Source organism: Molothrus aeneus, chromosome 3 (assembly GCF_037042795.1).
Source record: "Molothrus aeneus isolate 106 chromosome 3, BPBGC_Maene_1.0, whole genome shotgun sequence".
Classification (NCBI taxonomy): Eukaryota; Metazoa; Chordata; class Aves; order Passeriformes; family Icteridae; genus Molothrus; species Molothrus aeneus.
The window spans coordinates 57,420,873-57,490,931 of record NC_089648.1 but is presented as its reverse complement, the minus strand read 5'-3'; the positions used below and the strand labels follow the sequence as shown (position 1 = coordinate 57,490,931).

The 70,059-nt window shown below is 41.3% G+C and overlaps 4 protein-coding genes and 3 non-coding genes across 10 annotated transcripts in view; 4 read left to right on the top strand and 3 right to left on the bottom strand.

Moving 5' to 3' along the window:
• The window catches only part of LOC136553976 (pantetheine hydrolase VNN2-like), a 6,313-nt gene extending 195 nt beyond the window's left edge, over positions 1–6,118 (bottom strand). Inside the window, exons 1-7 of the mRNA XM_066545753.1 lie at positions 5,902–6,118; positions 5,667–5,797; positions 4,416–4,608; positions 3,525–3,816; positions 1,942–2,315; positions 1,616–1,786; positions 1–356 (exon numbers count right to left, since the gene is read on the bottom strand). The exon at positions 1–356 is cut by the window's left edge and continues 195 nt beyond it. Coding sequence (XP_066401850.1) covers positions 237–356; positions 1,616–1,786; positions 1,942–2,315; positions 3,525–3,816; positions 4,416–4,608; positions 5,667–5,797; positions 5,902–6,114 — 1,494 coding nt within the window. The 5' untranslated portion in view covers positions 6,115–6,118 and the 3' untranslated portion in view covers positions 1–236. The remainder of the gene's footprint in view (positions 357–1,615; positions 1,787–1,941; positions 2,316–3,524; positions 3,817–4,415; positions 4,609–5,666; positions 5,798–5,901) is intronic.
• A 7,744-nt stretch (positions 6,119–13,862) lies between these two features.
• On the bottom strand, positions 13,863–24,996 carry LOC136553975 (pantetheinase-like). 3 transcript variants are annotated; one of them, XM_066545749.1, is made up of 8 exons: positions 24,795–24,996; positions 22,834–23,075; positions 22,599–22,729; positions 20,659–20,851; positions 18,928–19,219; positions 17,404–17,777; positions 14,699–14,869; positions 13,863–14,328 (listed from the first exon to the last, which is right to left on the bottom strand). In XM_066545749.1, exons 2-8 carry the CDS (start codon positions 23,044–23,046, stop codon positions 14,209–14,211), a joined length of 1,494 nt encoding a protein of 497 aa, XP_066401846.1. In that variant the 5' UTR covers positions 23,047–23,075; positions 24,795–24,996; the 3' UTR covers positions 13,863–14,208. The 3 variants fall into 3 exon arrangements, with proteins under 3 accessions (XP_066401846.1, XP_066401849.1, XP_066401848.1); XM_066545752.1 differs by having other exon boundaries at positions 17,653–17,777; XM_066545751.1 differs by lacking the exon at positions 24,795–24,996 and adding an exon at positions 24,220–24,540.
• Positions 24,997–28,173: 3,177 nt separating this feature from the next.
• SLC18B1 (solute carrier family 18 member B1) lies at positions 28,174–45,530 on the bottom strand. Its single transcript, XM_066545748.1, has 14 exons — positions 45,421–45,530; positions 44,896–45,035; positions 43,722–43,817; positions 42,005–42,078; positions 41,086–41,233; positions 37,702–37,858; positions 36,093–36,229; positions 34,502–34,603; positions 33,501–33,592; positions 32,381–32,476; positions 31,722–31,796; positions 29,933–30,026; positions 29,789–29,835; positions 28,174–28,980 (listed from the first exon to the last, which is right to left on the bottom strand). The coding sequence occupies exons 1-14, from the start codon at positions 45,455–45,457 to the stop codon at positions 28,908–28,910; spliced, it is 1,368 nt and encodes a 455-aa protein (XP_066401845.1). The 5' UTR covers positions 45,458–45,530; the 3' UTR covers positions 28,174–28,907.
• Positions 45,531–51,660: 6,130 nt separating this feature from the next.
• On the top strand, positions 51,661–55,644 carry RPS12 (ribosomal protein S12). Of its 2 annotated transcripts, XM_066545746.1 has the most exons (6): positions 51,678–51,719; positions 51,859–51,910; positions 52,326–52,442; positions 54,135–54,237; positions 54,701–54,802; positions 55,555–55,644. In XM_066545746.1, exons 2-6 carry the CDS (start codon positions 51,897–51,899, stop codon positions 55,615–55,617), a joined length of 399 nt encoding a protein of 132 aa, XP_066401843.1. In that variant the 5' UTR covers positions 51,678–51,719; positions 51,859–51,896; the 3' UTR covers positions 55,618–55,644. The 2 variants fall into 2 exon arrangements, with proteins under 2 accessions (XP_066401844.1, XP_066401843.1); XM_066545747.1 differs by lacking the exon at positions 51,859–51,910 and having other exon boundaries at positions 51,661–51,719.
• Positions 53,182–53,256, top strand: LOC136555303 (small nucleolar RNA SNORD101). Its single transcript, XR_010783460.1, has one exon. It is a non-coding gene; the product is annotated as a small nucleolar RNA SNORD101 (small nucleolar RNA).
• Positions 54,548–54,634, top strand: LOC136555312 (small nucleolar RNA SNORD100). The gene has a single exon (XR_010783469.1). It is a non-coding gene; the product is annotated as a small nucleolar RNA SNORD100 (small nucleolar RNA).
• LOC136555311 (small nucleolar RNA SNORA33) lies at positions 55,077–55,211 on the top strand. The gene has a single exon (XR_010783468.1). It is a non-coding gene; the product is annotated as a small nucleolar RNA SNORA33 (small nucleolar RNA).
• Positions 55,645–70,059: the final 14,415 nt, after the last annotated feature.

Below are 70,059 nucleotides of genomic sequence, written 5' to 3'. Positions count from 1 at the left end.
TAAAAGGTTCATGTGACAGATCATGCATACTAAAAAATAACTGCACTGGCTCAAGCCCTGTTAAAAAGGCATGTACAGCAGGGTGAACACATCACTTTCTCCCAAATAAGCCAAACTGCCACAGGTGCTGAGCAGAAGTGCAATATTGCAGAACAGGAATCATACAAGGTAACTGCTATTTCAGGAGGAAATTCCCTTCCTGTCTCTGGTGAGTGTGATACTCCTAAGGAGACATTTTACAGGGAAATTCGCAGAGGATGTGGCTGGTCCTTCTCATAAAGCCTTCCAAAAAGTGTCGCTGTTAAGAGCGGTTTCGACGTGCCATGCTTGCTTTTCAAACGCCCATCACGTAGCACCTGGTGGGAAAGGGAAAAATGGCACTAATAGTCGACTAACAGAGTAGCAATACTGCATTGTACAGAAAGAATAGGTTCTTAGATGCTGAATATTTTGATGCAACACTATTAAAAACAGTCACGGTAGTGAAAGAAAACAAAATTCTCTCTGGGTCTGCCAGAGCCTCCCCATTATAGTCTTCCTACACTTTCTTGGACCCAGAAATCCTTAAACTTTCCTCTGTCTTTAGAAATAAAGCCCATTTTCTACACCTCATAAGAAGGTGAGAGTGAGACAAACTAATTTGTTAGATTCTCTTTAGTAACTTATATAAGGAAACAAAGGTCATATGCACATCTAGTACATACTTCAAACATTTTTTGATTTGTGGACCCCAGAACAATTTTCAGATGGAAATTGAGAATTTCAAGCTACTGGCCATATATAGCTTTTCCTAGTTCCTTTTTATGTATCCATTTGAAATCACTGTACACCAACTGTGATCACCTGTAAGAACTTGTTTTGCCCCATGACAAAAGGTAAGCATGTATTTTTTAAGAAAATACAGCCTATTGTTTTAAAATTAGACCACAATCATATCTCTAGGATATCAATAAATTCTTTGATGTGCCTATTTTTACAGAAGTCTCATTCAAAAACAAGAATGAAGGGTGAACAATGCTTTTCCATTTCCTACTTCGTAAAAAAATCACCCTTGTTTCCCCTAAAATTTTTCAGGTCTTTCTCACTGTCTTCATTGTCTCTTGTAAGCTGTTAAATACTTCTTCCAAATCAATTAGGATTTCATCTAGCCTATTGCATAAAACTAATCTAAGGTTTATGAATGAAAACATCTTTTGCCAAAAATAAAATATGAACTGCCAAATAAAAAAAAAAATAAACCCCACAAACCCCTCAAAAAATCACTTTTAACATTCTTAACTTCATAGAATCTCTGCTCTTACACATGATACGTCTAAGTAATTTTTTTTGTTTGGACAATTTCTCAGAGTATTTTATTTATTTTTCTCCTAAAATGACCATTATGGGAAACCTGTAGAAAACAGCTCATTGAAAGCTGTGGTTTCTTCATTTATGATCTGAAGTGGGAAGGCAGATTTTCTAGATTGATTCAATCCTCCATTTAAATCTGTCCCCTTGGGTTCCAGACAGCAGAACCGAAGAAAGCAGTTCTTGGATTGGACTTTGCTGCCAGATCAATTTTCAGCGCCACAGTGTGAGAAACCTTGCAACAAGCAGCTCCAGGGTGTCCCATTACCTCGAACTCCCCAGGGGCCAGCTGCACCCCGCTGTACAGCACTTCTGGGAAGATGTAGCTGGTGCCAAACGTGCCACTGAGGGAGAACATCTCAAACTTGGTCTGAGCCGTCTCCACGGGCTGCCCACATGTGCTCAGGTTTGTGCTGGGACACTTGAGCAGAGTGCAGATCTGTGGGAGGAGGAGACAGAAAGGCAAAACACCACTGAGCTTTCAGCAACCATGAGCTAGATTTGGTAGCAAACAAAGTTCCCAGGATGCAGTAATGGACAAATGTTTTTAGATGGCTGGCACGTGGCCACACTCACCTCTAAACATGCAATTACCTGCCAATGGTATTTTATGAGAGAACCGTGAAGCCCATCAAATGCACCCAGGACATAAACTTCATCTCTCCTCTTGCTTGACATCTGGTAGACCAGATGACAGCAAAGGTCTCCTTGGCAAACACTGTAATTTCCATCCTTGTGCCCGAGTTCTCTGAAAGTGAATATATCCTTCCGGACAGTTCCTGAGAAAGTGTCATTTTCTCCAGGGAACTTCTCAATGCTTGTGGCATGCAAACTCCAGTTGATGGCAGGGGGGTAGGTGGGGGAAAGACGGGGGTGTGCACTCAACTCTGCTAGCAGGAGACGTCCCTCCTCGGTGGCACTGTCGTAGTGGTAGGCAGCAGGTCCCTCTGGTGTGAACAGCCCACTGCCTGCCAAGGACACCACCAGCCCCCCCTTAGCCAGCACCACACAGCATGGCTTGGCAGGGGTGCCAGTCACCCCCCACATCACACCAGCATTGCTTTTCAGTGATACTCTTTTCATTCAATACAGTACCGAGAGGTTTTGGAATAACTTTAAAGCACTTAAAAGCTGAAATACCCATCCTAGTGCTAAAGCTTAGGTTCATTTAAAAATAAATCATAGCTCTCAGAGTGGCATATTGGACAAAGGAGACAATCATGGGGGTAGTTATGTTTCACTGAAATACACACAGGGCTATGGCCTAAACTCAATCTATTTAGGGCAGGCAAAAATGCTCCCTTTTAGTTTTCGCTTTGATTCAGGGAAGAGTAACAGATACAGCTACATCCTTTTCTCAGTAAAGAGAAAAAAAAAAAGGCAGTACGTTGTCATCTTATTGCAAAAGTCCCATACCTTCTTGGTGATTTCTCACAGGCACCTCCTCACACAGCACTGACTCATTCTCCTTCACAGCACAACCAACAAACTCCAACTCCCTCCTCAAGCACCTAACCCACTCTTTTGTAGCACTCTTCTTCTTATTGGACACAGCTGTGGCCTGTTAAGGGCAGGCCTGCTCCTAATCTTTGGTGATTAGCACAGCTGCAACTCCTCAGGGGTGAGATTGCCTTCTGCACTATTCTCTTACATTCTGTTCCTCCACAGCAGTAAATATATTTTCAGAGCAAAGAAAAACATAGTATCTCAAAGCCCTCAGCAGCCACAAGAAAAAAGAGAACGTTTTATTCAGTATACAAGTGGAATTCTCCTGTTGGTTTTACTCTACTAGGTTCTGATAAAAACATTTTTTTCTCCATTTAGCTGTTGATTGAATTTTAAATAGGAAATGCTGTCTCTAGATGGGAGACTGAAAATTTAAGTGAAACTTTTTGCTATTTTATGAAATAAAATTTCATTTTAAATTATCAAAACTTAATGTCTATTTTTCTACTTTTAGAAATGTCTAGTGTCTTAATGTCTATTTTTTTCTATTTTTACCTTTTTCAGAACATTCAACATTCTTTTACCTGAAGTTGTTTGTTGCATTCAGTACCAAATCACAAAGATCTTTAGTCCAATTAAAACACTGTTTTTCAGAGACTTCACTATGACTAAAACATTTCTGTCTGCTTCTGAATCTGGGAACGATTTCCCTGTTCCTGAATGCAACTCACCTGTCATTGCCTTGGTGGTGTTGTGAGTATTTGCAGAAAGTAAATTGACACCCATGCCCATAGCCCAGGCAGAGTGAAACTCAATTGCAGTCAGAAAGGGCAGGACATTCATCCAAGCTGTTGGGAAGAGCACAGTGTCCACCTGCATCTTGCTCACCAGGACCACGGCAGGCTCATAGAAAAGGATGTCAAAGCAAGTGAAAATGCCAAACTTCCCAAAAGGAGTCTCAAAGGTGACAGCTTCTGGCTCTTTTGGATAATCAAACTGAGTTTCACTTCTAAACAGATTGTACTGCAGGTGAAGAAAATGGCATATTAGAAACTGAAAATAAGGTAAGATTATGAACAGCTTTTGCATCTGAGACAGGCTTTAATGCACAACTGGGAGTTGAAGTAACTGAGCTGGCTAGCATAGCTTGTTTGTATCCAATCAGCTGACCCTCCCTCCTAAAATGGGGTGGCTGTGCCCCATCTACCTCCTGACAGCAAAGCCTATCCAGTATTAGCTATACTCCAAGACCAAGGGCCAAGATGTCCCCTGAGAAAGCACTGTCTAGGTTGGCTACAAATGTATCAAGGAAAAGCTAATCTTTAGTGAGTATGGAAAATTCTGTCACTGTTTTCTTACCATTTACTGTCATAAATGTAGCCCTCAAGTGCTTGGCAGCTGGCATGCACTCTGCAGCTACAGTGCTCCTGGGAATAATTTGCCTGACTGGTCAAGCAATTACTTAGTTTTCCTTCTGTCCATAAGATCATCAAATCATCCTAGACTGGTTGTCACTTTATAATAATGTAAAATTACTGTATAAAACCATCTGAAATTGGTGCCAGAGAGCTGAAAAATTTTTTGATAATAAATTAGAGGTTGATGCTGGAGTATTTCCTTACCTTATGGTAGCGAGCCACCAGTTTCCCCTGTGTGTCAAAGACGACATCCGTGTTGTACTGGTACCGACCGTCCCTGGGGCAGCTGGGATCACTGGAGTTACACAGCTTCTTGTCCCCGATATTTGCAACCACATAGATGGAGTTATTTCTGGCCATGCAGCTGAGTCGTTCCTGCACTGGTGCTGGACCAAATCTATTGCATTTTTAGTGAAGTCTTATAAAATTTTAAGTGCCCCATGTAAAAGTAATGCATTCAGAATTACTACACCATTAACTGCACACCCCCAGATGCTGAAAAAGCAATAGATCAAATAATAGGTTTTGTTCATTTTCTTCTCTGTTCATAGCATCATTTTAAATTGCCAGTCTCTTTTATCTTTAAAAAATGGCCTCCCTGCGTTCTTCTTTCCTGTATCCTTTACAATGTTATTTTCTGTGTGGATAGAAAATAACAGCTAACAGTTTCCAGCTAACATTCATACAAAGATGTGAAGAGCTTCACAAAGCAAAGACAAGAATAAATCAGTACAGAGATACAAATCTTAAATAGCTTAAAAAGCAAATTATCAAGCAAATCTTCTGATTCAGAAGAAAATTTTAGCCTTTTTAAATAATTGTTGTCTGTATGCCTTTAGTAAAAAGTGGGCACAGCATTTACAGAGCTGAGGACTCCTGAAATCTAGCTTCATAAAGCCTCAAAAGAGTACATAAAAGGTTAGCTTAGACATGAACTCAGTCTTTTCAGTGTCCCAAGCTGACATACGTTGGGACCACCTCTATGTGTAACACAGCAGATGTGCAAGTGGCTGGATTTCCAAAAGATTTTTCTTTCAGATCTAGATTAATATTTTGTGCAATTTGGTTTAGAAATCACTCAGCCACCTGAACTGAGGACTGAATCAGCTTGTCTGATCTATGCAGCTACATGACAATAAAATAGCTTCCACTTACAGAAGGTTTTCACAAGTGATCTGAATCAATAAATTTGCGCATGTTTTTAAAATAATTATTTTGCCTAAAACATCCTCATTTTTGTCCTTTTGCAAGTAAAACTGTCTCAATGCTTTTACCTGACATATTCCCATTACCATTTAATTAAGAACTCTTTTTGATGCATCTCATTTCTACAGTACTTGTGAATTTTTATAGATTAAAGAATTAGCAGATCTTAGTCATTTAATGTGAGCTGCTCAAGACTCCATGAGAAAGATAACAGGCTGAAATCACCTAAACCACTGCAGAAGGAATCACCTTGAGGGGTCAGTGCAGGGAATCCAATTCACCGCTGGATCAGGGATATCCTCCAGGTAGGGGTAGATGGATTCTCTTGTGAATTGCCAGCCATAGATGCCATCTTCAGGAGTGACAATGATGTGGGCACCCTGTCACAACAGGCTCCGTTTAAAGGGCACCCACCAACAGACAACCAGGAGGGTCAGCAGGACCAGGAAACACTGATGGACAGCCCTCACGGCAGCCCTCGTACCTGCTGGGCAGCTTCCTTGATGGCCCCTTCCAAGACATCCATGTTTTTGTTCATCAGGGCCAAAGCATCGCTGGCAGGGACAGGCTCCTGGGTGGGATGTGGCAGGATGACGGCGTGCTCATAGACGGCTGCCATGAAGGTGTCGGAGGCAAGGGCCTGAAGGGCTGCGAGTGCAAACACCACAGCAGGCAGGAGAGCCTGGGAAGGGAGCATGGCTGCAGCCTCCCAGCTCCTGGGTCAGCATGGGGAATATAAACTGGAGAGAAAGAGGAGGAGTAAAGACTAATATGTTTGCTTTGGCAATAATCTTCTGTTAAGTAATCTGAGAGATTTCTCCCAAAAAGTCAAAGAAGCTTTTCTCGGAATCTGATCTTGTTGCCAATATGAAAGGTTTTAAATAGAAGTAGAACAAAAGGCTAAGAGAGCTTGTCAGAAGCCATGTTAATGTACAAGGGGTTCATTGGAAGGAGCATTTGCACATTTCCTTTGCACATCTCTCTCCATGCTTTTGAACCCATCTCGGGGAAAGCCCAGACTCCCCTGGTTAGGATGCACTACTCCAAATAACCTAACTGTACATGGCTGCCATCAGTGGAAACTTCAGCCACAGCTGAAGACAGACCACCTGTGTGGGGTGCAGCCCTCTTGCTCCCGAGCGCAGACAATTCAGCGACGTTTATGAGACATGTGGTCCTGCCATACCTCCTGCTTTTGTCCAATGGCTTGTTACAGTTCAAGTGGGTGCCTTGAGAGTGTCCTCCCCACCGGGCTCACACTGCAGTATAAACTATCCCTTGAATTGTGCTGACCTCTCTGCCTAGAGCTAACAGACTTGCTTGTTTTGTGAGAAAGAATTTGACAGCACATTTTTTTCTTTACAATGAAAAGGAAGTTTTTGTACAATAAGCAACTTGAAATTACACATGGAAAGCACCATTTTTTCTCATGGAAATAAATTTTTAGTATAGTATTTTGTAAGTAGAATATTGCTACAATAGTTTTAGATGATCCCTAGAAAAATCTTAGTTAGGGCCTCTGGTACTTTAGTGAGGGTAAAGGAGCATAACCTGACTTGTCATTTACCACTTAGAAGAAATTAAAAAAAAAACAAACCTTCTTCCTCCTTGAAAAATCTTCCTATTCCCTATGTAGTGTCAACCAAAAGAATGATTCTTCTTTATCAGCACTAAGGCCTCCTCAGGAGAAGCCAACACTTCATCAAGTCTATGATTCTAAAAGGTCATTGTGCTCACAGCTGGCTGCAACATCTGTGTTCAGGGCACAGGGCTCCAGAGCAGATAGCAGGGCTCCAGAGCAGATAGCACCAAAAGCACAGCAGAGGCACAAGTTTTAGGAAGCCCTGTGTCTGGAGCCTGGAAGTCACCCAAGAGGAGGTGGCAGGCAGACAAAGGCAGTGGGCTTTAAACAGAGGAAGTCTTGCACAAAAGCTGGGAATTCCTCAGGGTAACGAAAAGATGACACCCATGTAATCACCCTTTCGGGAAAGACTCAGCATCAAAGGCAAGGGAGCTGCCAGCATTGAGCAATTCTGCCTCACACAACACAGGGAAGTCACTGAGAAGCCACCACTGTGCTGCAGCTGAAAAAACATGTCACTTACCAGATATACCAAAAAATCAGGCATAGTATTGCTGCAGTAACACAGTTCAAGCAAGCCTGAGTCCCAGAAGGAAAACAACTTTGGGAAATCTCAGCAAAAACCAGCATGGACACATTCCTGCCCAAACTCAAGGGCATGAGGTGCTGGGAGAGGTAGGCCCCAGCATGTGCCACCCCAGCTCAGCACAGCACAGGCTGGAGTAGCAGGGGCTTTGAGGACTGCTGCATATCCTAGGGGGAGCTAGCTGCAAGGAAGGCTGGTTGTCTGAGCAGAACCATCAGCACACCCACCACTCAATAACCAAACCCCAAACATCTCTGGTCCCCAAAGATCTCTGTAGGAAGACCGTCATGAATAAGACACACAATTTCTAAATTTTGCCTATTGCAATGTGCTTTCTTATATCCACAGATCACTCTGGCAGAAATCTTGAAGCTAAAACTGCATGTGCACAAAAATCACTTGTATCTGGCACCCAAGTTTCTTACCTTCTTTGGTTCTGACTCAGCAGTCAGGTAACAAAAGGGTTTTTTCTGCACTACTCTCAAAGAAGTGTTTATTGTTATTGGTGGTTACACGCAGCCTTGTTTTTATACAGAGGGAGCTGGTATGTGGGTGATGGGTGGACTTGCACAGGATTACTTTCTGTATGCTTGACTCACTTCTCACAATAACAGATTTCACAATGATCAGTGTTATGCAATCTCTGTAGCAAAAAGAATTCAGTGTCATTATGGCTTCTGCCAGTCTTCTGTAGGAAAATACTCAACACACCTTAACCAAACCACAATGGCTTGAAAAAAATCCTGGATTCAAGATACTCACCACATTCAGGGCTGAGATCCTACACCTACCTGAACACACATTCCATTATCCAGAGGACTGGCATCAGCAGTGAACAAACCTGAAGAAGTCACCTCTCAGCTTTGAGACTGGCCACATACTCCTGCTGAATCCTTTCTGCAAGATGAGACCTTCCCAGGTGCCATAACTTAAATCCAGATCCTTTCCCTGGGAGAGAGTTGTGGTATCACCCACCAGTTTCTCTGGGGACAAGTACAGTGAATGCACTGAGTTTGTACCCATGGGAAGAGGACCACACTGGATAAACCATTGCTGGACTGAGATCAGTCTGTGGTCACACAGTAACTGACTCGAATAGTGAACAATGTTTTAAGACGGTGTGGCTTTAGCAGCAATAATGTTGAGCTTCCATGAGTCAGAGCACGTTGTCTGGGGCTTTTGATAAACATGTGATTATATGAGACATGTCACTGTTATGTCCCATGTGACCATCTATTTACATTTGGAAACAAAAATGGTCATATGGCACACAGCAGCAGTAATCAGTGCTGGAGTTTGGAGAATATTTGCACTCCCAGTGTCTCACCAGCTCCAGAACATGGGATTGAGGACCTTGAGAGCATCATGGTAAAAATCTTGGATGGGTAAAAAAAACTGCTAGATGGCACTAACTTGGGTGGAAATGTTGATCTGTGTGAGGGTAGGAAGGGTCTACAGTGAGAGCTGGACAGACTTGACCAATGGACTAAGGACAATTGTTCAAGAAGGGGAAGTGCCAGATCCTACGCTTGGGGCACAGCAACCCCAGGCAGTGCTACAGGCTGGGAGAGGAGTGGCTTGAGAGCTGTTTGGCAGAAATGGACTTGGGAATGCTGGCTGACAGCTGGTTCAGTAGGAGCCAGCAGTGTGCCCAGGTGGCCAAGAAGGTCAATGGCATCTGGGCCTGTATCAATAACAGTGTGGCCAGCAGGAGCAGGGAAGTGATCATCCACTGTACTTAGCACTAGTGAGGCTGCACTTTGGTGCTCTGTTTCATTCTGGAACTCTCACTTTAACAAGGGCGTTGGAGTGATGGAGCCTGTCCAGAGAAGGGCAACAAGGCTCCTGAAAGGTCTAGAAAACATGCATTATGAGGACCAGCTGAGGGAGTTGGATTTGTTTAGTCCAGAGAAGAGGAAGCTCACAGGAGACCTCATCACTCTCTACAACTTCCTGAAAGGAGTTTGCTGTGAGGTGAAGGCCAGTCTCTCCTGCTGTGCCTGCAATGAGAGGACTAGAGGTAATGGCCTTAAAGTGGGACAGAGGAGATTCAGGTTAGATATTAGAAAAAAATTTTTCACTGTACAGATGGTCAGGCATTGGAATAGATTGTGCAGGGAGGTGGTTGAGCCCCAGACATGTTTAAGAGGGTTCTGGATATGGCACTGCATGATGGTTTAATGGTTTAGGGGCTACTGTGGCAATGCCAAGTTTACAGATGGACTGGATGATCTCAAAGGTCTCTTCCAACCCTGAAAATTCTATGATTCTATGGTGAGACCAGCAATTGTAGCAATGTGGGGAAAAGGAAGGAGAAATTACACAGAGGTTTCTGACCACTCTTAAGGACACAGCCACAGAATGTGCACATCTTTATACACGGATGTGCTGAAAGAAGGTCACTAAGGTCCAGCAGCATCAACAAAACACAGGTCACTGGGGAGAAGAGAACGCAAAAATGTGAACAGTGACATCTCACTGGGACTAGATGGTCTGAAACAGAACTATAAATCCCCAAATTCCTACAAAAAATTCATCTGCAGGGCAGCACCACCCATCATTAGCAAGAAGGAGAAAAGGGAAAAGTTTATTTCACATACATTGGTGCTACATGACCAGAAAGAAACAGAGAAGATGGGAGGGAGGAGCTGCTATGAGATACCAGGTCATTCAGTGATTTGTTTACTGGTTGCAGTAAAAATACTGTCACTGAATAGCATCCAGTGCAGTCAGGAGGTGTCATCAAGCTGTTTTTCAGAACTGACAACCAGAATAATTTGAGGTTTCAATTCCAAGTTTTATTTCAACAGAGGGTTCATACGAATAATGATTCAAATAATGTTCTGACCAAAAAGTGATGGCATGTTTTGTTTCAGGAGGAGCTCTTTGACTGGAGTCCTCATTCAGCTTCCATGATGCACTCTGTTGCCATTTCCTACATGATAGGCACCAATGGCATAAAGGATATAAAACAAAAGCAACACAAATAGGGGGAAAAAGGTCTAATTGTGATAAAAGAGCAGACTGCATAACACTGCACAAGCCATATTCCAGAGACAAAGAAATATTGAGCTTGTGTATAGACCTGCCACAAATCACATCTTTCACTGCTTTATTTACTGGTCCCATAATAATCTGCAATGAAAAAATATGTAATGCTGTTTTAATAAGAATGTATAGTCTGGACTACAATTCAGGCTTTCTGAGGAGTAGAAAAATAAAAATCCAACAGAGAAAAACAAGTGCTCTTTAGAACCAATAAAATATTAGCAATCTTGACATAGGAATAGATTCTTCTCAACAAATGGTAGTAATAATAACACAATATGTTCACATTGTTGCTAAACAAAACACATTGATGAGTTTTTGCAACTGGAAATGAGAAACATAATTGGGATGGTTGTTCTAGATGATGCTGTATGCCATTTGGACATAAGAATAACAGTGTAGAGCTTCAGTTATGGAAATATGGGGAGCCATGTTGGTTGTAGGTCTTCTTTCAGATGTTCCCTTTCATACAACCATCCAAAAAGCATCACAGTAATGACTGATTTAGTTGGTATTTTTACATTTCAAGCATCCATCATTCAGGACACGATTGAAAAATGTGAAACAAGGAGTTTATTAGAGGAGCATCCATATGAACCCACTAAGAGCTCAGAAAAAGTGACAAAACAGGAAGAAGGTACATCAAGCCATATCTCTCAATGAAACTAATCATTTCATTAAAATGTGTTTGATAGGTCTGATTAATCACTACGAGCAGGTTCACTGTGGCTGCTTTGAGACAGTTTATTCCATTGAGGTCCTGCAGAGGACTTAGCAGGACACAGCTCGAGGCTGTCTTAAAAATTTCTTCATTCTAGTATCTTGGTATTCCTCAATTCTTATGCTATGTCTCAGTACGTGCAGCTTGCTTCTGAGTTTCTCTAGACCACAGAAATTGCATTAGCATCTCGCTGTATTTAGACGTCATGCAGCCAACAGGCCAGCAACAGAACTGTCCCTTGAGTTTATGCCAGTGTCTCTCCCAGTCACTTCTGTTTAGCTGAACATCACTTTCCAACAGCATTCCACCAGAAAATATTAATCTGGATAGAATTTTTCATCTGAAATAAGGCATGTAAGTAACTCATTGCCTGTCTCTCGCTAGCCTGAAGCAAAAGAGCAGGCTAGTTCACCAGGTGCAGTAGCATGCCTGCTCCTCTGCACATCTTTCTGCTCCCTTGAACCTACTGTGCATTGAGAGGCCTTCACTTTTAATCTTCAACTCACTTCAAATCCATTTGTTCCTATGACGTTTTCCATTTTTTGACGTTCCAGTATTTGCAGTATTCTCATTTGAAAAAGGCTGTCTGAGCAGTGGGAATCAGAACAGGCTGTCTGCTTTCAGCTACGGCAGACTGTCACTGTAGAGCTGGTTCAGAAAATACAGACAGGCTGATGAATGCAGATACCACAGAGTCCTCTCACACAGTAGTGCTGACTGAGGGCTTCAATCATTAGGAACTTTGATATTTATCTGGTGATTTTCATCCCGAAGTACTTCTCTTTACACATTCCTAGATCCAGCATGCTCATTCAGGAGCCTGAAATACAAGCCTTTTAAAGGCTGCAGGAGAGATCTCAGTGATACTTGAACTAATGTAGCTTGGAAGCCTTCCTCCCTCTCTGCCTCACTTTTTTACCAAACGAAATATAGGCTGAGTCACATTAAGCACAATCAGACATCAGTGTGAAAGAGGAAGTAGCAAATGCTCCCTTGTTTAGCAATAGTGAGGACATCAGCCAGAAGGTGACTGCCCTGCCAGGGCTGAGCAGAAATATTTACAAGTGCAGTGCCAGGGGAATGCCCCGCAGAATTCCAGTCCCACTGCCGGCACAAGGTGCAGTGGATTCTCCCTGTTTGCCTCGGTACCAGCAGGCGCCGCTCCCTATTTCCTGCGGGGCTGGGAGCTCGCCCAGGAGCAAGGAACTGACACCAGGTAAACAAACAAATCCACCGACTAAACTGAAGAAAACTGCAGCGATCCGGGCTCTCCGCGGCTGTGAACAATGGAAGGGGAAACTTATCTAGAGGTCCGCCTACTTTCCATACCTCTCTCCTCCCAATGCACCCTTCCCGCCCCTGTACGGCACCGTCCCCACCGCTGCCACCGCCTGATGGTGGGGGCTACCTGAGGATTTATTTTGCGAAGCAGGATGCAATGTGGTGCTAAATCAGCTTAGCTGTAGAGGGAGTCTGTCGTCAGACTGTGCGCCGGCTTCTTTTCTTGAGCTTAGCGAGAGGAGAGCATGAGGAAGACTACTGAGCATTCCAAGGGTTAACCCTGCCTGGAGGAGGCTGTGTGAAAGGGCACTCGGCAGCCACGCAATCCCTGCCGAGCCCTGAGCACATGTGAGCAGGGGTCAGGAAGTCAGGAGGCGCTCACTTCTGCCAACAGCGCGTACTTTTGTTACTTGTGCCCTAACAGGACAGCTTCCCCTAGGGCGCGGGGAGAAATTTAAAGATACAGCGCTTTTCCTCCCCAAACAGTAGAATGTTTTCCATTACTTCCACTACATGAATTGTAGAGGGATCCAGTTTGATACTTTCACAGACTATAATCTTATTCTTAAGACATTCCCTTGTCAAAAAACACCAATGTATTTTGCCTCCTACAAGTCTATATTTTTTCAATGATCTTGGTCAGATGAAGTATAAACAATGTTTGTGCTTCAAAGGAAACCTGCAGAACAAACAACAGAATTGGGCACACATAGAAATTTTAGCTGGCAGACACAAAGCAATCCAGTCCACTTGCCTAAAGCACATTCTGCAGGGCCCACATCCTCACACGTGCCAGCCTGTCCCACCGGCTCCAGCTGTTCCCTCCCCTTACCCAACACCTGCTGGTGCAGTCCCGGCTTCCCTTGCACCTGTAGGAGCAACCATTCCATGGGAACACAGACATGCTCCTGAGAAATTGCTTCTTTTGAGCCTTTGTGACACAAACAGTTGACAATTCTGTGCTAGGGAGATTTTCCACATCCTAAAAATGTGGCCAGAAAGATTAAAGTAGAGTCCTTCAACTGTGAGTTAGGCCATGGTATGATAACACACTGCAGTGTGCTGAGCTGAATAACTGTTTTTTTGAAGAAACATATTTTTGAGACTATTTTTCCTTTACAAAGGAAGTTAAAATTTTCAAAGGTTCTGTTTTGTTTACAAAAGTGGCTGTTCAGAAATGTGGTGGGAACAGTGTTGTGGAAATGGCTTTGAATACTCCAACAAAAATTTCAAATAATTAAAAACTCTCCTTTATTGGGGCACTGAATCCTACACCAGTAAAGTCAGAAGAATTTATTTTCTGTTGTTCCCAGTGTTTCCATTGTTCACATGCCAAGCCTATGCCAACCAAAGCCACCATGTAAAAATTCATACATAACAGTCCAGCAGAGTATTGATTTTTGCTGCCAAATCGAGTCAATAAATCAAAGTGCAGTAACTATGCCATTAGATAAGGCAACTAGAAAAATAGAATGCCATCTTAACTATGAATATTACTATTAATTACCATTATTTGTGTTTAATTAGTGTTACAGAAATGAGCAGATGAAAGCTTGAAGGATCTGCAGTGAAATCATGCTGAAGCTTGATCTGTGGATGGAGGGTCCTTTTCATACCACCTCCCAAAGAGTGTTACACTCAAAACTGGCTTCGATGTAGTATTCTGATTTATCAGACGTCCATCAGCCAGCACCTGGTTATGAAAAGCAAAATAAGCAGGAGCATCATCAAAGCAGTACTATTGTATGGCAAACACAAAATCATATATTCAGTAATGTTGATCTAGTCAAAAGAGCTCCAATCTCAATTGGAGCTAGCAGGAAGGCTGAGAAAAATTACATTTCTGTCTTGAGGGAGATCTGGTTCTAGAGGATTTGGGGACACAGGGCAGAAGAGAATTGGCAAGGTGGACTTACTGTTTGAATACAACCAGGAAAATCAGGCAGAAATAAAGCTGCCTTATGCTCAAGGCAGAGGACAGAGGACTATGGTAACAACTAAGTTGCTCTTGTAGTGGCTTTTTGACCACTGATGTCTGACAAATCACAAGAGTGTCCCATTACCTCAAACTCCCCAGGGGCCAGCTGCACCCCGCTGTACAGCACTTCTGGGAAGATGTAGCTGGTGCCAAACGTGCCACTGAGGGAGAACATCTCAAACTTGGTCTGAGCCGTCTCCACGGGCTGCCCACATGTGCTCAGGTTTGTGCTGGGACACTTGAGCAGAGTGCAGATCTGTGGGGAGGAGGAAACAACAATGTATTTAGCAAGATGGTAACACTGGTGCCTTGTGTCATCAAAGCTAATGTGCGTCAGAGCAGGTGATAGTCACAGGATCTTCTTCATAATTCTTGGGTGACTCCTTTTCAGTTGTAGCTTATTTTTTACCCCTTGATCTGACTGGGTGTATTCCAGACCTTAGTCTTATAATTTTATAAATAAACTGTCTTAGTCTTATAATTTTATAAATAAATTGGTTTTGACATAAGTGCAACCAAAGCACCTTTTTTCATCTCTGAAGCCCGATTCTGTCCCTTTCACTAATTCTTTCAATCGCCAATTGTCTTATTTGAAGGTTTCTTTCCCACATGTCTTAGTAAGATGAGTTTGTGAATGGAAATTTTAGGCAAACAAAACAAAGTCTTCCACATAGGTACATTGTTCAAGTGCACATCCAGATCCTTTTACTGCTAATTATACGTGTTGCTAAAGGTAATTAGATGGCCTGGTAGTCCATGGGAAATCTGAATTTGATGTTCCCTTTCCAGATCCTAGTTAATATAGGCCAAGGAGATGAAGTTAGCATCTTTTGTTACAGTTTTCTGTTAATAGTTGCAGCAGATAAAGTAGGAATCACAGTGTTTCCCTTTTGTCATGAGAGTTTATTATCCAGCTGATAAAGGTTTATAGTCTTCATGAGGAAATATGAAACAGGGCTAGCACTCCTCTGATTCAGGAATGATTTGAAGGATGTTGTCTGGTTTTGCTGATAGGTGATAGGAGTTTTTCTACATTTCTGGTATTGGGGGATAGAAGCACATTTGCAAAAAAATCAGACGTATTATTCATCAGCAAATATGGTTTTGTGTTGAAATGCAAATAAGAGAAATAAGGAATATGTTCTGAGGAATTGAAAAAAATATTGAGGGGAAAAAGGAAGAGTAGAAATTCCTGTATTCTCTAGAACTTTCATTTCTTGCAGAGAGTATCTGGCAACTTTCACAACCACTGAAATAAGTTTTACAACCAAGCTCACCAAGAACTGAATTTATTCAAGTTACCTTCCTGGTATTAGATGAGCTGTTTGCTGGATAACACCTCCCCTCATATCCCAGAGTCTGTACCAGCTGGTACAAAATAGTGATGCTGACAGACAGAAGTAACTAAAAAAAAGTATAATCTGCTGGCACAATAACTTAATTATGAAGGCAAAGGATGTTTTCAAATAGGGCTTTAAGCAAATTCAACCAGGATGCAGCTCACTGTCTTTCCAAATATTTGATTAAAAGAGAGGAAGAGAGGATATTTCCACTAAAAGTCATAAGCCATTTAAGTAGGCTTCATTGCTATGATTTGGATAATGACAAAAAAATTAACATCTCTGTGACCCTAACTTATCAGAGCATCTCATAAAGATAGCTATGATCAACTGATTTTTAACAGCATCTCTTTGATGAAAATACAGTGAGACCACATCTGGAGTACTGTGCCCAGGCTCCTCTTTCTTTCCAGCACAAGAAAGAAAAGGAGCTACTGCAGAGTGTCCAGCTGAGGCCACAAAGATGATTAGGAATGCGGAGCTTCTCTCTTATGAGGAGAGACTATGAGAGCTGGGTCTGTTAAGTCTAGAGAAGACTGAGAGGTGTCTCATAAATACATATAAATATCTCAAAGGTGTGTGCCAAGAAGATGGTGCCAGGCTCTTTTCACTGGTGCCCAGCAACAGGACGAGGAGCAATGGCCATAAAAACACAAGAAGTTTCACCTCAACATGAGGAAGAACAACTTTTTTATATTTAGGGTGGCAGAGCATCAGGACAGGCTGCCCAGGAAGTGTGGGGAAACAGAATGTAAGAGAATAGTGCAGAAGGCAATCTCACCCCTGAGGAGTTGCAGCTGTACTAATCACCAAAGATTAGAAACAGGCCTGCCCTTAATAGGCTACAGCTGTGTCCAATAAGTAGAAGAGTGCTACAAAAGAATGGGTTAGCCCCTTAAGAGGGGAGTTGGAGTTTGTTGGTTGTGCTGTGAAGAGATGCCTGTGAGAAATCACCAAGAAGGTATGGAACTTTTGCAATAAGATGACAACAAGGGAGGTCCTGGATACTCCCTTTCTGGAGACACTCAAAAGCCACCCAGATGTGTTTCTGTGTAATCTGCTCTAGGTGACTTTGCCTTAGCAGAGGGGTTTGGACTATGTGATCTTCAGATGTCCCTTTCAATCCTAACTATTCTGTAATTCAGAGGAGATTCAGAACACTGACTGCAGAAATTCACATAAGAGAACCTAAATTTAGCCAGTATTGCACACCCACAAAATAGTGAGTGCACTCTGGGCATTTAGAGGAGGCTTAGAGACCTCTCTACTGCATTTGTTGGATTTGAAGGTAATTAGGCTTGGAAGATTTAGCAACTTCTTTCCATTACTAACAAAAGGTGCTGTAGGACTCCAGAATAGAAGAGAGTCATTCTCTTCTCTTTTTCCACCATAGGGCTGAAGGTTTCCCCCTGTAAATAAGCTTCCTAAATAATCCCCTCCAAAGAATTACCTGCAGATAGTACTGTCCTTCAAAAACATGAAGGCCATCAAAAGCACCCAGCACATAAACTTCATTGTCTCTTTTCTCTGCCATCTTGTAGCTCAAGTGACAGCAGAGGTCTTTTTGGCAGACAGTGAAATTCCCCCCAGGCTTAGTGAGCTCTGTGAAAGTAAAGGGATCTTCAAAGATGATTCCTGTGAATTCATGACCATTCTGTGAGAATCTTTCAACACTCAAAGCATATGAGTTCCAGCTTACAGCAGGCAGGGAGGCAGGAGAAAGACGAGGGTGTGCATCTAGTTCAGCAATGAGGAGGTGACCATCTTCAGTTTTCATGTTGTAGGAGTATGTTCTGGCTCCAGCTGGTGCATAAATTCCACTCCCTGAGGAGAGCACAACAGTCAGCCCAAGAAAAATTTAAAAAATCCTGTTGTCCTTCTAGTTGTCTCTACTGATATCTTATCCACAATTCTACACAGATTACAGTAATTTTAGTCTCACCAAAGGTGACAGTTAGCAACTTGGTACACAGAGCTCAGCTTTGGCGAAGAATACCATTTATTCCCTTAGATAAGGTCTGCTTAGTGTAGCCAGAGGATGTTTGGGTTTTTATGTTATGTTAGGATTATATTTATGGCCTACTCAGTTCTCTTTTCTCCTGTGTGCAGTAGAGTTGATAATTCCTTTTTTCTTGGCTGATTGGTGTGAAAGGACCAGCTACTGACTGAGACAATCCAAAACACAACAACACAGGCAAGTATCACAGGCCTGTCCACGAACAGAAGGAGACAGCAACTTTCCAGCCCCCTTTACACTGGCTGAGAACTCCTCCCCTCATGAGTGATTCACATCTGACCAGCACCAAGCAACAGAGGGAAATCAAAGGTCTGTCATACCCATCACTGCAGAAGCCTTTCAGGCATTTCAAATGAACAGTACCAAAACAATACTGTGGTTGCACAGGTCAGTGAAGATACTGGTCTAATTGAAATACACTATTCCATAAGCTTAGCTGTAAAAACAATCAATGCTACATTCTAAAATGAAGATGTGGACATCTTAGCAGTGTTACTACAACAGGCCTGAACATGTGTTTTTAATGGTTTTCTGTAACAGTGTTACATACAACTATAAAAATAAATATCTCATTTGGCAGAATAAATGTAGCCTCATATATGGTTTACGAGTATATTTACAGTTTGGCATTCAACCATAAACTTATAAGTGGAGATGAAAAGAGCCTTAAAAACCACAAAAATTTCTGTTCAGGCATAAGGGCAGTGACCTACTACTTATTTAGAGCCATTAAAAGAAAAGATAATTCTAAGAAGCTAGGGAAAATAAAACACTACAAGTTTTGTTGTGTCTTTATGAAACCAATAGGAACAGGATTCATGAGCTTTAAAATCTGGTGACTAGACTCTTCACCTTCCAGAGAAATAAAATATATTCCTCTGCAAAATCACTTTGTAGAAGGGGGAATAAGAGATTCATGGTTATCAAGATCCTTGCACAGAGTGAAAATTAAGTTACCTGTCATTTCCATGCTGGTGTTGTGAGTATTGGCAGAAAGTAAATTGACACCCATGCCCATAGCCCAGGCAGAGTGAAACTCAATTGCAGTCAGAAAGGGCAGGACATTCATCCAAGCTGTTGGGAAGAGCACAGTGTCCACCTGCATCTTGCTCACCAGGACCACGGCAGGCTCATAGAAAAGGATGTCAAAGCAAGTGAAAATGCCAAACTTCCCAAAAGGAGTCTCAAAGGTGACAGCTTCTGGCTCTTTCGGATAATTAAACTGATTTTCTCCTAGAAAGAGATTATACTGTAGGGGAAGGAAAATAGAGAAACCAGTTAGAGGCACACTAACCATGTGTCTTGGATTCATTCCCTAAAGCTGCTCAGAATGACTAGAGAAAATTTTTGACCTGTGTTGGAAGCCCTCACAGGTAGGAAATCAGGCTCAAATTATATGATCATCATACCCAAAATACGGAACACATATTGCATATTGCCCTGGCATCTAGCTAGGAAAGCAGCCAGCTGCCTTCAGGTCTGTTGGTGTCATCTGCATAACAATAATCTCTCCACTCTCCCCACCTAGTTTATATTTCTGGCAACCCAAATGCAACCAGAAGAGAAATAGTAATGTAAGAGAAGTATGGGGGATCTGGTGCCAAGAGACAAAATTGGTGACTTTGGTGTGGAGATGCCCAAAAGCACTGAAGTACAGAGCACCAGCATGAAGAACAGGACAGTATTTGGGACGCTGCAGAGTAAAAAACAAAGGCTGTGCTGATGGGGGAAAGGCAGATGATCTCAGCCAACAGAAAAACTGAAGTTTTTGACATCCTCAGCTTTCCAACATTTTCCTTCTTCCTTCACATACATATTTATTAAGAGCCTTTTATAAATGTCCAGGTGGTCTGAATGTAAATATGGATACCAAGCTAGAAAAGAAGTTCAAGTTTACTTAACTTGTAATTCAGCACCTGGGCCATAGCAGGCTGGGGAACAGACTTGCTTTATCAGTGTTTCATTCACCCAGTTTGCTCACAAATAGATACCTTGGCATCTTTTCTCTAAACAACCAGATGAAATACTGGGCCCAAAGTGCATTAAATAAACTGACTTCACTCTACCCACACTGGCAGGATATCTGGCACATAATTCATAAACAACTTCGATGGAACTTGCAGGTAGGCACATAATACTGAAAGTGGAATTTCCATTTGGTGCAAATGACCCAATATCCTTATCTCTTTTTACATCCATCTGGCATTTTCACTTGCTTTGCTACGTCCAAACAATTCCCATTGGGCAAAAACTGTGCCAAAACAGAATCAGAAATAAAGGTCCTGCCTCTCTGAAGTCAGACTGCTCATCTATGATGAAATGGATGTGAACACTGAAATCCTGGAACATGAAGTGGTAGTCTGGTGAAAAGCTGGCACTGAAAACTGAAGCTGCTCAAGCAGCAGAATTTACAGTAGTAGCGAGCTAATGAACTGAGGAAGTCAACCAAAACCATATGCCACTAAATTGCACCAGAACAATCATTTTTCATTCCAGTCTGTTTTGAGAAACATGACAGCAAATGCAAATTTGGCATCAACACTTCATAGCAAGAGAGATATTCTTTTAAATTATAAAGAAAAACAAAACCCTGACAGTGGACAATGACTGGTATCTAATTCTCTTCCCAAATCTAGATATTTTGGAAGTAGGGGAAAATTAATTTTTGTCTTTCTAAGACCACTTTACCTTATGGTAGCGAGCCACCAGTTTGCCCTGTGTGTCAAAGACGACATCCGTGTTGTACTGGTACCGACCGTCCCTGGGGCAGCTGGGATCACTGGAGTTACACAGCTTCTTGTCCCCGATATTTGCAACCACATAGATGGAGTTATTTCTGGCCATGCAGCTGAGTCGTTCCTGCACTGGTGCTGGACCAAATCTATTGCATTTTAGGGAGGGAGAAAAACAAAATTAACAAAACCTGTGCTGTCAGTAGTGTCCATTTCCACAGTACCTGGGGTCACACCAGCAGCATCTTCAACCCTGCAGCCATGGCAGGGTAGGCAGATACACAGAGTTGCTGCAGTGCTTCCTCAGATTGCTTCCTGCACCTTGGGGTAGGCCCTGGAGACCTCCCATTGGCCTCTGCAGAGACATGCCAGACAGTCTCCTTCAGCATCTGGAACATGCTCTGCAGTAAACAGATAATTCTCGAGCTGGGAAAGGGCAGGAGAGCAATCTTTGGGCGGAGGAAGACACTAGCTTGGTGTCACACAGGCAAATATTTTAGCATCAGGCATCCTGACACCTGAGGGCTGCAGCTCTGGGCCCTTAGGATGCTAAGCAAGGTTGAGCTGTGGGATAATGCAGATGATATGGTCAAGGCAATTCAGCATTCATTTCCTCCCATAGACAGGCGCACACAAACCTGTAACCATGGCCTGAAGAGCAGTGGGCTATTAATTTAGAGACATGACAGTGTCCATGTGCCAGAAGCTGGCAGCACCTCTGAAGCGTCCATACCAGGCCATAAAGAGAGCAGCCATTCATTCCCCTTTGCAGTGTGGCAATGCCTACAGCTTTGCAAGGTGTGTGTGGGCCACACAAGGAGGACCTCCATGCAAGATACACACACAGCACCAGGAATAAGGCATGCCAGACACTGATGGCAAGTGTTATATTCCCAAAAGCTGCTAGGGAAACCCCTGATTTGGAACAGTGAGGAGGCACCTCTGCTAAACCTGTGTGATGCCGTAGAATAAAGACTTGCTTAGACACACTGCCACCCCACACTCCACCTTCAATGAAAGACTGTATACTTTAGCTACTTATATCTCAGCAAAAAGTTGCACATCCCTGCAACTGTGACTCTTCTTCTTGGAAGCACTGAATTATTATATTCCCACTGATACAATAGCCTGCTCTCATCAAGGAAGTGCAGAAAGCCATGATGAAAAGGGCAGACCACGGCTGTAATTCCATAGCTGAACACATATTACATGCTGTAGGAATCTAAAGTCCAGTCCTCAGATGTAGCTTAGTTTGTCACTGCTGAAACATGCTGCCTGAATGACAGATCATGTTCTACAGCACAGAGACTCTAGCAATTCAGACTTTATCTTACCTTAACTGTGGAAAACCAAGATTAAAAATTCCTGGGATTTTATCATTTAGAAGTTTGGACTTTAATTACTGACTTCATCATCTCTTATTATCTGCTCAGAGACTACTTCCTGGCTGTCCACAAAAATGATTTGTGTGCTTTTGTTTCAACATGCCATTTGTAAAAGACAAACAAACCAAAAAATCAAAGAAATACTACTGTTAATAATTTACAGTCAGTTCTATTCAAAATAGTGTGGAAAAACTGAAAGCAGAAAAAGAAGCAGGATATATTCTGGCATCAAAAAAAGAGATTTCCTCAACTTTTAGTAACCTAAATTCTGTATGTTGTTTGAATTTCTCTTTAAAGTGTCTAATTAAAAAAAAAACAAACCAAATGTTTCCCTCATCAATTAGTCATGGACATGGTATATATTTAACCATTTAAATACCTTCATACTAAATTTTAATTAAAACTTAGGTTAGAGTTGTTAGCAGTTCTTAGTAATTTAGTGTCTGCTGCTCAAGACTCCATGAGAAAGATAACAGGTTGAAATCACCTAAACCACTGCAGAAGGAATCACCTTGAGGGGTCAGTGCAGGGAATCCAATTCACCGCTGGATCAGGGATATCCTCCAGGTAGGGGTAGATGGATTCTCTTGTGAATTGCCAGCCATAGATGCCATCTTCAGGAGTGACAATGATGTGGGCACCCTGTCACAACAGGCTCCGTTTAAAGGGCACCCACCAACAGACAACCAGGAGGGTCAGCAGGACCAGGAAACACTGATGGACAGCCCTCACGGCAGCCCTCGTACCTGCTGGGCAGCTTCCTTGATGGCCCCTTCCAAGACATCCATGTTTTTGTTCATCAGGGCCAAAGCATCGCTGGCAGGGACAGGCTCCTGGGTGGGATGTGGCAGGATGACGGCGTGCTCATAGACGGCTGCCATGAAGGTGTCGGAGGCAAGGGCCTGAAGGGCTGCGAGTGCAAACACCACAGCAGGCAGGAGAGCCTGGGAAGGGAGCATGGCTGCAGCCTCCCAGCTCCTAGAGTGCTCTGGAAAAACAGTGCAAAATCAACATGCACAGAAAAGAGAAGGGGGACAAAGTTTACTTTGCAAGAGGGAGGAACGAACTGCAGGTCTGTTAAAGCATTACCTTGCAACCAAGTGTGAGATATAAGAAAGTATTGCAGTACACGGTAAGGATGACACAACTAAACAAATTAAAAATGCTGGGCAATGCCAAGACTAATGGGGCCAGTAAAAAATAGGTCATTAAAATCATATCTAGAAAGCACAGGCCAATTTTTGTTGTTATACTCTTCTCTATCACTGATTACAGCAAGACTTTTTCTGTGCGGGCTCAGCTGCTACGCAGGTGGATATTGCCACCAGTGGAGCTAGTCTTCTGTGAATTTTGAGTGGCAAAACGCAGGGTAATAAAAATTTCTTCATTCTAGTATCTTGGTATTCCTCAATTCTTATGCTATGTCTCAGTACATGCAGCTTGCTTCTGAGTTTCTCTAGACCACAGAAATTGCATTAGCATCTCGCTGTATTTAGACGTCATGCTGCCAATAGGCCAGCAACAGAACTGTCCCTTGAGTTTATGCCAGTGTCTCTCCCAGTCACTTCTGTTTAGCTGAACATCACTTTCCAACAGCATTCCACCAGAAAATATTAATCTGGATAGAATAATATTTCATCTGAAATAAGGCATGTAAGTAACTCATTGCCTGTCTCTCGCTAGCCTGAAGCAAAAGAGCAGGCTAGTTCACCAGGTGCAGTAGCATGCCTGCTCCTCTGCACATCTTTCTGCTCCCTTGAACCTACTGTGCATTGAGAGGCCTTCACTTTTAATCTTCAACTCACTTCAAATCCATTTGTTCCTATGACGTTTTCCATTTTTTGACGTTCCAGTATTTGCAGTATTCTCATTTGAAAAAGGCTGTCTGAGCAGTGGGAATCAGAACAGGCTGTCTGCTTTCAGCTACGGCAGACTGTCACTGTAGAGCTGGTTCAGAAAATACAGACAGGCTGATGAATGCAGATACCACAGAGTCCTCTCACACAGTAGTGCTGACTGAGGGCTTCAATCATTAGGAACTTTGATATTTATCTGGTGATTTTCATCCCGAAGTACTTCTCTTTACACATTCCTAGATCCAGCATGCTCATTCAGGAGCCTGAAATACAAACCTTTTAAAGGCTGCAGGAGAGATCTCAGTGATACTTGAACTAATGTAGCTTGGAAGCCTTCCTCCCTCTCTGCCTCACTTTTTTACCAAACGAAATATAGGCTGAGTCACATTAAGCACAATCAGACATCAGTGTGAAAGAGGAAGTAGCAAATGCTCCCTTGTTTAGCAATAGTGAGGACATCAGCCAGAAGGTGACTGCCCTGCCAGGGCTGAGCAGAAATATTTACAAGTGCAGTGCCAGGGGAATGCCCCGCAGAATTCCAGTCCCACTGCCGGCACAAGGTGCAGTGGATTCTCCCTGTTTGCCTCGGTACCAGCAGGCGCCGCTCCCTATTTCCTGCGGGGCTGGGAGCTCGCCCAGGAGCAAGGAACTGACACCAGGTAAACAAACAAATCCACCGACTAAACTGAAGAAAACTGCAGCGATCCGGGCTCTCCGCGGCTGTGAACAATGGAAGGGGAAACTTATCTAGAGGTCCGCCTACTTTCCACACCTCTCTCCTCCCAATGCACCCTTCCCGCCCCTGTACGGCACCGTCCCCACCGCTGCCACCGCCTGATGGTGGGGGCTACCTGAGGATTTACTTTGCGAAGCAGGATGCAATGTGGTGCTAAATCAGCTTAGCTGTAGAGGGAGTCTGTCGTCAGACTGTGCGCCGGCTTCTTTTCTTGAGCTTAGCGAGAAGAGAGCGTGAGGAAGACTACTGAGCATTCCAAGGGTTAACCCTGCCTGGAGGAGGCTGTGTGAAAGGGCACTCGGCAGCCACGCAATCCCTGCCGAGCCCTGAGCACATGTGAGCAGGAGTCAGGAGGTCAGGAGGCGCTCACTTCTGCCAACAGCGCGTACTTTTGTTACTTGTGCCCTAACAGGACAGCTTCCCCTAGGGCGAGGGGAGAAATTTAAAGATACAGCGCTTTTCCTCCCCAAACAGTAGAATGTTTTCCATTACTTCCACTACATGAATTGTAGAGGGATCCAGTTTGATACTTTCACAGACTATAATCTTATTCTTAAGACATTCCCTTGTCAAAAAACACCAATGTATTTTGCCTCCTACAAGTCTATATTTTTTCAATGATCTTGGTCAGATGAAGTATAAACAATGTTTGTGCTTCAAAGGAAACCTGCAGAACAAACAACAGAATTGGGCACACATAGAAATTTTAGCTGGCAGACACAAAGCAATCCAGTCCACTTGCCTAAAGCACATTCTGCAGGGCCCACATCCTCACACGTGCCAGCCTGTCCCACCGGCTCCAGCTGTTCCCTCCCCTTACCCAACACCTGCTGGTGCAGTCCCGGCTTCCCTTGCACCTGTAGGAGCAACCATTCCATGGGAACACAGACATGCTCCTGAGAAATTGCTTCTTTTGAGCCTTTGTGACACAAACAGTTGACAATTCTGTGCTAGGGAGATTTTCCACATCCTAAAAATGTGGCCAGAAAGATTAAAGTAGAGTCCTTCAACTGTGAGTTAGGCCATGGTATGATAACACACTGCAGTGTGCTGAGCTGAATAACTGTTTTTTTGAAGAAACATATTTTTGAGACTATTTTTCCTTTACAAAGGAAGTTAAAATTTTCAAAGGTTCTGTTTTCTCTTGTTTACAAAAGTGGCTGTTCAGAAATGTGGTGGGAAGAGTGTTGTGGAAATGGCTTTGAATAGTCCAACAAAAATTTCAAATAATTAAAAACTCTCCTTTATTGGGGCACAACCCACTGAATCCTACACCAGTAAAGTCAGAAGAATTTATTTTCTGTTGTTCCCAGTGTTTCTATTGTTTCCAGGCCAAGCCTATGCCAACCAAAGCCACCATGTAAAAATTCATACATAACAGTCCAGCAGAGTATTGATTTTTGCTGCCAAATCGAGTCAATAAATCAAAGTGCAGTAACTATGCCATTAGATAAGGCAACTAGAAAAATAGAATGCCATCTTAACTATGAATATTACTATTAATTACCATTATTTGTGTTTAATTAGTGTTACAGAAATGAGCAGATGAAAGCTTGAAGGATCTGCAGTGAAATCATGCTGAAGCTTGATCTGTGGATGGAGGGTCCTTTTCATACCACCTCCCAAAGAGTGTTACACTCAAAACTGGCTTCGATGTAGTATTCTGATTTATCAGACGTCCATCAGCCAGCACCTGGTTATGAAAAGCAAAATAAGCAGGAGCATCATCAAAGCAGTACTATTGTATGGCAAACACAAAATCATATATTCAGTAATGTTGATCTAGTCAAAAGAGCTCCAATCTCAATTGGAGCTAGCAGGAAGGCTGAGAAAAATTACATTTCTGTCTTGAGGGATATCTGGTTCTAGAGGATTTGGGGACACAGGGCAGAAGAGAATTGGCAAGGTGGACTTACTGTTTGAATACAACCAGGAAAATCAGGCAGAAATAAAGCTGCCTTATGCTCAAGGCAGAGGACAGAGGACTATGGTAACAACTAAGTTGCTCTTGTAGTGGCTTTTTGACCACTGATGTCTGACAAATCACAAGAGTGTCCCATTATGTCGAACTCTCAATTCTGCAAACACATGCACACAAAATTGCTGCTTGACTTCTAGCATCTGCTCAGCAAAAATATACAGTGAAAACAAAGCCTATAAAGAAAATGTGACACTCAATGTCTCCAGCCCACAAGTACTATTTGCAGAACTCATGAGAACATTTCTCAGAGTTAGGGTTCCATCTAGTGGAGAAAATGAAGTTTGGGTCTTTACATGGCCAAAATACGAATAAAACACCAGGGTCAGAAGATGAAGAATAATACTCACAAACTTCCAGGACTGATTATTGAACAAAGACTAGTGGTGTAGTAGTCAACTTAAGAATTTCCAAATTCTTACATAGCACATTTTTATTTTGTTTATATCAAGAACTTTACAAGTTCTCATGTCCTAGGCCTGTTGACGTGTATGCATGCTTAAAGCTGATGGGAATTTCTGTTCAGGTCAGCTGCACTACACAGATAGAATGTTGCCCATGAGAACGAGGATCAATCAGAGCACTGTCACATCACCTGTCATATCTAAAGTGGAGTTGTGTGTATTTGCTGAAAGGAAGTTGACCCTCATTCCCAAGGCCCACGCTGAGTGAAACTGGACAGCTGACAACTGTGGAAGGGGTTCACCCAAGCAGTGAACAGAATGGTGTCAATCTGAAATCTGCTTGCCAAGACCACAGCTGGGTCACGGCAGAGTAACTCTGCACAAGTGAAAATACCAACGTAGCCAAAGGATGTATTGAAAGTCACAAATCCTGGATCCTTGGGGTAATTAAATGGTTTCTCTGTCACAGAAAGGTTGCATTGCTCATGGAAAAGAAAAAAAAATGGAGAAAATAAAATATTAGAAAATATCTTGCATCCACCTCCAGTCCTCTTGGCTCCTTCTCACTTGGCTTATCATCAGCATTGGCATGGTCAGCATTTCCCAGTAAATTGAGGTGTACATTCCTGGTTTCAGTATAGTCTAATGTCTGATACAAAATGGAAAGGAAGCTATTAACAAGATGTTCCGTGGAGAAGTCTGCCCTTTGGTACCCTGAAGTCTCACAGCTCATGTGGCAACCACAGCAGTTGTTCTTTCTAGGCCAAAAGAGCTCTGACAGAGAAAGAAGTATTTCTTATGTAAAATCCAGGAACTATTCACAGAAGAAACTGACTGGAAGTTGCTAGGACAGACCACTTTTCTTATTTATGGTAAAAAAGCCACCACAAAGAAGCCCTTCTAGAAGCCAGTTATGGGCTCCATGATAAATTGAAGGACTTTTGCCACAACCAAGGTCGAGAAGTCTACTGTGAGTTTGTCAGGAGTGTCCTTGTCTCAGTTCCCTTTGAATGTCTTTAGCTGAGCATCTGGAAGAGGTGAGGTAATGTTGGGTTTTCTTCTCCATAGTAGCCCTAGAGTCCTTAGAGATTTGCTGTTGCAGAAGCAATAAGTACGAACATTCTGGCAAGCAATTATTAGCAAAATAAATCTCACAATCACCAAGCTGAGTCTTCATATATAATACAAACATCCATTTATCTTTTGTGTATGTATATAAATGTATACACCAGATGCCAAGTCTCCCCCAGGACTGAAGATCAGTTTTTATTGTGTAGATATGGCAAATTTTCATTATTTTTGCATCTCATTTTCAGGCACTTGCAAGATAACACAAGTGCTGGTAGACAAGAAGTATCTTAGACTCTTGTTGTCTAAGAAAATGTACAAAACTTAGGGAAAAAGTTGCTTTATTGAAAACAATATTGTGCTTGGTCCTTTATAATTTCAAATTCTGTTTTTACAAGATAATGAATTTCCTTTAAAAAATGTACAGAAAATCATGGTAGCAAAATAGTAGCTTTACCCAAGAATAATGCACAGCACACACAAGCGTGGAAACAAGACATTTGAGAACACAACTTTTCACATACAGTGGTGCACTGTACATGGAACACAATTAAATAGGCTGACAGCTGAGTGTTACTCATCATTTAGGAGAACTTCCAAAAGAAAGGCAGTCAGTGTTTAGTGTTTCAAAACAGTAATGCCTCTACAATTAAACCACAACTGGTTGTTCACTAAGGGATCATGTCCCAGCTCCAGAATAATGAAGCACTGTTAAGGCCAGTCACCTCGATACTAGGTTAAACAACAACAGCAAACAGAGAATTGAAAGTATGCCTGGCTATGTTTCATTGCCCATTAGATGAGTCCTTTCTTCATTATCACCAGGAGGATTTTGCAGGCTGGAACTGGAACTGTTCGCATAAGGAAAAGAGAAGAACAGATAATACAGCTTTTATATTCTCTAGATACTGCTATGTGATATCAACATAATATGCAAAGAAGCACATTACATGGAAAGAACTACATGGATCACTGGGTTCCCTACTACTGCACAGAACCATGTACTATTCATTCCCATGATCATACAGTTGATCAGATTGAAAGGGACCTTTAAAGGTCAGCTAGTCCAGATACCCTGCCATGGGTAGCAACATGTTAAACTAGACCAGGTTTCTCAGAGCCATGTCCACCCTGGGCCTGAATGTTTCCATGGATGAGGCATCCACTACCTCTCTGGGAACCTGGTCCAGTGTTTCACTACCCTCATTGTAAAAAATTTTTCATTATATCTAGTCTGAATCTACCTTCTTTTAGTTGTTGGTGAGGATACTAAACATTACTGGTCCCAAGGCAGACCCCAGAGGGACACGACTCGTCACTAGTCTGTGTCTGGACATTGAGCCATTGACCACTGCTCTCTGCATGTGACCATACAAACAATTCCAGCTCACAGACACCTTCCTGATGGAGGAACCATCAGTAGGGCTGCTCATTAATGCCACAGTCTTGCTGCTGGTATAGAATACACATTGCCTGGTTTAGCTGTTCGTTTAGGTCAGTAGGGATTTAGGAAACCATACAGACAAATTATTTAAGCAATGTTTTTATTGCTCATCTTATCATTATTAGGTTGATAGTGAGGAAAAAATGCAAGCACAGATTTCAAAGGTTTGCTTTATATGATTGCAAGCAAAATAAAGAATAAATATCTCAGCATACCTTTTCCTTGTTGCCTCAATGATATAAAATATTCCAGTTGCAAGACCCTTTGAGGAAACAGCCAGTTACAATTGTAGTAATTATAACAAACTTATACAATAGTTCATAACTGCAACAGATATTAAAAAATGTGTAATTACTTACACTTAACAGTGGCCATCCTCCTTGGATGGCTGCAGCCCATTCAAAACCTAGTTCTTCATTTAGAAATCCTCCCAGAATTGGACCTACAAATGCCCTGCATCAAATCAAAATCAGGTATTGGCCATATACCCAAACATAAAGGGTAACAGTAATATACCATATTCTCAGAGAACTGTTTTAGTGGGTTTTGTGGCCTTCCTTCAAAGACTCTTACCTTTGACAACAAAGAGATTTTCTTCCACAGACCTAACTTTCCTAAAATGCACAGTAAGTATGAATTTGTTGTTTGCCAAGGCCCCAGTAAATCTAATTACCTCCTCATCTGGAAACAGGATCCACATCCAGAAAGCTGAATGCAGTCTTTTTAAGTAGAGAGACCCAATTAAGGAACATGCTCTAAGAAAACATCTATGCTGATCAATTCTATCATAAGAGAAATTCAAAGTCGCATCCCTCAAAACAAAAAGTTTCTAAACTTCAAGACAAGGGTGTGATAAATATAAGCAGGTGGGGAGGCACAATGTGACAGACATGGTCACTGCAAGGTTCAGCTGTGTTTAACTGCCCTGCACCTTTATGCCTGTCTAAAAATGCAGGTTATAAAGGTTATGCAGCTGCTGTCTCTTTAGAAAGGTCTCACGACAGAAAGGGAAAAAACTGTGTAAAACTAGAGAGACTTCCTGGAAGCAAGTTACATTATAAAACCAGGCTTGATAGCAGCATAAACCTGTGTCGGTACTAAACCCTACACCAAATAAACAAGACTGCTAGACAGCTAGATCTTGGAAAAAAATGGTGCAAATTTGTGCCACTGAAACATACCTGCAGCCACAGAGGATTACAAGGACAGATAAAAGTATCCTGTAAGTGACTACCAATAGGGACATTCTGTCACTTCCCACTGAGTGACAGCTCTGAAGGGCCACTCAGCCAGTAGCATGTTTCACTTATTTCTAGGATGATGACCCTGACTATATAGAGTTACAGACACACTCTGCTAAGCTATACAAGCATAAATTTTAAAGAATTTCCGTGACTTAAAAAGAAGATTTCACCTTAAGCTATCCCAGGAAAATGGAAAACAGAATTAGTCAGGAGCAGATATCTAACTCACTCCACCTGGGTGGACTTAGTTTTGTAAAAAATTAAAGTCCACATCTCTCTGTATTGAGCATTAGATATTTTAGTGAAAGGAAAAATCACCACACAAAAGTGCAAGCAAACATCCACTTTAATCACTGCAGTTTTTTGATATGCAGAGCAATATGTTTCAAGAAAGATGACTTCAGAGCATTGTCAAAAAAAAAAGTTTTACCTTTTTGGGGGTAAAAAGCTTTAACATGCCTACCAGACACCGGTCAAGCAAGATACTTTTGAACCAAGATCAACACAGCAACAGCCAGGTTCCCATGTGGCAGTATGTAGGGGGATAGACAATAAGAAAATAAAGATAGTGTAGAAAGTAATCTTACCCCTAAGGAGTTGCAGCTGGGCCAATTATCAAAGATTAGGAACAGGCCTGACTTTAACAGGCCACAGCTGTAACCAATGAGAAGAAGAGTGCTGTAAAAGAGTGGGGTGGCTGGTTGAGAAGGGAACTGGAGTCAGTTGGCTATTTTGGGAAGAAGAAAGAGGCAGTGCTTGGAGGAGTTGCCCATGAGAAACACCAAGAAGGTGTGAAACTTTTGTGATAAGGAGACAACAGTATGGAACCCCTGCAATAAGATGACAACAGCAGCAGTGTGGAACAGCTGAACTCTCATAGCTTACAAAATAGGGGTAAACTTACCCGAGGGACCACATGGCATTGAAGAGCCCAGACACCAGTCCCAGAAGACTCAGACCTTCTTCAAATCCATTCTCACTGCAGAAAGACAGACAAGTTGGGGTACTCCAATACATACTGTGTCTCAGTTTGTAGACTGAGACACAAGTAGACTCCCTACAGACTTTTTCCCCTCCTTTTAATTTGCACACCACATAAATAGTCAACAAGTAGAAGTGTACAGTAGAATTTCTGTTTACCCAGTACTTTCTTCTTTGCTGCCCCTCTGAAGGATTGCAGTGCCATTCTTCATCTGTTTTCTCCCAAGTTAAGATCACACCATCACACCAATTCCCCACGTTTCATATGGCAAGTGTGAAACTGTGACAGGTGGCTTTTTAGAAGCAAAAACTTGTTCCAAAAGGAACATACTAATAAGAGTAAATCAAGGCCCTTCTACATCATTACTGAAGTATGCATTCACAAAGTTATATTGGGAGGATGACTGGGGTGCTCAGTCAGAAAAAACTAAGACAATAAGAGTAGTGGAAACAGTTAAGTGTTACTATCTGTCTTTGCCTCAAAAAGGGGGAAAAAAGCCACACTTCATATTCACCCCTGTAAGACAGTTGCAGATTCCTAGTGTCAGTAACATGAAAGAAATGTTGGACCGAGTTACTTACTACGCACATTGCAGGATCTCTGGAAACACTGGGATAGCACTCATGCCAAGGGAAAAGCCAATCAAAACCAACACTAGCACAAACATCCACAGCTGACTGAAAGAGAGGCATTTACAAGAAGTTAGCTGCTGAAGACTCTTTTCAGTAAGGACTAAATTTCACTGAAGGCTGTTGTATCAGCTCTCCCTGACTGATCAGCAGTCTTGAAGCCAATACTAATACTTGAAAAATCCAGTTCTATACTTTAGAAAAAAGACTTTGTAAAAGAATATGAAAAGCTTGTGCTCAAATTACATATTTGCTTATCAAATGCAGTTCATTTTATGACATGCATATAGGGAAGAGTTATATAGATGAGGTTAACTGAGCAATGCCTGTGTACTGAGCAATGCCTGCCAAGCATCAGACTTGGTTTGTTGCAGAAGTGAAGGATTTTGAAAATTTTTGATATTTAAAAATTAGCAGCCTAGGAGGAGTTCTATGCATTAACAAGCCTATTACGTTAACACAGCATCTAACCTAGGACAGAAGGATTGTGTAGTTGTTTTGTTAATGTAGCAGTGTTTTGCTGTGAATTAACTTGAGAAATATGACATTACAGCATTCAGGTACAACAAACATTGTCTTTGCTAGTGAAAACAAAGCTATAACCTGTCACTTTTCTCAGTAGGCTATATACAGAGAGAAGTAAAATCAGTACTGCTGCACAGCCATGCAAATAAACCCTATAGTTTAAAAATATTGATGAAACAGAAAAATCTGGAAAATAAGACAAAATGAGAACTTTGTTTTGCTGAACAGGAAATGCCACAAAACTGTGAGGGAAGAAAAATAAAAAGCAACATTCTTCCTACCATACACATTACCATGAACAAAGTAACACTAAAAAAGCAAAAGAAAAGGATCTATTTTACGAAGCTGTAAAATCTCTGTTTTCAGATGATTTCACAGCTTCAGTCTCATGCTACAACATCAAAAACCAACCATGTTTCATGGTCAAAAGTGGAAGTTAAAAACCAAATCTGTTTCATGGTCAGAGCTGCTAATTACAGGCTTATGGATATACATGACTATGGTTGAAAACATCACATAATGGGACAGGCTCAGGTAGAGGCAGTACCTTTCAATGTGCAGTACAGGAGCAGGTCCTAGCATGAAAAGGCATACTGCTGTCATTAAGTCTCCAAATATCAGCAGCCACTTCCTGATGTACTGTGTAAGAAAAGGAAAAGCTATGCAATTTAAAATTGGGAATTTGTCATGTACATCAAAAAACAACAAATTCTTGTTTCCTCACTCCAGATGCAATCACTGGCAGCAGTGGCTTAGTACAGAGATTTCGGGACACTGAGCAATGATCCTTCTCAGTTAGCAAAGTATTTTAGGTCTTAGTCTTCTTTAATATAAGAAACACCCTGTATCATTTTATGATGATCTTTAAGTTCCTTCCAACCCAGGCCATTCTATGATTCTGTGTAATTCTCATGTACAAAAGGCATTACTAGTTTGTGTCAGGAAAAAAGCATCAGAAAATTGTCACTGTCCTTCAGGCATAGTATTCAAAGTGTAGGTTTCCTTGATCAATTAGCGCTGGCTGTCAAAAAGGCAGTTTTAGGTGTATCACTGTCAAAGTCTCTTTCTATGGTGCTGTTAAGAGCTAAAGGACGAGGCTAAAGGATAGGCAGCCCACGGTGATGATCTAATTTGAATATTACACTTTTTATAAAATAAAGTCAATACAGCTAACCAGAACATCTTTACTCCTTTTCTCAAAAGCTAATAGAATTAGATGTGGTTAAAAGCATGGATAACTGGGACATATTTTCCTACTCTCTATTCCATATTGCTTTGAAAAAGATTGTGCTTAGTCCACTAGAAAAGCTCAGCACACTTCAGCTCCTTGTCCAATTTCCTTTACTGACTTGGACATTCTTAAATTACCCTAGATCTTGCAAAAGAGACCTCCCACGTGGCAGTAATGGGTGCATGTGCAAGGTCTTGAAAGGCAGATCCCTTTACAAGACCAGGCCGAGATCCTTTGTTTTATCCACTGTTCCCCACCTCTAAGCAAAAGCACAGAATGCTTTAGTCACGCTGCACAGACAGCAGGGTAGGACTCACCGGCAGTTTGTCGCTTACGAGTCCAAGGAGGGGAGAAGACAGGGAGTACGAGAGTGCCAAACCAAGGAACACCAAGCCCACATAACCAGCTGGGAGCGTGAACTATGGAAACGAAGATCAATAAAAGAAAAACCAAGACAAATCATATATGCTACGTTCATTAAGGACCATCCAAGAATTATATATTAAATCAAAATACTGAAATGTGCAATTTTAAGTATTTTACTGATACCCTACAGAGGTTTTTCATGTATTTGAAATCATCCACAGAGCTTCCGTTTCATTGCTTTTACCAACACTTTTTAAGCATGATGGAGTGGTGGAGACACCTGACACAACTGTACACATATAAAGCCTAAATAATGTCAGGAGGAAACATTATGCTATGTCCCCTATATGAGCACGCTGGATTCTAACACTACAATCTGACACACTTGAAACAGACACTGCAGATACTGAAATTTCAATGGATTTAGTCTCTACCTCTCCAATCTTTAGTTTTATTTGCATTAGAAAAAATAAGCACTGTATTCATCCATTGTTAATCAGCACATCTTAAAAGTAAGTAGTGCCATAAAACTCAATTCCAACTTTTCAACCAAAGGATGACTTTTATGGGAAGGAATAAGAGGTTTTTGCTGACACCCTGAGGCCCACATTTTCCTAATCCAGACACATATTTCTGCATTGAAACAAAATGTGTAATGATCATAAGCACCTCAGTTTCTCAAATAAGTGCCTTAACTAAGTGTTAGAAGGTATTCCAAGATGTTTCATATGGTATAGACTACATAAATATTCACTATTTCCTTGCCATAAGCAAATATGTGATGATAACTCTAATTTAGTGGTTAGAATACCTGCCAAGAGGGCCACAGCCCTTTTACAGCAAGTATCTGTAAGCACAGAGCAAAGGGAAAGCAGAAGAGCCATAGAAGCACACAGACTCTACAGTGGGATAATTTCAGATCCCTCCCATCATGGGAGATTGAAGATGTACATTCACATCTCCACTGATCAAAGAACTTAGCATCAAGTCCCCACCACCCTGAACAAGTACTCCAAGTACAGATTAGGCAGACAAAAAGTAGCACAGCCATCTGTGAAACATTACCCCTTGGAAAAACAACTCATAAAAAAAGCACTCAAAGACCATTGCTTAATTTTATCTAGGAACAGAATCTTAAAGGGCTTCACATCAAGAGATGTAACATTGCCAGTGGCTGCAGCAGCTTTCAAGAATTTGATTTCAGGAAGGAAGAAAAAATACCTTTTTTATGAAAGCAGTTTCTATGCCCTGTTCAGAGACAGTACTTTGCAGCTGAAAGACCTTTAAGTGGAGAAAGCCCATTTTAAAAGACCTTACACTTCTCATTCTCAAAGTTACCAAGACCCAGCAGGAAGAGATGATGCAATAGATATTGACTTATCAGTACTGTGTAAATCAATTTATTTGGAATTTATACAACTAACAGTTAACTAAAGCAGTGTTAATGGGACGAAGCTCAATTTTGTTTAGGATATTTACATTTAAAGCTAGTTACTCAATATTTATTAAGTCAAGACTTCACTGCATGTTAGCAGGACTTACCTTCTTTAAGATAAATAGAGATATTGTGGGATCAAAAAAACCCAAGCATGCACTTAGAGAAAATATAGTGAGACAGAGTATTAGGACTTTTGGCAGAAGAATGAGCTTCCAAAATGATTCCTTCCTAGGAGTTGAATCTGTTTCAATAGAAGAGGGGGGGAAACTGCATTATTTTCAGTGGCATAAGCTCATGATTGATCTTCTTGCTTTAGAAAAGAAATAGTATTTCCCTTTTTTTAGTCTTCTTACTTCTGTTGCACAACAGATGAAAGTCAATAGTTGATTATTATGTGCTATACTATTTTTATAGTAAAAACTAAAATTCAATAGATGAAAAAGAAAAGCATACAATTTAGATTCCAGCACTGCAAATCCCCAACTTGAAAAGAACTAAAGCATATATTACTCCAATTATGTGAAAAAAGTATTTGCTTCTCTGCTAGCAGTTATACAATGAAATCTTCCTGGATATGTCTCAGCTTGATACTTGAACACATATATAAACAATTCATATCTAATAAAAGAAACATGCTTTGAGAGTAAGATTGCTATTTATCAGTTGAGATCTATCCAAGTTTTTAAACAACTAATTGAACTCCAACATGTTCAATTTGTAGTCCAGGAAACTTTTTTCAGATGTCATGGTTATGTGGGAATTTTAAGTCAGGCCCTCTTCCTGATGGTGTTTCTCCTATAATACCTGAATGTGGTCTCAAAGTGTACAAAGAACTGAAAGTTCAGGCATTATCATCCATCAGCTCAGAGCTAACATTTATGTAACATACTTCCAAACTGGCAGTGATATCATGACAATTTCAGAACTTGGGGAGGTCAGGGGGGAAAGTCAGCAGTAGCAACACACTATTTAATCATTGTAAGTTTCTTCTAAAAGCCAATAGACATACTTGAAGTTATTTTCCATTGGAAAATAACATGGTTTTTGTATTAAAGGATAAAAAATCAAAATTAAAGAAGCATTTCAAAGTTACTAGCATTTTTTTTCTCTAGAAAAGAGTAACAGAACTGTAACCTTACAATTATAGTCTTGCATGAGGACTTATCTCTAAGCTAGTTTTCTGTCCAAGCAGGATCATCTAAAATTTAATAAATTTATATGACCTCCAGCACTTCATTAAACCCCTCCCTTATTAACTTTAACATTCTTTCATGTTAATCAGATCCTGCATTGTTCAGTACAAATAAACACTTCTTTTCCTCCCTATAATTAGTTTTCCACTCTACTGTTAACTCAAACATGTTGAGTTCTCCTGTTTTAGGCAAAATCTGTCTCCAGCTTTTCTTCAACTAGCAGACACAACTGATCCTTTACAAGCCCTAAATCTAAGACAAAAGAAAACAAAAATATATCAGTTCACTTCCACACAAAGTTCCTACTATTTGCAGAAACTGGCATGAGTTGTGTTAATTCCAGGCCATCTCATGAATTTAGGTTAGCATTAAACATGGACCTGATCAAGATGATAAGCTAATTCAAGTGGAGTCTTGCCCTCTGACTTGGATCAGACTCCAGAAGCCGACACTTTTTTAAAGACACTTAAGCACATGAGAAGTTAAGGTGAGCGAAGGAAGCAGGCAGAAGGATGCTTACCATATCTTGGCAATATGCACATATTCACAGGCACCAAAGCCAGCACTATGCATCCCAGCGTGATGAAAGGGACCTCGTAACCAAATGATTGATACAAAAAGCCACCCAAAGGTGGGCCCAGCACCAGTCCAAGTCCTGAAAAAATCTCAAGGCTGCCCTAGAGCATGAAAAAGCAAGCAGAAATGAAGTCAGTATGTTGAGAAAATACAATGCAGCAATGCAAAGCAAGCCATGTGTCTGAGGAGCAGTACAACATATCCAGGGTAGTGAAAAACAGGACAATGCATTGCCAGGACAAGAGCTAGTAGTGACCTTCACAGGGTGGGATAGCAAAAGGAATTCCACAGTTATGTGTCTGACAGCCATGACCTCTTTTGCTTCTCTACAGGGAACCACCTGTACTGGTTCCTGTACAGCATTCACAACTCTTGTTGTCACCTAACAGATATCAGTCTTGATGTAAGGCAAACGCTCCAGTAGCAGAAAGCATTCACAGGACACCTCAGGCTGAAGGGATCATCTCTCCCACCTGCCATTACACTCCACCTGCCATTACACTCCAGCCTGAGGGAAAGGATCTAAACACACCTACTCAGATGGGTCATTATCTCATGGGATGAAGTATATGTGCAAAGTTAAAGCTTTCTCTCCATAAACAACTGTTTGGACTCACTCCCTAGGGATAGGAAAAAATAATGAAACTGCAATGGGGACAACTCAGATTGTTTTGGATATAATTTATTAAGCTGGTATGTTTTATAAGATGCTAATTTGTAAAAGGACAGTAATACAGATACATCTTGTGCTACAATGTCATAGTCACCACTGTCAACATCTGCCTCAACAATTGATTAATCAATGCTTAGATCACCAGGAAGAGCTGGTGGTAATAACTGCTTACAGATAAAAGTTATGATAACTTCCAGAATTGAGAAAGATAACTCCAGGGAATAATTCTCATCTTTAGTTTTACTCATACTGTTAGCCTTCAGAAACACATATTCACATAAGCGATTATATGCAGGTGCTTTTATTAAGAGCTCTGGGAATCAGGGGTGTTTTCCACCCAAATCTGACACTGACTATACAAGATGATCAAGTTTTTATATTCTATCGTTATATAACTTTCATGTTAATTATTAAACTTATATTGTTCTATGGTATACATAGATTTCAGCTAAGCATAGCCCCCCTTAAATTTCCAACATAGTTTCTCATGATTATTCTTAGGATTATATAATAATTATATTTAATTACTAAAAAATCATCACATCTAACAATTATATCATTTATCATACTGCTTACGCAGGTCCAGTGATCTGAGAAAACACAAAGCCTAACATTTTCAAAGTTTAACATTTTCCAGGGCTCCACTATCCATGCGAGTCAGAGTAGTCAAATGCCCTGAAAACAGTCAGAGTCAGCAAAAGCCAAGTTCTTTATCCTAGGTCAGTCTAGGGTTGCAACCTTTTTCTTTCCTAGCAAAGAAAATAACTAGGTATGGCCATTAACATCACTGTATCCAGATGATGCTTTCACTTTTGTTGCTCACCAGCCATAAAAAACACTTGATTTGTGAGACTTTGGTTCAAATAATTTACATGATTTGGAGCAGTCCATCATTTAGCCCTTTTAAGTTAATGAAATGGGGAGGGCATGGGGGGGGAAGCTGAGACATTGCAGTAGTACAGATCAGAGGATAAGATAAACCTGATACTGTAAAAGAAGTGAGATTGCTTATGTTCTGAAGTCCACATCTCCTCCCTCCACAGAGGGATCACGTTGACAAATGCTCAACTTCCCACTCCAACAAGGCTAATGTGCCTATATTTAATAACTTCCCCGTATACCCTCTAGCGTACCCAACAAGTAAAAGGAAGGCTGAAAACTTGTACCAAAATGGTAAGGAGGTGAAAACTGCTTTTCACAATCTAGCACTATCAAGAAGGACAACAGAGAGCAAGCCTAAAATAGCTTCATCCACTCCTTCAGGCCTCAATTTTACCCTAGGATGTACCTTGCTTAAACAATCAGCTCTTTCTTCTGCCTCCTGCCTCAGGGCTCACAGTAACAAGAGCTCTCCATCACGCCCAGTTAAGGATACTAAATCTACTTCATGAATAAATATGAAGAGTTTTTATTCTCAAGCAGAGCAAGACACTGGAGTTCACAATATGGTAAAAAGACAAACATTTAGAAGTCATCTGTCTTTTTATAGCACCCTTTCTAGATTTTAAACAAAGGTAGGTACCAAGCCACAGCCGTGTAGCATTTCTGATTTTGGTCTTGAGACATCCTTCACCACCACATATCATTTTCAGCCATGCTTTATGGTTACTGTGCTCTCATAACACAATTTCTTTTCTTTTTAATTCTGATTATAAAATAGGTAACTAAGTCCCTTAAAGTCAACATTACTTTACTTACCTATTTAAATTATGTTTTAAAATCTGCAAACAGGAAACTTTAACCTTATTGACTGAATAAATCCAAAACATGATTACAATATATAAATTGCTCCAATGAAAAGGTCAGCTAATCACTGCTGATACAACTTAGTGGGTTTCTTTTGAGTTATAGACATATTCTTATAGATATATATTTATAGAAGTAATTAAACAGCTTAACAAAAATATTAATAAAAGTAGAAACTTTTCTAATTTTATTTAATGTTCTTAAATAAGTTCTCAACATTTGCTCACTCATTAATATTTAACCCAGTTATTTCTGACAGAATATTTTTGAACTGAAAACCACAATGTATTGAAGAATAGACAGAGAAAACAGTATTTATTAAACACAAAACTTTCCTTTAACACTTTAAAACCCCAACTGAAAAAGGGTATCTCTGTTTGAAACGAATTGTTGATGATCAGAAATACTGCCCTCCAGATTTCAAGAAATTCTAGCTCTTATCTTTTCATACATATCTTTTATCAACAGGTTAGAAAAATTAAACCAAAATTGTTTCAGTTTTGCATCTTTCAGTCATTTAAATCAACACCATTTGAATTAATTTATCGTTTTTTAATCAATTCACATGGATCCTTACTATCCAGGTAGAGGTAGTCACTAAAAGCTGTGCTAGGATTTTATTAGTATTTTGTCTTGATTTTCACTGAAGAGATAACTACTGCCACGAATGGTCAGCTGTCTTCAAAGCACAAGCAACTAATATATACTGCTTAATTTATATCTAACCAGAGTTATGCTAAGGTCTGAACTTGTTATAGGATTGTGATTCTAGATTACAAACAAAACATTACATGATGATTTCAAATAAGACTGCATACGAGACAATAAATTTTCTCCTGATTTTAGGCTGCCCACTGGCAATTTGTCTTATTGCTAGAACTCAGCTGTAACACTGCTTTCTGAACTTACCAGGACAGTAGCTATATTAGTGGGAAATGCCTTTGCAAGGATTGAGAACGATGCTGTAATTGCTGCTGCAAAGCTTATTGCATCCATTGCTCTTACTAAAAAGCAGAAACCGATGAACATTGGTCCACTTGGCACCTTGTCGAGCATTCTGGAAAAGAAAAATCCCAACAATAAATTGGATCTCTCTCAGGATGGAAGAAGCCATATACTAAAGGCCCTAGAGCATCATTTCTTGCTCATTAAAAGACACAGTTACAAGACACACAATGCTTTCTATTACCACTTATCTTTGAACCACATCAGTGAAATTATTCAAACTCTACCAAACTATTTCTGGCAGCTTTCTCCTTTTCCCCTTTACTTGGCAGTGAATAGGGCATGTAAACCATAACCTGTGAAAAACTCAAATGCCACCTTTGTTGCATTCCATAGCTTTTCCAAGCACCTGTGCAAGAAGTCTGATGCAATGTGTTAGAATTAACTAATAAGAGATTCTTTAATTGATAATAAAACATTTATTTTGCTAAAATTAGTGACTTAGCATCTCCACCTGACAGGCAAAGCTTCCCGTTTAAGCCCAATATTTTTAAGGAAATAATAATTAAAACATTATGCAGAAATAGTTTTCTTATTGCTGCACCTTTGACAGGCTTCTCGCTGTCTGCGAACTACTACTTAAATAGACAGAACCTAGCTCCTCTAATTTCAAAGTAGTAAACAGACTCTGAAACCTAGTGAAATGGAGAAGTGTTTATTCTGCTTTGCAAGAGGTAATAAAAATTAAAGATGCAAGAAGTTAGATGACCTAACCAACACAGAAAAGATGCCCAAGAGTTTCTAATTTTGTGTCCATCTTTTCATATGGATGAAAATGATCAGAAGATAAATGCAACAAAACCAAGCAACAGAAATTACTTACCCAAACAGAATGGTCACACATCCTGAAACAAACATCCCTGACACAAACATGAATTTTGCTCCAATTTGTGAAAGCTGTAAATTAAATACCATTTTTACATATTAGTATTTCAAGGAAAGATCAAAAATTTCTCATACTGTTAAGAAATCAAAAAATTATGGGAACTTTATAGCACCTGTAACTTAAAGATTGGGAAACATTGCTTCTGCTGGTGTGCCTTCTTTCAATTATGAACCTAAAAATACTCTGAATGGTTAAGTGACTTAACCCAGTTTTAGAAAGGTAAGACAATGCTGCAGTTAACTATTTCATAGCAGCATGCTGCAGCTTCTGCAGAGCAGCAGGTTACAGCAGCATTCCTCATAATAAACAAGCAGAAAGTTTGTTTCCAAATCTCCCTGCAGCACTACCACTGACTGAGGCAAGGCCAGCAATACCCATCACGTATCTGGCTACTGAGAGTCAATGCAAGCTGATTTTTAAGCAAATTTAAGACAACCCTTAACAGCACAAAGCTTTGGCATGGGAAGGATGGGACTTTCAGGCCTCCCCATCCACCACCAGGAAAGGACCCCACCTTTTTTCATTTCAGACTCTCTCACCAGAGTGAAGGATGACAGGAGGCATGCCATAAAGCAAACTCGATCCCGCAACAAAGTACAGCTGAGCTTCTAATTCCAGACTGCAACTTTCCCTAAGGACAGTAGGTGTTTCAGGCCCTTTTTTTTGTTCAGGCCTGAACAAAGTCCCTGCCTTTCAGCCATTATTACTAAAGCCTATATTTTGCTGAGTCTAACTGAAACCCTCCAGGTCTATTGATGTGCACTTCAGCTGTCTGCAGTGAGGATGGCACATTCACTCTCTCCCCTGTAAAGTACTTGGTGAGGCTTGTGCCATAGCTGAATACTACTACAGGCACCAAGACCTGGACTTAGTAATGGCACTTATGTGACACTTTATGAGCCACCTCAGCACCAGAGAAAAGCACTCACCACAGGGTCAACAAATAGGCTGCCCAATCAAAGACAAGAGAGGATTCTGAACTGCTGCTCAGCAGCAGCCCCAGCTTAGGGAATGATTCTGAGCAGCCCTAGCAAACACTGCATAGACAGCAGTGCTGCAGCACATAAACAAACATTTATATAACTTTTTTGTGATTTCTTCAACATGAGAAAAATCCTGAATCTGTGGGAAAGCTCAAGTTACAAGAACTGGAGACATTTATCTCATATTAATATAGGATGAAGTTTAAACTGAGTTAAGCAGCAGAAAATCATAACAGGAGCAAATGTTTTAAAAAAAAGACAACATACCAGAAAAGAAGAAGAGGTGCATCTAACTAAAGAAAGAAACAAAACAAAAACAAAACACCTTAATGTCGCCAAAGGCAAACCGAATATATAAGTGCCACAAAGAAAAAGGGGGGGTAGGAGAAAGGAGGTCATAGGAAGCAGAATTGATCCGATTACTCTAAAGCAAACAAAAAGTTAACTAGAGAAACAAAACATGTCTGTTGCCCTATGCTACTCAGGAACGACAGAAAAGTACTGACAAGACTTAGATCACACTCAGACTGACTGGTCAGACTCCAGTTACTGCAGACAGAAAATTGCAGTAGCACTACTGAAAAGACATCTCTTTTCTCAGCCTTGCAGAACTGCCTTCATGTACCAACCTGTGTCACCACAGAAAAAGTTACAGCTCCAATTATACTTACATAATTTCCCAATATTAAAGAAGTCAAGAAATTGACCAAAGCAAAACATCCAAAAATCAGGCCAACAATTGTGTTACTGGCACCTTTTTTTTCTGCCTGCAAAAAAGATCACAACCATGTAAAGACTCAGTCAAATTCTTGGTGAACAACATTCATGCCTTGCATATTTAAATCTATTTAATTGTCTATTAGTGTGGTTAGAAAGCAATTTCTTTTCTCAAAGGCAGTAGGGGCTCATAAGGTAACAACACATTTAAAAGACATGTCGCACTTCTAATATGTCATCAAGGGAAAAGCAATGTTAATTTGTCAGTGAATGAAAGTGAGTTATTTGCTGAACAAGCAGCCAGACTATATAAAGGTGGCTTCAATTGGTGTGCAAGGGCACTAGCTACAAAACTTTGATCCCTTGCACAGTGAGAGGGCAATAAATGGAGAGATCTGTTATCTTCACTGTGACATGCCACCCCATAACCAGCACCAGACAATTTTTTACTTATTTAGCTGGCCAAATACACTCACTTGGGCACCAGCAGTACACAGGCATATTTAGAGAAAAAGAATATTTCTTTGTAAATACTTGAGACAAAAAGAATATTTCTTTGTAAATACTTGGTAACAATTTGGTCATTAAAGAAATGGACATCTGCTACAAAGGCACCATAACCATCTTTTTCTTTGTTGTATTCATTCAACACAAGCAGAGATTTTATTTTTTCCCCCTTCCTAGGTCAGGGAGTTAGCACAGTTAACGACACCAGAATGAGTTAACAGAGGAAGCTATAAATAAAAAGTCATTGAGAAGCTAGGGCACAGAAATGCTAGTCAGGACATTGGCAGAGTTTAATCTCAGCTCTACAAAACTACTATGCAACACTGAGCAAAAAATTATTTCACTTCTTCAAGAATCCACTTTGACTTCTATCTCATCTCATCTCATTAGTTTGCTGTCTCCTGTGCAGTCATAGGGAAGATTAATCCATGGACAAGATCCAGGTCACCATTTTATGCACTGCAGCTACACCAGCATCATGCTATCACTGAATTCCCACAACTGAGAAGTCTTAACTCAGAGCTCACAGCCAGCCATAAATGTCCCATGGAGGTCAAGGTATTTCTAACAGTTTCAACATGCAAAAAAGTAATGTAGAGAGTAGCTAAGTTGTGTGTTTACCTCTGAAGGGAAAAAGGGTCCCAGGATTGAGTAGCACATCATTGAACTGAAATTTATAGAAGCGGCTGCAACTATTGTATAAAGCTGTTCTCTGGTAAGCCGTCTTGATTCCTCACCAACTGCTTCTGACACGCCATCGTCTAAAAATACCAAATAAAAATTATAACAAATTATTATAAGCTGACAGAGGGGAACAACTTACAAACCAGGTTGGAAAACTAAAACCCTCACGAAATTTGTGCCCTCCCGGCTCTGAGATCGGAGTCGAGCCGTGCTGCTTTTACCCCGTGCAGAGCGCGGACCTGGCCGCGGTGCAGGTGCCGGCAGCCGCCCCTCAGCCCGCCCCGGAGGCTCTGGGCTGCAGCCGGAGCTCCCGCCGCGCTCCCGGCCCGGCCCCGCCGAGAGACCCGACCCGTCCCGCTCCCTGCTCCCGGCCCGGCCCGGGCCGACCGCAGCCCGCGGGGGAGCCGCTTCCCCGGCCCGGGCCGTGCTGGAGGAGGAACGCGGGGAGCCTCCGCCTCGCACCTGGGGGCTGCTCGCCGCCCTCCACCCGGCTGCCCATGGGGCCGCAGCGGCGCCTCCGCCGCACGTGTGGCAGCACCCGCGGGCTCCGCGAGCACCGGGGCCAGCGCCACCCCGGCCGCCGGCACTGAGCATGCTCGGCCCGAGGAGCGGCCGCGCCCGGAGCCGCCGCCGGGGCTGCCCGCACGGGCCGGGAGAGCGCCGGGCTCGCCGCGGTCCCATGGCAACCTGCCGGCCGCCGGCGTACGCCGCACACCTGGCCCAGGGCATGCACACCTGGCCCAGGGCATGCACACCTGGCCCAGGGCACCCACGATACATTGCTAGATTGGTAGACCGAGCAAGATCGCCGATTATTACACAGCCTCCGGCATGTTGCAGGATTCATTATACAAGGGCTTAACGACAGCGTTGGCGCAAGAATTAATAGCTGTAAACTGGCCAGGAGTAAATTCAAGCTGGAGATGAGGAAGAGGTGGTAGAATCACTGCATTTGGCACAAGGTCCTATCCACAGGGTGAGAAAGTGAGGAAGGAGATGAGGTGTGAGGATAACTTCCAAACATAGTAAGAGACAGTTGTTCACCTGTTACTTGGGAGAGGAAAACCAGTAATCACATCTTAAAAGAACTATTTTAAGCTATCAGTATTCCATCTAGTCACCAGTTACAATATTAACATGCTTAGAAAGGACGTTTCAGAGCAAACTTTGCCATGTACCTAACTTTAGAATCTCACACTCTACATGACAGGAAAAAGCAGAACTACTTTCTTACCACAAGATTAGAAAACTTAAAAGCTATTTAGCAGCCACAAAGAAAAGCAGCGACATGTCCTTTGCTGGAACCTAGTCTGAGAATATATTTTGTGTGGCATGTATTATGGCTGTTGAAAAGTCCCTAAGAATACCTTGAACTTTCCCTGTCTGCTTCCAGAAAAAGACATAACCATAAATCCTTTCCATAGATATTGCCTCTTCAGCAGCTTTACTCCCCTCCACAAAAAAAAAAAAAAGGAAGCGCACTTGCAAGTCGCAAGAGAATAAAGCATTCATTTTTGTGGCTGGAGATGAAGTCAATTATCTTCAGGAGATGAAACAATTCTTACTCCAACTACTTGCTCTTTCGAGCCTAGACTCTTAACTCCACAGCTTCCAACTATTTTCAAACCCCAATCATCCTTTCATTACTAATTACACATGAGTAACCCAACAAAGCCTATAGAGTCAGATTTCTACAAAGTCAGTGTGCACAGAAGGCTGAAGTGTGAGAAGTAGCAGTGATACATGACTCCAATAGTGAAACATGGCTACAAAAGTCCTTGCTTATGCACTGCTCATTATTGCCAAAAGAAACTTGTTAATAGAACATGTTGGTTAATTCCTCACATATTCTTAATAAGCTTTCATTGTGGTTTAACACCAGCCAGCAACTCAGCCCCGCACAAACTCTCATTCACTCCCTCAGTGGGATCAGGCAAAGAATCAGAAGAGCAAAAGTTAGAAAACCTATGTGTTGAGATAAAGACAGTTTAACTGGTGAAGGAGGAGCCACACATGCAAGCAAAGCAAAAGGAATTTCTTCACCAATTCCCATGGGCAGGCAGGTGTTCAGCAATCTCAAGGAAAGCAGGGCTCCATCACATGTAACCATTATTTGGGAAGACAAATGCCATCACTCCAAATGTCCCCCACTTTCTTCTTCTTTCCCCAGCTCCACATATGGTGAAAATGACATACAATATGGGATATCCCTGTGGCCAGCTGGGGTTAGCTGTCCTGGCTGAATCCCCTCCCAGCTCCTTGTGCATCCCCAGCTTCCTCACTGTTGCAGTGGGCTGAGAAGCAGAAAAGGCCTTGGCTCTGTGCAAGCACTGCTGAGCAGAAACTAAAACATCCCAGTGTTATCAATACTGTTTACAGCACAAATCCAAAACACAGCCTTGTGCTAGCTACTGTGATGACAAATAACACTACCCCAGCCAAAACCAGTAGAGCTACAAATACTTGCTAACCTTTGAACCAAGACCTGTTACCAGCCTATAACAACAGTTTATCAAGTCTAATAAAAATATATATATTTTCAAAGCATACAAGCCTTTCTTGCTTATGTCACATCTGCAACAACTTTAATGACATGTATTTTTTCTTTCAGATCCCAAATTGGATGTAGAATTCAAGGTTTAGAGCACTAGTTCTCTATAAATATTAGTTATAGAGTCAAATTCATGGCTTATGTTCACAAGGTAAAAACATATGAAGGACAATTGCATTAAGAGTAGCTTCCTTCATAGATGTCCAGGACATTATGAAATACTCAGCACATGTGGAAATACATATTCCTTATTATTGCTCTGTATAGTTGTGGAGATCTTAGAAAGACTTGCATTGCAATCAAGAAAGTCCTTAGGACATATTTACATCATATTAGTATTTTTTTTTGTCAGCAGCTGCACAATGCTATTGGGAAATAGTTTAAAATTACTCTAATGTGACCACATGATAACCACATCCTTTTAGTGTTTCATGCAAAATCTGTAGAAGGCAACAGAAACTAGCAAACTGTTTTGTTCTGTTATCATGAATCAAGGCCTTAGTTAATTTCAAATTGGTATTGAAATACCATAGCTTGTCCTCTCTCTGAAACTCCAGAATGACCTCTTCTTAATTTCTCCAAGTACTTGAAACTTGACACAGAGATCTCTTGCATGTGGGTGGCTGTTCTTTTCTACATCTGGAGCAATACACATTTCTCCCTCAGGGCTGGTGAGCAGAACTTCTGTGGATATAAAACAAGAAGGCTTCCAGATTGATTTTCCAGCTTGATAGGACTGAGAAATAATTTCTATTTTGCAAGAAAAATGAGATTCTATCATTTTTCTATCATATCAGATTCTATCAAAATTCTATCCTATCATATTTATTTATTGGACATGGCTGTGTTTTGTATTTCCAGAGACAGATGTGAGATGAAAGTAAGTTTTTGCAAGGATTGTTCAGAACTCAAATTCACAACTTATTGTTCAGAGTTTAGCAGTGTCATGGACCTCTCTTGGGAGTTTGCAATACCTGATACTTTCATCTGCCTACGTTGCTGCCTCACCACACTGTGCCACTGTCTAAACTGCTCTTACTCAGTTCTTGAGTCTCCAGTTTACAATATGGCACTTACACCATCCCTGTAGTCTGACATTTTGAAGAAGATGGGTTGTGGTTGCCAGGGTGAATACAAGGGGAAGATAAATGTTACCAGAGCAAGAGACAAGGAGAGATAATGGGGAAAAGGAGCAGGAAGAGGATGGCTGAGACAAGAGTGAACCATTATAGTCTCACTGCAGTACTGCTCTTCTGAAAAAGTCCCCAAGCTCAGTTCCCATTTTGATCAGAGTGGAAAAAGAAAGGAAGGCTGCCAGCCTGGAAAGGGAGACAGTCAGGGAGAGTCAAGGAACTGAATGGCAAGCTCAAAGGGTGGTAGCTATAACCAAAGGGTTTTAAATACATGCAGCAAGATGGTGAGTCCAAATGGATCACTCAGAACAGCAGGCTGGAGAGAATAAGAATTCTTGAATGCCATGTGACAGCAGCTCATCTTCTTCTCCCCAAATCCAAATTTATAGGCAGCACATTATGCTGTTTGTAATATAACCAAATTTTGAGAGGACAGAGTTCGTCTGCTGGAGCTGGCTGCTCAGTGAAGCTGCAGGTCAGCATCTGCACTGACACTACCTCAGCCCTTTAGAACCCTGCATCTGGCAGCTCCTCACTTTCTAGCACTCACATTACACCACTGACCCAGCCTCAAGTGCACTGGAAGTACTTCTAGCACAGGACTGCAGTCCTTGGTTTAAAAAGGTCATTCCCCATGGCTGTGTGCCAGTATTTGAACTGCAGGGTGCTCAATGAACATAACTCCAAGGGAAATTGCAGAGCTTAAGAAATTAGCTACTGCTTCTAGGAATATAGACAGGAAGGTGGAGCAGGTGGAGTAGTACCGACAGCATGCAGAACACCCACATAAATGCTCAGCTCATGCTGTGCAATGAAGCAGACCTTCCAACTGGATCACATACTTTCATTAGTTATTAGACAAAAATAACAGACTCCTACTAGGCTATACCAACATTTCCACACAGAGTTCAGTGCCAATGAAAACTCCTCTCTACAAATACATAACTTTCATCTCAGCATAGCTTTGTTTTCTTGCAACTGTTCTAGGAAAACTGCTTTTTAGTGGTTGGCTGCTAGACTATTAGACTATACTGTTATTATCATTTTTGCTGTAATACAAAGCTTTCAGATGTGCATGCTTCCATCTCCTGGGCTGAATGTATATAGCACTTCCTGGAGATACTGATGTGTCGTAGGCTGCATACAGACTTCTTATCCTTTCAAGACTTTTAGGGGAGATAATGGAATATTGTTCAACTCAGTGCAAAAACTACTCTGTAGATTAGGTGCCTTTGAGGCTTTTCAAAGGTACAATATGATTAAGTGATGGGTGGATGTAGGGAAAAATATTCTCCCCTGAAGGTATGGAAAAAAAAAACAAGCAGTATTATTTGTGTGTGCTGTGCTTGTATGCTTTCTGAGCAGTGCAAAGGAAATTACATGTTGCTACTTCTTGTGGAGGAAGGAGGGAAGAAGTCAGAACCACATGTCTCACAGGAGCTGCTAAATTAGAATATCTATGTTGGGACCGCCGTGGTTACAACACATTGGGGTATTGCAACAGGAGTTGCAGTTCAGAGTTTCAAGCAATATATGGTAGCATTGGAGGTGCCAAATGCATCTCAGAGGCTGCCATGTTAGCAGTGGGCAGTGTCATTTCTATCCACTTTGTCCTTGGTAGCTCAGCTTGCAGGGTAAGCACAGTCCCCATACTGTGCTTCCCTCTCCATGACTTGCTCAGAGGTTGGCTTCTGCCCTTTCTAGATCTCTGTAGTGTAAATGTAGGTGACTGCCTCAGAGTTGGCATGAGCTGTGTCTCACAGCTGGAGCCTGGAAGTGCTGCAGCCTCCAGCCAGGCATTTCCCCAGGCAGGCTCTGAAAAGCTGTGCAGGCTGACCTGGGCAGCTCCAAGACAACCGAGCAGTTTCCACTTTTCCTCTCTGTCTTCCTCTGCCCTGACCAGCTCCAGTGAATTGCTTTGTGCACAGTGTCCCTTCCCTAGCTGTATTTAGCCTACCTCCTGCTGCTTGGCAACACCAGGAAGACCAAGGAAGAACATATTGTGGAAAGAGTGGCTAACAACGCTGGTGACAAATATGTTTGATTGCACTAGCCACAAACCATGGCTATCAATTTTTGTTACCTATTTCTCTTATATTTTATCACTATGGACTTTTTACAAAGATAGTGACATGCAGAGTACCAAACAGTCCAGTCATCCATCTTGAAGCAGCTAGGATGGACAAAGCCCCGTGTCAGACTGACAGCACCCAAGTGAGGAACACGTGTCAGTGCAGTGGCCGTGCTGCACTCGCCATCAGCTAAACCACCTGTGCATGTGTGACAGGAACAGGGCTGAGCAGTCGCACTTATGAGGCTTCCAATCTACAGCTCAGCGTTGTGGCCTGCTGGCAGAGAGGGGCATTAGGGTGTTTTCTCCACGTTCCCCATTTCTTGGCTACCAGCGACAGAGGGATGGTGCCAGTGAGGCCAGACGGCTTTGGCAGCACTGGGTGCCCATCCTGCCTGAGGGAAGCAGCCCAGGTGAGCCCTGGCTCGTGACCCACCCCGAGGTGACCCCTGCCAGGCTGCCACAGCTGGGGTTCCCCCCAGAGGCTGCTCCTCCAAATCAAATGGATACTATAGGCACTTAAAAGTTATTTCTCCATTAAAAGAACAACGTTCCTTTTTATGGAACGTCTTGGGTGATAGTTTTCCTTCGGAGACTTAATTGGCACCGTTCCTTCCCTAAAGGAAAGTAGCAAACCGAGTTTCTTGTGAGGCTTTATTAAACCCTCCTTGAGGAAGGGCCTCTGCTGCGACTGCTGGGTCAGCCATTGGTAACGGCAGAGGTATCTCCCATAGAGTATTTGACAAAGCCACCTTGCAATTGTTGCTTACAGCTACTCAGTTCCATCCTTTAATTTCAGTTTCAAACCACTTCCCAGCTCTTGGTTTCAAACCTCCACTAATCTCCCGCTGCCGCGGACACGAGACGGGCAAGCCCAAAATCAGGCACCGCGGCGGGCAGCCCCGACCCGCGCACGCGCGCACCCAGGCCGGGGTCCTGTGGCACTATAAGAGCGCGCGGCGGGAGCACCGCCTCCTCTCTAGGCAGCGGCGCGCGGCGGTGCCGGGTGAGTGTCCGCGATGGCGCCGGGGCCCGGCCGGGTGGGATCCCCCCGGCCCTCGGGGCATCGCGGCGGGAGCGGGCCGGGCGGGGGCCCCGGGGCGGCCGGCGCCGCTCACCGGGGCGGCCTGTGTCTGTATTTGCAGTAGGAACCCAGGCGGGGACCGCACCCACCGAGAGCGCCATGGCCGAGGAAGGGTGAGCAGGGCCGGGGCCGTCGGGGGCGGCGGGCGGAGGGGCCGGGTCACTCCGTGGCGCGTCAGGCTCGGGAGCTCTGGCTGTGCCGTGTGTGCAGGCCCCGGCGCGGTGCTGCTGCGTGCTTCCTGCAGGCCGGGAGACGGGTGCGGGGTCCGCCTGGCAGGGCCGCTGTGCGCATGGCGTCCTCTCCTCCCCAAAGGAGCGTGGAGGCAGCATGGCCCGGTGGCTCGCCAGGAGGATTTAATGCCTTAGCTTCTCTCAAGTTCGTCCTTCGTCTGGTTTTCCTTTGGCATAGTGCTTTAACTTGCTTTTTCTGTACTTTTTTAATGGCCGGATGCTTGCAGGTGAACGGGAAGCTTTTGCTCATAGTTAAAAGTTGTTGGCATGCTCAGAACATTGTGTGTCTTTTCTTTAGCATTACTGCTGGAGGTGTAATGGATGTTAACACAGCTCTGCAAGAAGTGCTGAAGACCGCACTTATCCACGATGGCCTTGCTCGCGGTATCCGTGAAGCAGCCAAAGCCTTGGACAAGTAAGTGTGGTGTCACCAGTTTCTCTGCTGTGAATAGTAAAACTGGGTGAGACCTTGTGATGAGGTGTGTTGAACACTTGCAGTGTCCATTTTGTTCAGGTGTTCAGTTTAAACATACGCAAGATTATAGCTTTCTGACAGTTATTGTTGTCTTTTGTGACTTCTGGTTTGGGGCCTTAAAGAGGAATCTTAAAATACAAAAGCTAAACTCAATTATTGAAGAGCAGCAGAATCTGGTGTATTAATTTCTGTCGATTTGTGGCCCCAGTGCCACCGAGTGTTCATATGAGTGTATGAGTTTTGTGAAGAAAATTTAATCGTGCCTGCTGTAAATGGCTATGAAAATCTGAAAATCTAGGTTTCAAGAACTTTATATTTTAAGAAGTAATAAAGGATTCTCAAAACTTTATATGATTTTAATCGGGTTAATATGTATTTCAGACTTTTCCTGGAAGAGTTAATTTCGTTTTTATGAAAAAGCCTTAAATGCATATATTTCTTAAACTTTTTTTTGGTGTCTTTTTTGGTTTTTTTTTAATATTGCAACAGTAAGTAAATTGTCAAGGTGCAATATCGAAACAGTGTTGAACTTCTGTGCCAGTCATTGGGTAATCAGTTATGGTCTTTTGTAGGGCAAAGTATATCTGTATATACAGGTATGCATACACACCCGTGTGTGTTTATTTGCAAATCCATACTTGGCTTGCAAGAAAAATCTGCTTAAATGTAGAGCTACAGTGTTTGGGTGATGACATCTCAGTTAGTCGGATACCCCTTCACTCGTCCTGTGAGTGATAACTGCTGTCTGACAAACCTGTATGCAGAAACCTCTAGGACAAGGCACTAAGCAAGGGCAGAGAAATACAGCTGAGGTAAATGACAGCTGGTTTGTGTGAGTTCTTCTGAGTTCAGCTCCTGCTTTACAAGCTGTATATTAAGATTATGTGTGTGAGGTTTCTACACATTTGTGTGCGATGGTTCCTGTTTGGAAATATCTCTGGCATTCTGATGACACTCCTAATAAAGAAGGTGTTTTTAGGGAAAACTGACCTTGTTTTCAGAGGTCACATTTCATTAGGTTAAGCATAGAAGACCTACTCAGCTCTCTCTGTTGTCAGGTATCCCTTTGGTATCTTAACATTGTACCACAGTATACAAAGATCCTAATTAGAATTGGGGCCCTGTCATTACAGCTTCTCTGAACGTAAGTAGAAAAGATTGTTCTGAAGAACTTAAAAACGCCTTGGTGTGAAAATTCAAGCTTAAAGTAATTAAAATTTTAATGTTACGTTATTATAATGTGTAGTAAATAAGAAAAAGTGACTTGTAACTTGGTTACTTTGTAACAGTTCTGTAGGGGACCTGTTTATCCAGTCATCAGACTTTTTTCAATGGCTGAGAATATAATATAGTAGGATTTTTAGAAGCTTTCAAAACAGGAATAGAATCTGAGGATAAAGCTAACAATATATGAATAGCCTGTAATAGCCATAAATAACATTAAAAGTGACAAATCACAGCAAAAGTATATTTAGTATTTCAAAAGTTAATGGTGTCTCATAACCATAAGTTTAAATTTAGGAGCTGGTTCTCTAGAAATGCATGTGCTGAATGCAATTAGTTTTGGTTTTGATTATCAAGAAATTTTAATTAGTGCTTATAGTAACATCTGTCAGTTCTCATTTTTTTTAGACGCCAAGCCCATCTCTGTGTTCTGGCTTCAAACTGTGATGAACCCACATATGTAAAATTAGTTGAAGCGCTCTGTGCAGAACATCAGATCAACTTAATAAAGGTGAGTGAACTTGTAACAAAAGTTTGGAACAGTTATGCTACTTGCTTCAGCATGTAGAGAGCTGAACCTTAAGAACACTTTTGTAATTCTGTGTTCAGCTTGCCGAGGCAGAACTTAACTTAGCAACAGATTGTTCTAGTTCTGTGTGATTGCCATTTTTCCGCTGTAGAAAACCTGTGGAAGTAAATGGCAAGGGATGTGGATTGGTTATTTTGCACAGTTTTAAGTGAATTCTGGTGTCCTGTATAATCAGAAATAAGATTACTGCTGGGAGTGGAGGGCGGGAGGAAAGGCGGGAGGAACGGCTCAAGCTGTACGATGATGATACTTTGGCTCCCTCTGCCGATGCCTGTGAGGAAAGCAGCCATCCGTTACCCAATGCTTCTGACAGTACAGCAGCTTCTGGGCTGAGCCAGCTGTGCCAGAAATGGCAAGCTCTAATATGGTGTGGTGCTCTGCACAGGTTGATGACAACAAGAAGCTGGGCGAATGGGTGGGTCTCTGCAAGATCGACAGAGAAGGAAAACCTCGCAAAGTGGTGGGCTGCAGCTGTGTGGTTGTCAAAGTAAGATTACTAATTATGTTTTATTTCTTGACTTCTGAAAATAAGTAGTAAACCAAAGGTTGCTTTAGATAAGGAACTGTTAAATACAGCTCCTAAATTTTTTGTTGATAGTGAATTGAAGCTGCTTTCCTGTATCATAGTCCCTGTCATGTTTATTTCCTCATGCACATTTTGTGAGTTAATAGTTGTGTCCTCAAAGTATCTATGCCTACCTGCTAGTAATCTTTAAAAGGAAAGCCTACCTAGAAGACAGGAAGCTTTGCTTTAGACACAAAAGCCAGTTGAGTGTGTCCGCTCAACTTAAAAATGTTTTGCGGAGCTTAATTCATTATAACACTGGCAAAGTAAAGCCACAGTACGAGCCTTGAAGACTTTGTGGTCTCTGAGGTCCCAAGAGATGGCTACATCTTCACTTTGAAGACTAGTGCCTTCTGCATGCATTTTCATAGTTATGCTACTTTTTCACATGCTTTGAGTTTCTTTAAGCAGAAAAGATTTTGTTTGCATTCCTGTCAATGGGTGTCAATGTCAAATTTCATTCATTCATTTGCATGAAATAGAGCTGCACTTTATTAGAATAGTCTTATTAAGGAGCAGGGGGAAAATGGCAAATTGCTTGAGCCTACTTGGGTGGAATTCTGGGAATTTCTTGTGAAAAAGTGTCAGAATCTCATTTGTCCTTATGAAAAACAGTTTGTGAAATTTAGGATGGGTCTGTCTTTACGTTAACAATGGGTTGTTTTGTGTTACAGGACTATGGCAAGGAATCTCAGGCCAAAGATGTCATCGAAGAGTACTTCAAGTGCAAGAAATGAATGGCAAATAAATTTTGAACCAGTTTAGTGTATGTGTGATTAATTACTTCGTGTCTGTGGAACAGTTCTTTTGAGTTGCAAAGGGTAGCATCAGAAGATGCAAAGAACTTTGCATTTGTTGATGTGGTTTATTAGTCTTTTAACTAAATAAGTTTGCTAAAAAGATCATGGGGATCCCTGCCACTATTCCTGTTTTAGCATAATTTTGTTTTTTCTTCCTACCCCAGAAGTTACCAGCTAGAACATGGCACATATTCAAGTTGCAATGATGCAGATAGTTAAATACTGTCCTTGCTTGGTGGTGCTTTGGTCTGTATTTCTAGGATTTTGAGTAACTTATCTAAAATATTGCTGCCTCTGTGATAATAATTTGGGTCCTTCTGCCAAGACAAATAAGAGCCTTAACTGTTTCCCAATAATTGTGAGATGTTGCAGGATTTCTGTAAATCCTTTCTTAATTCATCCAGGGAATTTAATGGACACAGTATGTGTTTTACTAAAATTGTGGGTGATAGCGTCTTCTAACTAGTATTGTCATGCACTTCTAGATCTGATTCTGTAGTTCTCAGTAGGTAGGGTAGCCAAGTAATTAAATTCTCACTTGCTCAGATTAGGCAGTGTTAAACTCCTAACTTGCCCAGTGTTTTGGTTTCTGTAGTTGTTCAGAACTTGTGTTTTTGTCTGCTTTTTGGAAGCAAGGGATTCAGACTGGTGTGATTTGCCCTCCTGCAAGTTGTTTCACATGTCTTAAATTTTCTGCCGAGTAGCTTGTAAGTGGAATGAGTCATAAGGAATTGCTGATTATGCTGATGTGTAAGATATGAATGTGAACATTTGGGACTGAGCACCTGTGGCTGAGGAGATAAAAATGTTTATCTGTTTTCAGGCTCTTCAGCTTAAAAGTTTTCCTATGGTTTGTAACCCCTCTTGATACCCCTGGTCATAAGTGTGAGAGCAAAGGCAGGCATGTTCTCCAGCTGGGCTCAGATGCACTTTTTTTACAGCTCTTTTGGCTCTTAAAGGATCTCTTTAGTGTTGGCCCTATCTACTACTTTGTAGTAACAAGATCTGGGTGACGTGGGTTATTGAGAAGGTTTCTGTAGTAACATTTTCAGATGTACTTGATTAAGTCACCTGCTCAAATATGTGAGGTCTGTGTCCTGGTAAACTAATGCATGTTCTCAGAAAACAGACCTTAAGGTACTTGATTTTGTTCAAGGGAGGCTGGCAAATCTTGTGAAGGGTCTGGGGCCAGTTAGGAAGCAGGTTATTTAACCTGGAGGAGACTTGGGGGACACCATGCCACTCTCTACAGCCATCTGAAAGGTTGTAATGAGGTGGGGGTCTCATGCCTGAAGTAGCAAGTTACAGGTTAAGAGAAAATGGCATGGTGAGGTATTAAGAAGTACAGTCAGGCATTGGAAAATGCCAGGGAAATGGTCAAATCAGCAGTCTTGGAGGCAGTTAAAAGACCTGTAGATGTGACATTTAAGAACATGGTTTAGTGGTGGGCTTGCCAGTGTTTGGTTTGCAGTTGGACTCAATGATCATTTCCAACATGATTTATTCCATTATTTAATTCATATGTGTTAAGCCTGCAACCCAGTTGAGGAAAGCCCAGCTGACACAAACCATTTGGGTTTTCAAAATATTAACATGTTTTAACTTAGTGTGAAAAAAATACCATCAAAATGGTTTTTGTGCTTTATTTATACCAGTGTAATGGCAATATTAGTGGTAGCTGGATTACTGGATTTCCTCTTAATTGCTTTGAAGGGATTCAAGTAAGGGGAGCTGTAGTTTACAAGCAAGTTTGTTAGGCAATGTTTTGCTGCAGAAGAATGACACCTCAGTGAACATTCAGGAATGTTATTTTTTTAGTGTTGCCGTACTGTTTTACATAGCAATGAATGTTAATAATAGGGATTGGCATAGTTTCATGCCAAGTTTTTTTCATTGGAATAGAATCAACACTTCCTAAATGTTTTTTGAAAGAAGGATTTAGGTTGAAATATAAATTTTCTTATCAAAATGCTTAGGTTTCAAATTAGGACTTTTCCAGGAACTGAAGCTTTACCAAGTGACCTTGGAGCTTACTCAGAGTAAGCATTGGAGAACTGATTAGGTTTGCTTCATGCTTAAAATAACCCCTAGGGTTTGGTTTATTTTCAAAAATTTCCTGAGATCCAAATTCCACCCAAGGCTTTTGATTCACCTTGATATTTTGTGAAGGTTTATTTTATTTTTCTAAACTGGCTGAGGCAAAGAAGTGATTACTACTCCTTCATACTGCATCATTTAGTAAATACTTCTCTGAGGCCTCTGCTTTGTAGACTAAAGAGAGCCAATATCTTCGTGCTTTCTTGATAAAGGGTAATTTTTGTTTACTGTAGTAGAACATGTACTGATTTTTATATGTACTACAGGATTTCAGACAAGATTTTGGAGGAGTAGGCTTTGGGATTCTACTTGAGGGATTCAGGGGCAGCCCTCCTGCCCAACAGGGTATGTTACTGATCTCCAGAATGGATGTGGTTGGACAGCACTAAACATGGGATTAGAAAATGAAGACTTCAGAGTTAGGTTCCAGGACTGACCCTGACTTCCTCTGCTCATCATATTTAATGTCACTCATGTTTTCCTTTTGAAACGAATAACATAGAATGATTTTCTCAATGATGTATATTTTGTGGCTTTTGGTTGGCAAAAGCATCAGAATTATTTTTGTTTTCTGAACTACAATAGCGGGCTTGGGTGGTTTTGTATGGAAGGGTAGGTGTTTACAGGCCTAAAATATATTTCACTGTGAAGTAGAAAGCTAATGAAGTCCTTTGAAGAAAATCTGGTAAGTCATTGTGAAGGTGTCAACAGACCCCGCCCAGAGGGCATTGGAGAACACCCTACATAATATAAGTCTTGAAACCAGTTAGGCTAATTTTCTTAACCACCTGTGTGTCATCTGGACCACTACTGTTTTCTGCTTGTGTGTTTTGCTGTAGGTCACAAAAGCTTGAGTATCTGTGCAGCAGCAGCAGCACATTTGCACAGTTTCTGCTTTGATGGAGTCATGGACCTGACTGCAGCTCCTGTAGAATTGGTTATACTGACCTCCCCTGTTTCCCATGACGGTGCATATTTCACTATTGCAATCCTTTGGAGTCTGGGATAGTGGCACAGCTAATCTGCTGCTTCTGGTTAAAAGGATGTGTGTGTGCTTGTGGCCTGAGAGCTCACTTGAAGGTAATTTCATTTTAGGACAGCTTGTTTACAGCAGGGTCCCGTTGTAATGTGCTGGTGTGATTTGCAGTAGCACAAGTGTTGGGGCATCAGGGCTTGTCAGCAGCAAATTGCTGCTGCACAAGCACTTTTGTGGGCTTCAGCCATTAATTTGGAGAGCATTGTTTACTTTGCCTGCTTTGCCAAGAGAAGAGATGTTCCTGTCTTATTTAATGCACTAACTACTTTAGGAAGGGTGAGAATTAATCCCACATATAGAAAAAAATATATTTAATAATAAGCCACAAAATATCCTTTAAAAAATTAAGCCCTGATATTTTTCTGTTCAATAACACTTCTGGCTAAGAATTTCCTCTGTCAGATTTTGTTCCTTGTTTGCTTTGAAAGAGCTGCAAGCCAGTGTTCCTCAGGTGTCTGTATTCCTGAATCTGGTGCAAGCATTGTCCCTGAAACCTGCTCCATTTCCTGAAGACTTTACAAAGGTCTCTCATAAGAGGATGTGAAGGAATTCTGAACATATATCTGTCAGCTTTGACGATCTCTCTGTTTGGGATGTGAAGCCTTAGTAAGATTTGTAATTTGTGTTAGACTGTTGCCTGGAAAATAGAACAAATCTTCCCTAACACCTTTAGAGTGATAACATAAAAGCAAACCTTTACTTGAAAGCTTTCAAGTACACAATATGGCAAAACCTGAACATGGCACAGTTATTCTATAATTTTTATAAGGTTAGTTGATTAGTATACCTATTGCATATTGTCCAGTTAAAAGGTTAGGTAATAATTCCCAGGGTACTGCCTCACTGGATGCAGCCAAGGGCTTCTTTGCCCCAGTTCTGTTATCTCTAGTCCAGATTCTGGTTGTATAACAGAACATCCTTGTAGCTGGTCCTCTTCTTGGAATAAGACTAAACAATATTTTAGTAATGTGTTTAGGAGTTAGCTTATTGTTCCTAAATGTAGGGGAAGAGGACAGGAAAATTACTAGGAGCTACAGCCATGCATTAGCAATCTACAAAGCTACAAATATATGAAAAACACAAACAGCTAAAAGTCTTAGGCATCAAGACCATTGAACCAGATAGCAGATGTTAGGTAAAATCAGATGTGGTTTGTATTTTTCAGCCTTAAGGAAAGCAGAAGTAATGACAAATTATTTTTTCAATGGTTTTAGACATTTAAGTAAATACACAGAAATGTTTTCAGCCATTGGTCAATAAACAAATGTTTGTTTTGAGATTCTCTTTAATAAATTGAGCAGATGAGCAGATGGAGTGGTTAGTATGTGTTTTATGTAATGATCCCACATGCATTCATAATTTCTTGGTGCACTGAATTTCTTGGTGCATATTTTTGTATGAAAGTCCACCACAAAAACCATGGACATCAACTGCTTCATGTACCTGATCTACTCTAAATTATGATACAATCTTTTACAGAAGTCAATCGCTCTAAAAATATCTAAACTTTCAGCCATTTGTTACCATGCTTCCTTCTTTCCATTCTGGAAGTGTCCAAGTCATATTATATGAACTAATGGAAACTAATCTGAAAATCACTTTTTCTTAAGGAGCTTTTCCCCTCCTCTTTAATTCAAAAACAGTTAGGAGAGATTTTTTATAGTTTGTAAGTAAAAGTATTTAAAATATTTTCACTGAGACCTCTGAGCAACACAATATTACATGAAATGGGGATACTTAAAGTAACAAGTATGCTTTTGAAAAAATTTAATTAAAATAAATTTACAATACAAACACAATTTGGATTGTATTGGTAAACCGCAACAGGACTGTACCTGATGGGTTTGTTTAAAAAATTCTTTTATTGATATTTAGTATTTCCTATTGCTGAAAGATTAAGAGGCACAAAACAGAGTTATATAAAAATATATCTACGAGGGAGTAAATGTTTAGGTACAAATTAACCTAGCTTGTCCTATAGTTCAGTCAGTGTCAGGAATCTGTTCATCTTTGCTGTAGTCTGACTAAGGTCTAAGGTAAGGTAAGTTTTACACTGAAGCAGAACAATAGAGTTAGTATGTTGATGTTCTAAAATAGACTAATGTGTAAGCAGACAGATACTATTTTCCAAAAGTGATGAAAAAGGTATTTGTGTCAGTTCCTAACATGCCAGGTTCCTGCCCTATAAAATTTATCATAAAATTCTGAAACTTAAAAAAACATATATTATGTGGATGTGCAGAAAAATGCTTATTAGATTACCTCTTTTCATATTAAAAAAAAAAAAAAACATACTTCCAGTATGCTTTATTTTTCCTTCTCACCTGAGTGGTTCTAAGACATTTTCTGCAGTGAAAGCAGTCAGATCTCTGTTAAAATAAGCTTTGTATTTTGAGGGCAGAAAAAAATCCATGACCCCTAAGTAACCTTTTGTATTGATTGTATTGTTAGCAGCCAGTGTGTTGGATAACATAATGCAGATGCTTAGGACAGGTTTAGGAAGGCAAATGGGTGAAAAAAATAAAAGATTTCTAGTTTTAAGACTATGTGTTTAAGGAATTGAGGTCATGTTTTGTAGAACCCCTCCACAAAAAAAAAAAAATGAAACACCCTTAGATATCCATACATATAAAAATGTTCATATGTCAGTAGAGCTATGGTATATATTCCTTTTCATCCATGTATTTGAATGGACAAAATTCAAGTAAGAACCTTCAGCTATGCTGTTTTCAGAGCAGCAAAATAGAATGTTTGTCAGCACATGTACAAGAAGTACCTTTATGAGCACAAAACTTAGCAAGCTACTGTACTTGAAAAAAACCATGTAAATTCAAATCCTGTTTCTGCAGAGGCTGACTTCCATCCCTCCCTCCAAATAAAAATCTCAGCTGGTTCTGACTCTTCCCTCATGGTTATCTACCCTTTGTTTTTCAGCACGACAGCTTACACAATTTCTTCTAAAACCAGTATGTCTTGATCCTTTTTTGATCATTGTGAACAGCATCATCATTCTATCTGACCCTCAAGACCATATTCATGTCCTTTTCAGATGAAAGTTATTGGAAATATATGTGCCTCTTCTACTTGTAATTGTGTGAAAACACCCCTAAAGCTACTGTTTGGACATGTATTTTGAGTAATTTTTCTTATATTAAGAAAAGAAGAGGCAGACTGGTCAGCATGGTTAGTAGCAGGTGGAGGTGGAGCAACAATTGCAAGAGGCTAAGTCAATGAGACAGAGACAATCTGGCCATGAGCCTCGAGGTGACCCTCTCTCTCCCACCGTTGATTTCTTGCCAATAAAAATCCATAAAATGAGTGGCAAAGCATAGGGAGAACAACTGTCAAGGGACAGAAGAGTGGAAGAGCAAAGATGCATGCATGCAGACACATGGGTGTGCCATTTTAAAGGTAGATTTCAAGGCTCAAGATGGTATTACGTGGGAAAGAAAGGCTGTGTGTGCCATCCTGTTAAAGTCTCTTGGCATGTATGTGCTATTTAAACATGCAGTCACATGCTATTTTTTCTACAGTTGTGTCAGGAAGGTTGAAGGCAAACCAGCAGACCCTATGAATGATCCAAGGTTCTATTGGGTTGAAATCTGCAGTGTGCATAAAAATAAACCAAACAACAAAACCAAAAATACCACCAAAAAAACCAACCTTCCTGCTCAAAACCAGGCCCAACAAACCCAAATGAAGACTGTGGTTTTTATGGTTAAAAATGGTGATGAATATTTGTGCTGCCAAGCTCCTGTGTGGGGGTTGGTAAGCCATTTGGAAATGTTCATTGACTGTGTGTTTTCATTCCTTGGATGCACCAACTTTGCCTTTTTTGCTTTATTCTTTAGGAATGAATAATGCTCACACATATGGACGTTTTGGTTTAAGCACAGAAAGCTACCAGGAGCGCTTTATTCCGGAAAAACAGAGTTTAGAAGAGTCTCAGACTGAGAGGTCTGCGTGGACGTGTGCCTGTAGCTTATGAGTTGTAATTTCCCAAAGTGTAGAATGGGGAAGCAGTCCCGTTTGGGAGGACGAGGACCCCAGCCCCCGTTCTGCTTGTCCCGGGTGCCCGTGCTGGGGCTGGCTGGGGTCGGGCACATCGGCGGGGCCCGGCGGCGCTTCCCGGGCCGGGCAGGAGGTGGCAGCCGAGCCCCGGCCGGGAGAGCCCGGGCCGGCGGGAGCAGGTGCCGGCCGCGCTCATCCCGGCGGGCTCGCCGCGCAGGAAGCCAATGTGGAATGCGACTCTTTAATGCCTTTGAATGCTGCCGGCTTCTATGCCTCCTTTCCAGCGTTGCAGCCCTGTAAAACCCCAGCACGTCAGGTGTTGGGGCTTTTACGGTGTGTGGAAATGTGTTTGCTAAACCCAAGGACTTTGTTGTACAGCTGCGACACCTTTAATCCGTTTTTGTGGGAGATGTACTACACAGGGCAAGCACTCTCGTCTGCTTTCCTTCACAGAGATACTTGATGAACAAGCTAGCAGGTTTGGGGGATGTGGTCAAGGATCCAGTTATTTGGAAGTTCAGTTCATACCTTGTAAGTAGCGCCATCCATCAGACCAAAGAACACCATTGTCAAACATATAAAGGAGCAGCACAGACTTGAGATAAGAGCCAAGATAGGTGAAGGCTTTTTCTTTTTTTTTCTTTTCCCTCCCTGACTCAAGTGTCTGATGTATTACAGTGTTCAAAGCGTTTCAGTATGCTTATATTGTATTCACACATATGCAATGTATTTGAAACATTCCTACCAAGGAGATTGTGGTAAAAACTGTAACGTGCAGCTTGCTGGGTTTCATTGTAAAGTAATATAATATCCGCATGTGCGAAGGCCAATGCAATATTTTATTTTTTGCTTACCCCAGGGAATATGATATTAAATTTATCAGCTGAAGTATTTGAATGAAAACTCATAAATATTTTCTGAGGTGCATCAGTGGCATACATAGGGAGGGAGAAGACATGCAGCACTGGGTGAAGAGGAAGTTGTTCATACTTTCCATCCTCCACTAACACATAACAGCTATGCCTTGCCCTTCAGATGGGATAGTGGTAAAGTTTCTTGATGACTGAAAACAAGTCTTAAATTGTGGAGAATTTGCTAGTCTGTGATTTTTTTTCTTGTAATTATTAACTCCATTGTACATGGAGGGCAGATGTTGTTCACATTAGATACAGAGCTTGGGGAGAGGGAAGAAGGCTCCCAAAAAGAGAGGTACTGTTCTGAAGACATTTCAAATGCTCAGGAGGGCTGTTGGCCTGCCTGCTTTACCTGATGTGCTGTGGTTGTAGGCATCCTAGATGGACAAGCTGCTACCAAATCTAGGAGGAGTTTGCAACTGCCTTTGTGTAGCTGTAAATCTTCCAGGGCTTAAGCAAGCACCTCTGCATGGCATTATCCTGTCTGGCTTTGTGATCTAACCTCTTGTTTGGAGTTAATTTAAGTGTCTCCAAAACAATTCTGTGATGCTTTAGAACAGTCCAAGCCTTGCTGAGTTAGCAGTTCTCTGACAGCATTGTCTCAGTGTGTACCTGCAGCTAAAATTGCCCATATCAGGAATGGTACTGAGAACAAGACCAAAGAGTACGTTTTGCCAATGTAGAAAATCTTTGTGCCTCCACACCTTGAGTATCACTTACACTTTGTCTCTGCATTCTGCAAGAAGGCAGTGCAGAAGATGAGTGCTAAACTTGTTTACCAAATCCTACAGTACTGGATCAGGGAACATGTATTGAAACTGATCGGATGTAATTTAAAACAGGTTTTTAAAAGTGCCTTTCTTCAAAGCCTGTAATAAACTCCTAAAACTGGCTGCTGCAAGAAAGTGTGAAGTCAGAACACATCAAGAGTTTCAAAATAGATTAGACAAATTAATGGATAAAAGGTGCAAACCAGATCCTATTGGGAAGGCAGTGATATTTCTAACACCTGAAATCTAACAGCAGGATGCAGAAGGAGCATGAGGGTTAGATTTCAGATAGTGGCCTTTTTCATGTGCTCTCCTTAAGCCACCTCTGCAACAGCCACTGTGTGAGACAGAAGCCTGGGTGATGGACACTGGTCTCACCACATGGGGCATTTCTGGTAGAAAAAGTTCAGATGGGCATGCCCTTGGAGTGCTAAAAGAGCTCAAATTGCTGCCTAGAGCCTCTGGTTTCAAGGCCACAGACTTGAAAAGGTACAAAATAAATCAGTACTTGCAGAGAAAGCAAGTCAAGAGGAGGTAGCTGCTACAATCCTTTGGAAGTCAGGGAGCAAGATTTTTTAGGAATCTGGTTGATTAGCAGACAGCTCAAAGGTGCAGTCTAGCAGACTAAGGGTGGCTCAGAAGTGAAAGAATTAAAAAACCTTTTTTGTTAGCATTTGAATTGAAAATATGAGAACCATGAATATACCTATACAGTTATCTTTCTATCTTTACTTGTGGGAAATTGTATTAAAATGTCCTTGAGCTTCTTTCTTTCTGAGCTTGCTCTGATTTTGCAGTGGATGCACCTTCTGTGACAATGTCATCCTGGGAATTACATCGCTCTTGAATCTACTTATCTTCTACTGGCTGAAGTTGATCCAGGGCTGAAGCTGGCATGTTCTCTCTATTGCCCTCCAAGTATGTCACCTTTGTGGACCAGGATGGGTTATTTCCAAAAGGAGTTGAAAGTTATATTTGTCCAGCCCATAATGTCTTTTGTCACCCAGCTCTGCCCTTATTAGATACATTCTCTCTCCATAATATTTAATCCATTAGAAAAGATGAACTGGCACTTTTATTTGGTATAATAGCAAGGAAGCTCTTGGCACTTCAGAAGGCATTTCTCCCTTTGATCTAAAATAGCCTGTGTGCACTGACTTCTCTGGCACACTGCAATGTTCACCAGTTCTCTTAAGTTTTCCTGAGAGGAACAGGATTGTGAAGGTGGTGAAAGGGTGAACGGGGCAAGAATTTATTTGGTTTTTTTCTTTTAGCTGTTGTTGGCCTGACATCTGAGGAATGAAGCTAAATTTGTAAGGACCATATTTTAAAATATTTGCCAGTTGTTCCAGATAATAAAATAGGGATTTTTGTCCAGAGGAGAAGAAATGAAAATAAATAAACATGGATCTTTTTCACCTAATTTATGACCTGCAAAGAGGGTTGCTCCTCAACCTGCATGATTAAATCTCTCCAGTCAAAAGGGACCATTTTGATTACGTCTTCTATCAATAAAAAGTCATGAAAACTTTTTTTTCTAATAAGAGAAAAGAAATCCAACAATATCGGCTGGCTGTGGTTTAGATTGCTTTGCCATTTCTACCAGCAATTTGACTGTGTTACAGGCAATATATAAATTGTAGCCCCTCACCTTTAACATCACTGTCAAATTTAGTTTAATGGACATTGCCTTTACTCATACCAATTTTACACATGGTAGAGATGGAAAGTTTTTTTGTATAGGTGTGATATTACTTGTTCTTATGGATGCTGGTTATGGCACAACTTTGGTTTTTGACCTTGTAGATCCGTCAAGAGGAATTAGAAAGTTTTGTTTAAAATGTTGCATTTGATTAACATTTTTGAAGCCCAATCTTCTTTTAGAAATACTTTGTGGCATAAGTGCTTTTGGAGGACAGTTGATTCCCAGAGGAAAAGGTGCAGCAGTTCTGTGTTAAGATCACTCTTCCAACTTATTATCCCAGCCTCAGAAATGTGTTTTCACTAACCTAAGAGTGTGATAAGCTGAAGGAGAAGGTGCACAGCTTAGGCATTTGGCAGTGCTTCCACTGGAGCTGCTGTGCAGGGGTAGTGATGGAGGATCATGAAGTGAGGTGTTCTTTCAAGTCTTATCATGTCTCAGCTACTTTACAGTCTCTGGAGGGTCCCAGGCAGAGTTTCTACAAGCTGCACCTTAGTGTTCACCAAATTGTACATGTACTGCAGATGTCTCGGGCTATCACCTGAAGTTTGTGATAACTACAACACATGCTGTTTTGGATGATCTCAACAGGGCATCTAGTATCTTATTTCTGAGGCATTTTTGCTGCTAGAAGAAATAAATTCAATTCTGTCATCATTAGGCAGGTGTTTATAAGTACTGCAAGGCTTTAATCTCTCTCTAGGGAGAAAAATACTTCAGGGGCCCATTCTACTTGGCATTTGCTTTGCATCTCTGGCATGTTCCTGTTTCTTTCCATGTCAGGAGAGCAAGCATGGTTTTATGGCTAGGACACAGGTCTTGAATCATTTCCCAGCTTTGCCAGTGACTGCTATAAAGTGTAGAGCAAATCAGTCCCTCAAATCACCAGCTCCAAAGAGTGAGGGTAGTGTGGCTTTTTATTTCTGTGGTGTGTTTCTTCTACATACCTTTAGGACACAGACTATGTTGTGTTAGATTTATGTATCATGGATCAAAAATTTGTACACAAAGCCACCATCTACTGCTAATAATAGAGCAGAAGTTTAATTTAATTCAATCAGAAAATTTGATAAATTGACCTCCAAACAACTTTGCCATCATCCTTTACTTTGACAGTCATATGATGTGCCAACAAGAGATTCATGATTGTGATGTGACTACTGCAGTGTCTGGGTTTGGGAGAGTGTCAGTGTGTGCCAACTGGTTTCCTTAAACAGGTTTATGTGGATAGTGAGCTAATTTATAACTGAATTATGAATTAATTTTCTTCAGACCTATAAAAGTTTATCCAAGCAATATCTCCCTGGTCCTTGTAGGAAGCCCTGTGGTCTCTCACAGCCTCCATCTCCAAGGAGACAGTTTTTTCTGGCTGCAATGGTTCCTGGATCTGAAAGCAGTTTGTACCATCTGAAAGGCCTGGACAACCTAAAGTCCACTCACTGATAGTTGTTGAGCAGTCACTAGTGAAATTGTGCTGAATTTTTTTGAAAATTATTTGGGTAGCCAAGAGAAAACTCATAAAACAAAGAACACAGGGAAAGAAAATGCCTTGAAGAAGCTTTGACTAGATGGCATAGAAGGCCAGTAGCTTTCATTGCTCTCATTTCTTACCTCAGGGAAGAAAAGAACATAATTTTTAAGGTTTTGAGCCCTGGGAGAAAAGTCACAAAGAAATTCAACAGGTTCTCTCAAGAAAATTTTGATGTGCCACATTGACCTTGGAACAGCCCACCCATAAAGGCAATGTTAAAACAATTATCTCAAGAAATTGTGTTGAACTGAAAAAAAAATAAATAAACATTTCCAAGTAAACTTCCCATATTTAGAAGAATATGATAGAATAACATTAAGGCAATCAGGAAGACTATGAGAAACACAAACAAATCCTTAAAGCTTTAAATATGAGCTAATTTTAAATATGAGCTATGCATAAAGTCATGACAACTGCTGCCATTTGCATCAAGCGGGTAATATTTGCTTTTTGCTGTAGTTTAATTTTTTCCAATTAATTAAGATAATATTCTTTTTTTTACTCATGAAAACATTTACAAATTCATCATATTATATACTATAGCCTATAGTTAGCCTTTAGAAATCTGTGCTGATGCAAAGAAGAAATTTCTTCATTGTTATTCTACAGCTTTTAATTTGCTTTTTTCAGGAAAAATACACCAGAATCTATTTTTATTTTTTTCTGGTGAGTCTAGAAAAATTAAATTGTTTCCTTTCCTAACTCCCCCACTGTATGTTTTGCACACATATAAGTGCATATGTGCATATACGTTTCCCTTGCACAAGAAGGTAATGTACTTGCAAACATTCGTGTTATCTCTACCCACTTCTTTCTTGACTTTAATAAAATGATGTCAGAGTTTCACACTTTCTTGTGCTTAAAAATATGAGATCCTTAAGTACTTTAAAATGTGTAGTACATTACTTTAATTTGGTATATTTTTATTCCAGTAAATAAATATTCATTCTTTTATTTTTTTCCTGTGTTAGAAAGTTTCTGCAAGTGATTTTAACTGCTTTATCTTCTGAACAAATCCAGCCTTTTCTATCCATATGTGTAGGTTGTGTCTCCCCAGTGCTGCTGAAGCAGGACCTGTGCAGTGTAAATGTTGAAATCTTGAAGCAAGAAGGAGGGGTGGCCCAGAGATCTGTAGTTTAGTGTGTACAATCCTGGACTGGGAATAGGGAGAAAGAAGTTTGGTCCTTTATGTCCCAGTAATTTCTTGAGTCTTTGTTTGCATTTGTTTTTGAATGACACTCTAAAGTAAAATGCAGAAGCAGTCCATGGGACAGAATACCAAGAAGGCTCTGGTAAGGTTCCTCATCTCTCCCTTGGTGTCTCTCTTTATGACTTAAAAACTGGTACACAAAACCTATGTACCTACAAGGTACAGTAAGCACCCCTGACTCTCCTTATGGCCAATGGAAAACACAAATGGGGTCACTTTATCTCATCTTAAAGCAGATATTTAAAGGATGAGTGAAATGAAGCATCTACTCCTCCGGAACTGCAAGGGGAGCTTTTGAAGACTGGTCCAGGTGCCTGCATACCTCTCGTGCATGGACCCTCATGGCACTGTGAAAAAAGACACCTCAGGCAGTGATAAGTCAGAGTACCCCAGTTAAGTAGGCCTGGCTTAATATTTTACAGGAAAAGCCTGAGTTGAACAACCTTTTGTTTCTTCGTTCCATGGTTTTGTCTGCTGAAATCTGAGTAGCAGCCACTAGTATTTATCTGTTCTCCAATTTTGGTAGGAATAGGGAGAATCTCCCTTCCAAAAAACCCAACAAACCAACAACAAAACCTCAGGAATCACCACATAGAAAGAAGTGGATTGTGCTTGGTTAGTGAGCTGTATGCGGGGGAAGGCATTGAAAGAAAATCAAAGGCAAGGGCAGTGCTTAAAAATAGTGTGTACACAGTACCAAATGGCTGCTTTACCCTGAGCACAGCACCTAAAAACTGACCAAAGCTGCAGTTCTGCTCTCAGTGTGTAAGTTGAATATATCCCAAAGCTCAAATTGCAGTCCATGAGACTGCAAAATCCATGTGGCCAGTTGGTAATGCTGAAAGTCAGTTTAATAAATGTCAGTAAATGTGAACACACTGTGGCTGCCCCTACTTTTAAAGGAAGAATTAGCGAATACACACTTGGGCCCTTTGTTCTTATTGGTTTCAGTGGAAGGTGATTTGGAAACTGTTAAATCAGGTCTGGAGATTATGAAGTCCTAGGAATAATTTTATTTGGAGTAGAAACATCTAACACAAGAGAAGATCCTTGCTATCTTCTCCACAGCATGTCTATTCAGAATAGTACATTTTAAAAAGTCATTGTT

What these genes read in the sequence shown, in the direction of transcription:
- RPS12 (XM_066545746.1), top strand. An exon ending in GCAGCCAAAGCCTTGGACAA is followed by an intron (nt 52,443 to 54,134) that starts GTAAGTGTGGTG and finishes CATTTTTTTTAG; the next exon opens with ACGCCAAGCCCATCTCTGTG. An exon ending in GCAGCTGTGTGGTTGTCAAA is followed by an intron (nt 54,803 to 55,554) that starts GTAAGATTACTA and finishes TTTGTGTTACAG; the next exon opens with GACTATGGCAAGGAATCTCA.
- LOC136553975 (XM_066545749.1), bottom strand. Translation starts at nt 23,046, where the DNA reads ATGCTCCCTTCCCAGGCTCTCCTGCCTGCTGTGGTGTTTGCACTCGCA. An exon ending in TGGTGGCTCGCTACCATAAG is followed by an intron (nt 19,220 to 20,658) that starts GTAAAGTGGTCT and finishes CTTCCCCTACAG; the next exon opens with TATAATCTCTTTCTAGGAGA. An exon ending in AAGGACAGTACTATCTGCAG is followed by an intron (nt 14,870 to 17,403) that starts GTAATTCTTTGG and finishes TCCTCCCCACAG; the next exon opens with ATCTGCACTCTGCTCAAGTG.
- SLC18B1 (XM_066545748.1), bottom strand. Translation starts at nt 45,457, where the DNA reads ATGGGCAGCCGGGTGGAGGGCGGCGAGCAGCCCCCAG. An exon ending in GACCCTTTTTCCCTTCAGAG is followed by an intron (nt 43,818 to 44,895) that starts GTAAACACACAA and finishes TCTTTTTTGCAG; the next exon opens with GCAGAAAAAAAAGGTGCCAG. An exon ending in TCGTAAGCGACAAACTGCCG is followed by an intron (nt 33,593 to 34,501) that starts GTGAGTCCTACC and finishes TTTCTTACACAG; the next exon opens with TACATCAGGAAGTGGCTGCT.